This window comes from Sorex fumeus, unplaced genomic scaffold (genome assembly GCF_029834395.1).
Source record: "Sorex fumeus unplaced genomic scaffold, SorFum_2.1 ptg000024l, whole genome shotgun sequence".
Taxonomy (NCBI): Eukaryota; Metazoa; Chordata; class Mammalia; order Eulipotyphla; family Soricidae; genus Sorex; species Sorex fumeus.
Window position 1 is genome coordinate 23,040,735 of NW_026606081.1, and position 69,737 is coordinate 23,110,471.

The following is a 69,737-nucleotide window of genomic DNA, read 5'->3' on the forward strand; positions in this document are numbered from 1 at the left end:
GGGCCTGGAGGGCCAGAGCGATCACTCAACGGCGAGCACATGCTTGCAGGGGGAGGCCTGGGCTCAATCCCCGGCACCACAGGGTCACACCAGCAATATTGGGAGCAACCCCAAGCACCAGTTAACAGGGAGAGAGGGAGAGAGAGAGAGAGAGAGAGAGAGAGAGAGAGAGAGAGAGAGAAAGACCAGAGAGAAGAGAGAGGGAGAGAGGGGGTAGAGAAGGAGAGAGAGGGAGGGAAGGAGAGAGAGAGGGGCGAGAGAAAAGGAGAGAGGAAAAAGGGAAAGAGAGGGGGAGGGAGAGAGGGAGAGTGAGTTTGGATGTTACTTCCGCTAAGTCCCTGTGAGCTCCTTTTCTCCCCAAACATCCCTCTCCCATGAAGCTTTGAGAGAACAGGAAATATCCAGGTTCTGAGCCTCACCCGGCCTGCCTCGCTCCACTCTCTTCAGAAAGTTCCCTGGTCTCACTTTCGCTCAGCTTCTTCCCTGCACCGTGAGCGCAGGAGAGCCGACAACGCCTCTGGCATCCAGGAGTTCCAAAGAAATGATGCACAGAACTGCTGCAGGCAGCCAGGGCCGGGCAGGCCATTGACCCGTGCGAGCCACTTCCCAGCCAATTCGCTTCTTCCCCAATTCACTCCTAATCAGAGTCATATTTGGGCGCAAAATCCCCTGAACCCAGCTGGAGAAAGTACCAGGTTTTTCTGCTTAATCAAAGTGTCGATAGCTGAAGTCACTTGTCCCCACACCCCTGGCCCCAGCCCCAGTGTTCAGACTGGTCCCGTGAGGTTGTCCGATGACGCCTTGCTTTCTGCAGCTTCTGGGCTGTTCACACCGAGACCTCGTGGTCTTCTTTATTTCGAGGAACACAGATGTAATTAAGGGGAAGACGGCTCCAGGTCAGGAAGTGCTTTATTCCCAGTCAGAGAAGCAGCAGGCATAAACCGCTGCATCTTTCATGACTAAGGACGAGCTTCTCAAGCATCTGCAGTGACCCTGGGGTTCTCGGTCTCTCGGGGGAGATATCGCAGCACCTTCCACAAGCATGTGGCCAGCAGTACACTCAAGAAAACCATCCCAGGGGCTGGAGCGATAGCACAGCGGGTAGGGCATTTGCCTTGCACGAGGCCGACCCGGGTTCGATTCCCAGCATCCCATACGGTCCCCTGAGCGAAGAGCCAGGAGTAACCCCTGTGCATCGCTGGGTGTGACCCAAAAGGCAAAAGAAAAAAAAAGAAAAAGAAAAAGAAAACCATCCCAGGGCCCAGAGCCAGAGTACAGCGGGGCAGGGCATGAGCCTCGCACGCATCTGAGTTCCATCCCTGAGCCCCGCCAGGAGTAAGCCCTGCCTGAGCACAGAACCAGGAGTAAGTGCTGAGCACTGCTGGGTATCACACACACACACACACACACACACACACACACACACACACACACACACACACACCCCTTGAGAGATGGGGCTTAAGGAGCTTGTCTGCACACAACCAGACCTGGTTTGATTCCTGATACTGCCTACGGTCAGTGAGCACAAAGACAGAGCGAGCCCGAGCGTGGCAAGTGGAGCCCAAACCTCTCCTCCCCATTCAAAAAAGAAAAATTTTTAAGAGAATAGTAAGGACTGGAGCAAACAGCACAGTAGGTAGTAGGGCATTTGCCTTGCATGCGGCCGACCCGGGTTCAATTCCCAGCATCCCATATGGTGACCTGAGCACCACCAGGAGTAATTCCTGAGTGCATGAGCCAGGAGTAACCCCTGAGCATTGCCATATGTGACCCAAAAAGAAAGAAAAAGAAGTGAAAAAAAAAGGAATAGTAAAACCATTCCAGGGGCCAAAGAGAGAGCTTGGTGAGTGGAACGGATGTGTTCCATGAGGGACAGGTTCAATCCCTGGCACCACACCCACCATCCCTAGAGGACTGCTGGAAGTAATTCCTTGAAGCACCAAGCTGGGAGTAGTTCTCTGATCCTGCCACATGTACCACTCCCCCCCGAAATATTCCAGTTTATGTAAAGGCTTCTAGGACTCTGTGTACAACTGGGTGAGTTTTTAATTTGCATGTAGAATTTTCATTGAGACGATCTCATGATACATTTGTAGAAAATTACTTATCACATGGGCTGGAGCAATAGCACAGCAGGTAGGGCGTTTGCCTTGCACGCGGCCAACCCGGGTTCGATTCCCAGCATCCCATATGGTCCCCCGAGCACTGCCAGGAGTAATTCCTGAGTGTATGAGCCAGGAGAAACCCCTGTGCATTGCGCTGGGTGTGACCCAAAAAAAGAAAAAAAAATTACTTATCACCTGGGCTGGAGCGATAGCACAGCGGGTAGGGTGTTTGCCATGCACGCGGCCGACCCGGGTTCGATTTCTCTGCTCCTCTCGGAGAGCCCAGCAAGCTACTGAGAGTATCTCATTTGCATGGCAAAGCCTGGCAAGCTACCCATGACAGATTCAATATGTCAAAAGGTAAAAGGTAAAAAGGTAAAGGCCCTCCCGTTGTTCCTCGATTTGCTCGAGCGGGCCCATCCATTGGAGACTTTGTTGTTACTGTGTTTGGCATATCGAATACGTCACGGGGAGCGGGCGAGATACTCTCGGTAGCTTAGCTTGCCAGGCTCTCCGAGAGGGGCGGAGGAATCGAACTCGGGTCGGCCATGTTGGCTGCGTGCAAGGCAAACGCCCTACGGCTGTGCTATCACTGAAAGATAGTCAAAAACAGTAACAAAAAGTCTCACAATTGGTTGTGAGAAGTTACTGGTGCCCCCTTGCTCCAGCAAACAGAACAATGGGAGGAGAGTGTTATAGTGCTACACTGTATCACTGTCCTCCCATTGATCTTCCAATTACTGGAGGGCACCACTCACCTCTCTCTTCCTCCCAGCCCTGAGATTTTAGCAGCCTCTCCTTACTCGTCTTTTCCCAATGATTGGAGGCTCTTGCAGGGTCAGGGGAATGAGACCTGTTGTTGTTACTGTATTTGGCATATCGAATACACCACGGGGAGCTTGCCAGGCTGCAGTAGCTTGCCGCTACAGTGCTACAGTGCTACTCATCACGTGAGTGCTCAAGTACATCTGGAAGCAGCAGAAATGCCCAAGACCAGATAAGTGGACGAAGAGGCTCCAGCGGATGGACACTGTGGGCACCTCTCATGATAGGTAAGTAGGTAAGTCATGATCTGTGACTGGACCTGGAGCTCATCACGCTGAGGGGAATGAGTCAGAAGGAGAGGGACAGACGGGAATGACCTCACTCGGGTGCGGGATATTAAGAAACATCGCAGGGGAATAACCGACGGCGACTGAAACAGAGAGCGAGAGGAGCGGCCTTGCGGGAAGCCGGCCCCGGGATCAGTCAGGAAGGGACCATAGGACAACGAGAGTGGGAAGTGGTGCCTCTGGGCCAGGACTAGGTGCTGGCGGGGGAAAGGGACGCACAGGAGACCCTTCCGTAACAGGACTGCAAACCACAGCGCACGAAAGGGCGGGCAAGAAGGAAATGGGACGTTGGTGGAAGGAAGTGCACACTGGCTACGGGATTGGCACTGGAACATGGCGTGCCTGAAACTCAGCCACGAAAGACCCGGGAAGCTTGTAGTTCACGATGATTCGATTTAAATACATATTTAAATGAGAAATAGATATTATAGCCCACAAAAACATTTTAAACTATAGCAAGAAATGGGTTTAGCTCCCTTTGATTTTTTTTTTTGGCTTTTTGGGTCACACCCCACGATGCTCAGGGGTTACTCCTGGCTCTGCACTCAGGAATCACTCCTGGCGGTGCTCAGGGACCATATGGGATGCTGGGAATCGAACCTGGGTTAGCTCGTGCGAGGCAAACGCCCTACCCGCTGTGCTACTGCTCCAGTTCTCTAGCTCCCTTTGAATTTTTTTGCCTTGCCTTAGGCGAACACATTTGCTTCATCTTTTGCTTGAGCTCAATATGGCCTGAAGATGGACACTGGCGCCAGGCGCCGGGAGAAGGAACTCAGAACTGTTGGCCTCTGTGGTCACCAGGGCAATCCCACCACTTGGATTCTGCAAAACTCTTTGAAACCCTTGACACTGGGTAAATCTGGGACACCGGGAGCATTTCAAGCTGTAAAAGCAAGAGAGGAAAGGAAAGTGTGTGGGAGGAAAGGTCCTCCAGGGCTTGCCTTCCAGGAAGGTCGTGGCAGCCTCGAGCCCCTGGAGCGTCTTATTTGAGAATTCACAAGACCAAAATCTTTGGTCTGTTTGGAAACACATCTCACTTCCGCTTGGAACTCAGAATTGACCCTAGAAAGGAGGCCCAGAGGCCAGCCTTTGTCACCCCCAAACCAGCGTTTTCCATCAGGCTAAGGGGTTCCCGCTTTCACCTCATTTGCCAGCACAGACAGACTCTGCGGCCACGGACGGTCAGTTCACAGCTACAGAGATGGGACACAACCAAAGCCGCATGCTCTACACGCAGGGGGCACTGGCGCCAGGGGTGGCAGACACGAAATAGACACAAGACGGAGAACCCCTTCCGACAGAGCACATCTATGTACTGAAAAATAAAAGCAGGGCTTGGAGAGGTAGGACAGCGAGGAGAGCAATTGCCTTGCATGCAGCTGACCCGGGTTTGATCCATGGCTCCACCAGGAGTGATTCCTGAGTGCGGAGCCAGGAGGAACCCCTAAGGATCGTTGGGTGTGGTCCCCAAATTTTAAATTAATAAAAAGTGTAAACCGGGGCCTGGAGAGATAGTACAGCTGGTTGGGCGCTTGCCTTGAACAAGCACCTCGGGTTCAATCTTCAGCACCACCAGGAGTGGCCCTGAGCACAGAGCCAGGAGTCAGCCCTGAGCACAGAGCTGGGAGTGAGCCCTGAGCACTGGCAGGTGTGGCCCTTGAGCCAAAAACAACCACAGCTGCAATTTGTGGCCAAAAACAACCACAGCTGCAATTTGTGCCCATCAAAGTCCACGCAAATGCGAGGCCCAGTGCCACAGACGGGGTTGGGCACGTTGCGAGGTGACCGCTCCGAGACACTGCCCTCCTGACCCGCCTGCTTCCTGCCTGCTGGGGTCACACTGTGGCGTGGACAGAGGCCTGGGCACCCTGGGACCCCCCCCCCCCCCGAGGCGCCTTAGCACCCCCAAGCTCGTGACCCCGACCCTGTGGCCAGCGCAGTTCCCCCCTCTTCTGTCCGGGAGGAGGAGCAGGCACCCTTGAGGATGTGTCCGGAACCCCGAGACCTGCCCATGCTGGTCAGAGGGTGGAGGCGCTGAGACCCGGGGCGGACCACTGCTTGGTCGCCGAGCAAACGCAGTCTGCGCCAGCGCCCCCCGACGGCTCCTCACTGCAGGGGCGCCCCGTGTCCCCCCACTCCCCTCCGCCCCCCCCCCCCCCCCCCCCCGCATCCCTGCTGCCCCTTGAGACCCAGCGCGGGGGTCCGGCCAGCGCCTGGCGAGCCGGCGCTCGGGCGCCCCCTGCCGGCGACGTGCGGGAGTCCGAGGCGATCCCGGGGGCGGCGCTAGGCGCGAGGGACGCGCGGGGGGTCGCCGGGGAGGGACCCCGCGGCGCGATTTCGCTTTCGGCGGGGCGCGGAGGCGGCGAGTCCAGGAAGCCCGCGGGCCCGGCGAGCCGCAGAGGCCGGAGAGGAGCGCGCGGGACGCGCCGGGGAAGTCCTGCAGCCCCTCGGGGCGCTTATAAGGCGGCGCCGGGCCACGCTGGCCACGTCCTCTGCGGCTTCGTCCAGCCCGGCGTCAGCCCGCGAGTCCAGACCTGGTGTCCATCCCGGTGCCAGCCCGCGAGTCCAGATCCGGTGTGCCCGCGTCCAGCCCGGTGTCCAGCCCGCGAGTCAAGACCCGGTGACCCTCCGGCCCCGCTGGCCCATCTCTCCATCCCTCCAGTGTCCCGCAGGCCCAGCATGCACCCCCGGAGCCGTGAGTAGCCGTGGGCAGGGCAGGGCGCGCCAGGAGCCGCTGAGAAGGGCACCTCAGGGGAGCCCACGGGGCGCTAGAGGTGGGGGAGGGCCGGTCCCGGGGTCCCTTGGCTCTAGGGGACAGGGAAGGGTTCAACATGGGGGTGGGGGATGTCCAGAGTCACTTCCCACCGACCTCAAGTTCCCTCTGCGTGACATTTAGGGGCGTTCTGGGTCCAGCTCTGTCCTTTGCAGGGGCTGGACCCTCTGATAAAATAAGGCGCCTTCAGAAACCGGTGGGGGAGGGGGGGAGAGGGGGCCCCACAGAGGGGACGGGGAGCCCACCACGCGCCCCTCACTCTTGCCAGTTCTCCTCCTCGTGGCCACCCTGGTCCTCCTAAGCCCCCAAGACCTCCTCGGGCTGGCCAGGAGCCTCCCAGTGACCCCCAAGGACGGCCCAGCAGTGACCGAGCGTCTCAGCCGGGCCCAGAACCTGCTGGAGGCAGTCATGGCCTCTTTGCAGACGGTGAGTCGGCAGGGGGCACCGCCTGGCTGGGGGTGGGCAGCGCTGGGAGCCAGAGGCTCAGGGCCAGTCCAGAGCAGCGTCCGAGCTGGGCAAGGAGGGAGCTAGCGGCAAAGGAGAGAGTGGAGGAACTGCCAGGCCTGTGCCTGGAGCAGAGGGGTGGGCGTCTGTGGGGTCCTGGGGCTTGGGGCCGCGGGGACAGGTGGCCTCTGCCGTCCCTGGGGTCTAAGCCCCTGTTTTCACCTGGGCTCAGAGCCTTCCCTCTGAACTTGAGCTTCATCTCATCCATTCAGGCTTTTAATGCAATTTCTTCCCCTTTAAAAGTCTCCGCCCTAGGGGCTGGATGGATAGCACAGTAGGTAGGGCGTTTGCCTTGCACGCGACCAACCCAGGTTCGATCCCCGGCATCCCATATGGTCCCCTGAGCACCGCCAGGAGTGACCCCTGTGCATTGCCAGGTGTGACCCAAAAAGCAAAAAAAAAAAAAAGTCTCCGCCCACCCTTCCTTGGGGCCAGAGTCCCTCCTTTCCAGCCGTCCTATCTGTAGAAGCCCCTGAATGTGCCTTATCTGGTGCTCGTAAATACCCTAAAGCCAGCACTGTCCACACAGCCTTTTGGGGACCTTCTGGACAGGCCAAGACATGTGCGCCCTGCCCAGGCTCACTTCCTGGATTCCCCCCAAGCACTGCAGGTGGGGTCCCTACACCTCCTAAGTATCAACTGGGAGGCCACCCCCCTCCCCACCCCAAAAATAACTGAGGCCAGAGCGAGAGCATGGCAGGTAGGGGACTGGCCTTGCACGCAGCTGACCCGGGATCGGTCCCCAGCATCCCCTCATCATCTGCGGTGCAGAGCCAGGAGAGGTTCTCAGTGCAGCCAGGAACCCTGGAACCTGGAACCCTGCAGGGTGGGTCCCCCAGACAACGTTTTCCTTCCAATTTTCACCACATGCTGCCAATAGCTCCTCAGGAGTCAAACAATTGTAATTAAAAACCAACTGTGGGGGCTGGAGCAATAGCACAGCGGGTAGGGCGAGTGCCTTGCACGCGGCAGACCCGGGTTCAATTCCCAGCATCCCATATGGTCCCTTGAGCACCCCCAGGGGTAATTCCTGAGCGCAGAGCCAGGAGTAACCCCTGTGCATCGCCGGGTGTGACCCCCCCCAAAAAAGCAAAAAAACAACTGTGGTTGGAGCTGGAGAGATATAGCACAGCGGGTAGGGCGAGTGCCTTGCACGCGGCTGACCCGGGTTCGATCCCCAGCATCCCATATGGTCCCCTGAGCACCGCCAGGAGTTATTCCTGAGTGCATGAACCAGGAATAACCCCTGTGCATCGCCAGGTGTGACCCAAAAAGAAGGAAAAAAATAAAAATAAAATAAAATGCTAATTATTACAACAACAACAACAAAAAGTAACAGCTTTTGATGGGAGTCAGCACCCCAGCTCCTGCCTGCCTGCAGAGACGGGCTCTGGCCCTTTTATATGGTTCTGGAGTCCACTTTGCAGGCAAAGCATCTGGGCCTCTGCAGGAGTCGGGGGGAGAGGGGTGGGTGCTCCACCCGGCTCCCGTGTGGATCTGGCCCTGCTGAAACTTTTGGTTGAAGTGGAGCTTTCAGGAAGGATCCAGATTTCCTGCTGCTTCTGCAAAACTCTGGAGACTGTGGCCAAAGAGAGAGTCCAGCGGGCACGGCGTCTGTCTTGCACATGGCCAACACCTGTTTGATCCCTGGCACTGCAGAGGGTCCCCTGAGTGCCACCAGGAGTAATCCCGGAGCACAGAGCAAGGAGTCAGCCCCGAGCAGCACCCAGAGTGCGCGTCTGCTCCCCTGCCCCTTCCCTGCCAGAGGAAACAAGTCAAAGTTTTCCAGAGCATAGACCCCTGAGCAGGCGTGGGAGCAAGCCCCTGCCACCATCTCGGATGTGTGCCCACTCTGGGCCTCTCCGGGCATGGTGTGACCAGGCCTCTGTGTCCCACCAGGCCAGACACACCCTGTCACTTTACCCCTGCTCTCCCGAGGAGACTGACCACGTGGACATCACGAGGGAGAAGACCAGCACCGTCCAGACCTGCGTGCCCTGGGAGCTAGCCGCGGTATGGAGCCCCACACGGTGCCCTCAGGCGTGTTTGGGGGCACTTGGGAGTCACGGGCAGCAACAGGATTCCAACTGGGAGGCGTCTGAGCCCCCCACTCTCCCTCAGGCGCCAGTCAGACTTGAGGCGGCTCAGCGGGACAGGCTTCCGACAGACCCGCGTGACGACATGCGGCTGGGCCGGGGACTCGGGGGATGCAGAGGGCAGAGCTGGGGTCAGACCCCCAGAATACTGCTGCTTGGTGCCCCAGGCGGGAAGTCTACTGAGATAGTCCAGGGGTCTGCCCCATTAGCCCCCCGGATGCCCAGAGATGGTGACCCCTGGCATCTAATGGGCTAAGAATCCCCTGGGGGTGGTGGGGCCTCCTGAGCACACTTGGGAGACCCCTCCCCCCCACCCCACCCCTACCCCGCCAAAAGACAGAGTGTGTGTGTATGCCTGACTTTCCCCCCATGTGAGGGGCCCAGCTGTCCAGGTGCTGCCAAGCGGAAATGTCCAGTTCCACCCAATGCGCTGCCCATCACTGACATCTGCGCCTTTTCCTTCCAGAACAGTATCTGCCTGCCCTGGGAGAAGGACCCCCTTAGAATGGTGAGACTCCCCAGACTCAAATGCCCTGTGTCTGCTCTCACTGGCCCGTGTCCTCTGAATGCTGCCCCGTGTTCACCCACCCTGTCCCCGTCCACTCGCGGCCCCGCATCCACCCGCCGCCCCACGTCCTCCCACGTGCCCCCAACCCTCCCCCCTCACCCCCCGCAGCGCGCCCTCTGCCTGGGGAACATCTCCAAGGACCTGGAGCTGTACCAGCTGGAGTTCAGGACCTTGAATGCGAAGCTGCTGATGGACCCGCAGCAGCAGATCTCAGTGGACCAGAACCTGCTGGGAGCGATCGAGGGGCTGATGCAGGTGAGCGGGGGTCCCCTGTCCGCCGCGGGAGCGCCTCGCAGAGCCCCCCACCCCACACCGCCGCCCCTACCCCCTCGGCTTTCCTGCGTCCCAGCACGAGGGGCTCGGCTCGAGGGCGCCCTCTAGAGGGAGGTCCTCGGAGGACCCTCTCGCAGCACCGAGGCAGCCCGGCCCCCTGCGCCCCATGCCCCGGGCGCCCCCGCGCCCCGCATAGCAGCACAAAAGAGGATTTGGAGTTGAGTGCTCCCGCCTGGGGTCCTTGGAGCGTCAGTGGGCAGCCCCATGCTCCCTAGCCGGGCTGGCTCTGAGCGCTGCCCGGCCTGGGAGTGCCCCTCTGTCCCCCCCCCCTCCCCTGGCACTGCGTGGGAGCCCCCCACAACAACCCCAAATTGGAATGCGAAGGCTGGCGCATTCCCCGGCGCCCCCGTGTTGATCACCGCCTACCGGGCAGTGGTTTTCAGGGTCCAGAGCTGAGACCCGGGACGGGTGGTCCGGAGACGGTGGGTGGCGGCCGCGAAGGGCCGATGCTGGCTCTGCTCTGGGCCGCAGAGGCCGTGCTTGAAGGGCAGGAGAGGCACGCGCAGGGATGTGGCCTTCAGCACCCAGGCTGCTCCTGGTCCGGGCAGAGAGAGAGAGTTGGGGGTCCGGCCGGGGATCCAGCACAGTAGTGAGAGTGAGAGGGACCGTCCGGCTTCCCCTGGGCAGCAAGCGCTGGTCAATGCTTTGGTCCACAGGAAGTGGGAAGTCGGTCAGCGCCAGGCTCAGTCCTGCTCTGGGGGTCCTGAGTGAGCACGGGCTGGGAGGGCGGCCAGCTGCCACCGCTTGCTCAGAGCAGTGGATGGGGCTCAGAGAGGACAGGGCAGGGCGGGCACCACGCAGGGTCCTTCAGCACTGCCAGGCTCACTACTGAGCATCACCGAGGGTGGCCCCCAGCCCAAAGCGTGTGATGTGCGGGCACACCATCCACATGTGTGTGGCCACGGGGCCACATGGGCAGAACTTACGCAGACGGGTTTTCGAGATGCTTTGAGCATAGCTACGGAGGGGCAGGGAGAGGGCTGAGGATGGGAGGACCAGCTTTGTCCCCCGCAGCCAGGTGTCACCCCCAAACCTAAACAGCTGACCCTCTGTGGCTAGCGAGTGTGAGCCAAGCAGCCGGGCTTGGGAGTGTGCTGAGGGAGCAGAGTGTAGCCCCTGACTTGGCTTCCTCCACCGCTGGAGCCAGACGCATCACGTGATCACCTGTCCTCCCTCCCAGGCCCTGACCTTGACAGGGGAGTCGGAGCCTGAAGCCCCGGCCGTGGGAGAACCGGATTTGTACCGAGCCAAGGTGCAGCTCTGCGTCCTGCTCCAGGCCTTCCACGTCCGCGCAGTGACCATCCACAGGGTGATGTCCCACCTGGCCGCCTAGGGGTCCCCGCCCCACCCCCGAGATTCTGATTGGGAATGGTGGGGGGTGAGGTGCGGGCCGGCCGAGCGAGTCACTGCCCAGAGGGAAGGGACCGGCATCAAGAATGTCTACATGGGGGCTGGAGCAGTGGCACAGCGGGGAGGGCGTTTGCCTTGCACGTGGCCGACCCAGGCTTGATTCCCAGCATCCCATAGGGTCCCCCGAGCAACGCCAGGAGTGATTCCTGAGTGCAAGAGTAACCCTGTGCATTGCTGAGTGTGACCCAAAAGGAAAAAAAAAAAAAGATTATGTCCCCAGCAAGCTGCTTTGATCAGATCTCGCCACCCGGTTAAATTGTTTTTAAGTTTCTCTGGGAAAATTGCTCGGGGGACACCCCCACTCCACCCAAGAGCACCGGGGAAGGTGGGGGCGTTTGCTCCACCAAGTTTCATAAGCTATTTCTCAACCCCAGAGTTCGGTAGAAAGCCCGGAGCATAATTTATTTTAAACTATTTATTTATGGAACATGTTCATGAAAGCATGTACAGCAATATTTATTTTATTTATTAGAGTATTTAGAGTATTTATCAAGCGGATTGAAACGTCTTTTGCTCTAAAAATAAAATGATTGAACTGAAAGTCTCGTTTGTGTTGTTTTGTTTTTAATGTCACTGGGAGGGATAAGCTGACTGAAAATCTGAGCATGGATAAAAGTGTGGCGTCGGCTCCTGCCCGTTCACCCCCATGTCTGCAGCTCGTGTTTCTTGGGGGGCCGCGTGGTCGAGGGGCCGGAGAGAGCCCAGCTGAGCTCTCCTCTCTCTAACCTCGCACTTCAAACAGCCTCGGGAAGGCCACCGAGCGGGTCAGGGTTCGAGTATCTGACTCTGAACATAAACACTTGGCAGTGTTTCCCTAGAGGACGCCTGCAGCAGCCTCCCGGGTCCCCGGGAAACCCTTTCCTGCCCCTGATGGTTCCAGAATGTTCCAGCACGTGTGCCTCAAGAGATGGCTCAGTAGCCGGGAAGCTCCTGGTCCCCGCTCCCCGCCCTCACGTTCCCACCCCTGGCAGGGGAGCCAGGAACAACCACTGGCGTGGAGGGGACCCGACCCAGGCTCCATCCTGGCCTGTGAACTGTCCCCGGATTCTTGGCCCTGGGGCAAATGCCCTCGACTTTCCTGTTTTCGCCCCACACTGAGAACCCCTCGGCCTGCGCTCTGGGGGCGATAACGGCCAGGGGTGGCCCCCTCAGCTCCCCTGGAAGGAGACAGAGGAGGCGGGAACTCAGCAAACACCCCTCAGCTGGGCTGTCCACGAAAGCTGCCCTGCCTGTCCTGGGGACACACTGGGCAGTCGGCAAACATGAAGCACCTAGAAAATGCAGGGTGGGGGCCGGGGGGACAGTCACAGCACCCTGTCAGGGTTTGCTCCCTGGCACCACGTGGTCCCCCCCAGAGGGTGGCCTGAGGACCCCCAGGACTGACAGGGCCCAGGGCTTTGTAGGGAAACACCAGCCCAGAGAGGCTGTGGCCCCCGGACCTCCTGAGCACCACATGGGCGCCCCTCTCAAAAGGACTGAACACACCCCCAAAACAGAATGGAGAAGAGGGGACGGAAGGATAGTCCAGCGGGTAGGGCATTTGCCTTGCCTGCAGCCGACCCGGGCTCAATCCCTGGCATCCCATATGGTCCTCCAGCACCGCCAGGAGTAATTCCTGAGTGCAGAGCCAGAAAAAAGAAAACGGAGAAGAAACGAGCTTCCACATTTGAAAAGCCCTCTGGGAAGGTTTATTTTTTCCCTGAGAAGAAACAGAAACCAAGTCTGAGGGCCAGAGATGCTGCAGTGAGTCAGGGCACAGCCAGGTTCCGGCCACCCCTGCCCACGCCCGCAGCTGTGGCAGTGCCCGACCAGCATCGCAGCACAGCAGGAGGCGGTGCGTGGGGTTTCGGGGCCCCTCCTGGGAGCACACGTTCAGCTCCTGGCACTGTCCATGGCGACCTGAGGCACGTGCAGACTTCCCGGGCTCCAGCGTGAAGGAGGGGACACAGGGACACAGGGCCTGGCACCAGGAAGGTTTATTCCCTACCCCCCCTTCCACAGGCCACACCAGCCGGACATAGTCCTGGGGCTGGACGTTGCTCCCCGGAGAACAGCACAACAGACTTCACGATGGCCAGGTCGCGGGACACGCCCTGGCTGGACAGAGGGCACCGCCCACAAGTGCCCAACCCAGCACAAGTCACGATCTGGGAGACGAACACCGACGGGAGTCCCCCTGGCCCTGAAGAACAGACTTGTCCCGGCAACGTGAACCTGGTCCTGGCGGGCGACACCCCAGCCCAAGCGTTTCTCTGGTGAATTCATTGAGGTTTTCAGCTAGGTCCATGCAGACGGGGGTCACGCCTGGTTTCTTCAAATAAATTAAAACATCCCCAAAGCGTTAATCACCACAGACATGATTCTCAGGGAGCGACAATACATAGACAAGATTTAAAAAAAAAAAAAAATTCCCCGTTCCCCAGAGCCAATGTGGCCAAGTGCCGTGTGTCTTCTCCAGGAAGAAGGGGGTCCCGCCAGGCCTATTTCTAAGCAGCCCCCAGCCCAGTACAGGATCCCAGGGTCCAAGTTAACAAACGTAGTGTCTGGCCAGCAGCCCGGGACCAAAGGGGCTCCGGGGACCCTGGGCTGGGGTGCAGGTGCTGGGGAGGGCTCTGATGGGTCCCGATCTCCAGGCCAGGGAGCAGGGCTAGGTGCAAGGGGCCAAGGCCTGGCCCAGGATGGCCCAGAACACAGGGCCTGAAGTGGTTCATGCTGCAGGATGCCTGAGCCGACAGCTAGGCGCGTGGCCTCCGTCGGTGTGGAAACGGGGAGCAGGTTGAAGGACAGCACCATTCCGTGCTAAGAATGTTCCAGCACTTGGTGTGCACTGTAGGCTGCAGGGCTCACGTGATTCCTCACTCACAGGGTGGGGTGCTAGAGGGACGGGCTCCCCCTTCCTAAACGTCCCCACCTGCCTTCCAAGACCTCGCCCCAGCCTGTGAGGCAGGAGTCGGCGGGACCCGTCCACCCGTCCACGGGCTCCTCCGTCCACCATGCTCAGGACCTCCGTGCAGACTTCACGTTTCCTGTAAGAAACCTAGCGAGAGGGTATGGGTCAGGGCTTGTGGCCGGGACACCCCCAAAGAGGATGTGGCAGGGTGAACACCCACTCCAGGGCCGGGGAGCTCATGCAGCCGCCCAGGCAACATCTCATGGCAGGGGCCGGAGACACGGCACAGAGAAGCACTTGCTTCGACCATGCCTGGGCCATCCCCAGTACCCGGCTGGTGAGGGGGAGAGGGAGGAACCCCAGAGTTTCCTTGGGAGGCCCAATGAATCAAAGCAAACAAACAAACAAACAAAAAAGTGCAGACATCTACTCTGCTATTTGGGGCAGCACAAAAGGGTAAAATATTTGGGCCGGGGGGGGGCAACAGTTCAGCAGGGGGGCATTTGCCTTGCACGTGGCTGACCTGGATTTGATCTCTGGCATCCACATGGTCTCCTGAGCACCCAGGGTGAATTCCTGAGTGCGCAGCTAGAAATAACCCCGAGTATTGTAGCCCCAAAACAAAAACAACAATAAAAGGGTAAAACAATGGTGAACTTGGGGAATTTAGTTTGTGTTGAATGCACATTTTTTCCCCTATTTACTAGGAGACTGGACTAATGAACTTTTTTTTTTCTTTTTGGGTCACACCCAGCGATGCACAGGGGTTACTCCTGGCTCATGCACTCAGGAATTGCTCCTGGTGGTGCTCGGGGGACCATCTGGGATGCTGGGAATCGAACCCGGGTTGGTTGCATGCAAGGCAAACACCCTACCTGCTGTGCTATTGCTCCAGCCCCAAGGACTAATGAACTTTTTTGATCCTTCTTACTACCACACAGAGCCACAATCCCTCGTAAAACTTCACTTATCAGCAAGTCCAGCTGGGGGTGGGGTGGATCAGAGCCCCTGAACGGAGGAGCCCCCAGGCCTGCAAGAGGCTGGCGGGCCAGGGGCCGGCACTGGGCACAGGCGGGAGTGAACAAGCGCTCACCAACACTCCCAACAGCTGAGCTCAGCACCGAGCACTGCAGACAACACAACAGAGGAAAAGAAAACCAGGGGTGTGGGGAGCGGCGGGCACCTGCCTGCCTGATCCAGCCTGGAATTCAACCTCAGCGCAGGAAAAAGACAGAAACCAATGACAAAGCCGTACTTCCAGCAGCTGGTCTAGCTTGCTTGGGAACAATTACACTCTTCAAGGAAGACAAACCTCTGGCAGCAAGGTGTCGTGAGAAGGGATACTACTTATCTTTTTTTTTCATTTAGTCATTCATTCATTTTTGGGCCACACCCAGCTGTCCTCGGGAATTACTCCTGGCACTGAGCTCAGGGATCACTTGTGAAGATACTGGGTGGTGCTGGGAACAGAAACGGGTCCTCCTTGTGCAAGGCAATGCCCGTTAGCCCCACGCTAGCTCTCTGGCTACAGTATCACGCCTACAAACTTGATTTTGGAGGCCACATATTTGCCCCCCATGGGGCCATCCCTCTCTGCACAAGTCCTGGGCTTCATGCCTGGAACCAACAAAAATTTAAAAAGAAGGAAAAAAACAAATGCCTTGGAAACAACTTTGCGTCTTCACGGAAGCCACCAGAACCAGTCCCCTTGCACCCTCTCTGAGCTGTTTGTTCTTCCCTACGCCTCGAGAGTTCAGGACCCCGCAGGCCCCAGTCAGCCCCATTTCAAGTCCACAATGAGAAGATGAGGATGGCAGCCAGGCTGCAGATCTGGGCAGGGAGACTACACGTTGCGGACAGCTGGAACGGCAGGGCTGGGAGGTGAAGAACACGCGTGGTTGCAGAGCTATCAGGCTGGGGATCCCAGCACCTCGACAGCACCAGGATGCAAGAAAACGACCCACCCCCAACCCCACAGAGGCACGCCCCTGCTCCCCAAGCAACATCCATTTACGCTAAGCACTGGGCCACGCCCCTGCTCCCCACTGCACCCCCAATCACTTCACGCCCCTGCGGCCCAGGCCACGCCCCTGCTCACCACGCCCGCCCACCACACTGCACCCCCAATCACATCATGCCCCTGCGCCCCAGGCCACGCCCCTGCTCACCACGCCCACCCACCGTCTCTGTATCAGGCCACGCCCAAGCTCCGCAACACGCTTACTCAGCAGGCCACGCCCCCGCTCAGCACGCCCGCCCACCACATCTCAGCGCCCAATCACATCACACTCCTATGTACCAGGCTACGTCTTCAAGCAGCAGGCCTCACCCCACTCGCACCGCCTCTATCCAGCTGGCCACACCTCAAAGCAGCAAACGACGCCTCCACCCGGCAGACCACACCCCTACCCAGCACGCCCGCCCACACCTCGTCCCCAATCACATCACACCCCTCTGTACCAGCCACGCCTCCAAGCAGCAGGCCCCGCCCCACTCGTGAAACCTCTAGGTGGCAGGCCACGCCCCAAGCGCCAAGCCACGCCCCCACCCGGCAGGCCACACCCCTACTTAGCATGCCTGCCCACACCTCGTCCCCAATCACATCACACCCCCTGTACCAGCCATGCCTCCAAGCAGCAGGCCACGCCCCATTTGTGCAACCTCTAGGTGGCAGGCCACGCCCAAGCCACGCCCCCGCCCGGAAGGCCACACCCCTACTCAGCATGCCCGCCCACACCTCGTCCCCAATCACATCACACCCCCTGTACCAGCCACGCCTCCAAGTAGCAGGCCCCGCCCCACTCGTGCAACCTCTAGGTGGCAGGCCACGCCCCCGCCCGGAAGGCCACACCCCCTACTCAGCATGCCCGCCCACACCTCGTCCCCAATCACATCACACCCCTCTGTACCAGCCACGCCTCCAAGCAGCAGACCACGCCCCACTCGTGCAACCTCTAGGTAGCAGGCCACGCCCCCAGCGCCAAGCCACGCCCCCGCCCGGCAGGCCACACCCCTACTCACCTGCGAGCACTTCCTGGGCCTCTGCAGAGACCACGGCCTTGAGGAGGCTGTACAGGTTCTGGGCAGTGGCGTGGGCCTGCGCCTTCTCCTGCCACTTCTTGAGCATTCTGAACTTGCAGATGGTCACGTCCTCCTTCTTCTCCAGGATGGCGTCGATGGTGCTCATGTCCAGCTCCAGGTTGGCCACGGCAACCTTGACCCAGTCGGGGCCCAGGCGCCCGGCCAGCGTGATGAGCTGTGCGTCCGTGAGCGGGGTCCTGGCCTTGGCTCCCTCTAGAAGTGGACGGGACAGCGGTCGGTCGGCCGGCCGGCGAGCACGTGCGTCGGGCCTGTAGTCTGGGGGCGGGGGGCTGGGGGGAAGCGCGGCAACGCGGTGCTCGCAGGGCAATGCCCACCCCGCAGGACCCAGCACCGAGGAGACCCGCTTCCCGGGACCACTTCCTGGTACCGGGGAAGGAGTCCAGGCCATGCTGGGCCAGGCAAGAGGCTGGCAGCAGCTCAGCGACCCGGGGAAGAGGCGGCTACAGAAGCGGCCGCAGGAGACGTGGGACTTTTTTTTAAAGACCAAAATTCCCGACTTTTATCAGCACGGGATCAGGAAGCTGGCCGTGCGCTTCCCGCCTCTGCATCTCTCGGCGTAGTCGTGGGGCCAGCGCGGGCACAGGCCCCCTACAAAGCGGCCACCGGCCGGATCCCCGCCGGGCTCCCTGCCGCCACCTCCTGGCGCCCGGGGGAAGCACATGCTGCGGACTCGAGGAAGGGGTTTGTCATTCACGTGTTCCCCTAGAACCCAGGGCGCCCCACTACGAGGAGGAATCCCACTACGAGGAGGGATCTGAGGAATCTGCACCCTCTGGTGGCTTCAGGCAGAGCGGAGGCCACTTCCCCGTAGCTAATCCTCAGACTGCATCTGACCTTTTTCCTTCCCGTCGTCTTGTTCTTCGCTGATTGACACAGGTCAGCGGGAAGGATGTGTTTATGCTTTAGGGGGTACTATGTGGGGCCACACCATGCTCCCCCTGGAGCGCCCCAACCCCCCAAGGGCCCCATCTGTCCCTTCCCCCTGACACCTGTCCTTAGACCCTCAGCCCTGCGGTCATGTCTAAAGGTTTCAGCCTAAGTTTTTCCCCTTTATTTTTCGGGGGGGGGGGGGGGGGGGGAGCGAGGGAGAGGCGTGGACCACCGCATACTGGTGGTGCTCCAGGGGTATGCCCGGGCCGTGCTCAAGGGACCAGGAGGTGTCTGGGATCGCACCAGGTGCATCCTCATGCAAGGCAAGTGCTCAGCCCTGAGCCTAGATGTTAATAAGATCTCACGATTCCAGTCTGGGTGAGTCTGGACTATGTTTAAACGCCCCAGGGACACACTGATTTCCAGGCAACTGGCTTGACAGCTCAGAGAATATTGTGGAAATACTTAAAGCCAAGGACATCCTTGTCAACTAATTTATCCAAGCCCCTTGTCAGCTGCCAGAAGCTTGGGGGACCCCTTTTTCTCTCTAGGCGGTATCTGACATTTAAATTCTATGTCTAGCTGCGCGCTTTTGGAACTCATTTTAAATAGCCTGAGAACTGTCCTATAAGTCGATTTAACATCGAGTTGTGCCCCACTGGGTTACAAGGTATGTTTTAGGCAGAGAACATGCAGCAAGGGACCACGGTTAGTGATACTACGCTGTCATATGCCGTTAAAGCTACACTAGTAATTTTTTTAATTGTATACATGAGAGTTGCTAAGAGAGTAGACTGTAAAAAGTGTTCCCTCCACCGAAAGGAAAGAAACAAAGAGAAAGCAAGCAAGTGAGCGAGCCTACAAGATGACGAATGTGTGCATGAACTTGACAGGGAAATTTTCATGCACAGATATCAAGCCGTCACGGGCGGCACTGAACAGGAATGGTTTCACTCATCAGCCTTATCTCCACACAGCTTAAAGGACAAAACTGCCCAAATGTAATTAGGTTTTAAAAACAATCCTGGGGCCTTGCTCATGTGCCAATCAACAGCTGTGCGGAGCCAAGCAGGAAAAGCCCGGGGAGGCAGGCGAGCAGTCCGAGCAGGAGGCCTGGGGCGACCACCAGCCACTGGGCCAGGGGCCGCCCGCGGGCATGGCCAGCCAGGACCCTAAAAACCGAAAGACAAACACTTGGGTGAAGAGAGGAGTGTGGGGGGCGCCCAAGGCCCCTGAGTGTGGCTCTGAGTGTTGACACCCGGGGCCTTAGCCCCAGGAACGCTCCTGGTGTGTCTCCCTCTCAGCACTGCACCCAGCAGGGGGCTGTGGGGCTGTGGTTTGGGGGCCTGGGGCTGCCGTTTGAAGGCGAGGTGACTAGGCATCTCCCCCAGAGGCTTCGAGAGCCAGGCAGGGGTGTGAGCGTGAGGGAGCCCCTACTTGGGTCACAGGTCCCGGGAGCAGGCGCCCTGGGAGGGATCCCCGAGGCTGAGTCGGCTGCATGGTGTGTGTGTGGGGGGAAGACGCACCTGGGGGGTCACCTTGCCGCATCCGCTTCTCGTAGGCGCCCTCTTCAGGCAGACTTAGGCTCCCCTTCCGGCGCCGGGGCCCTGCAAGACAGGCCACCGTGTCCCAACAGGCCCCCGTATCCCAGCAGGCCACCCGTATCCTGAAAGGCCGCCCGTGCCCCACTTCTTCCTTCGCCCCGTGGGCCCCTTTTCTGACTGGGAGCCTGGGACCACTCTGGGGGTGCAGGGCCATGCCGTGGCGGGGACGTGTGCCCCCTCCCTTGGGCACCCTCCACCCAACCCCCCTCTATCACTTTGGTCTTAAAACTCGCCCCTGGAGGGAAATCAGTGAAAAACTCGCCCCTGGGGATGCTGCTCCAATACGGGGGACCCCAGGGCCCCGGGACAAGCCGGCTGGCGTCCGTGTCCCCCACATCTGCACTCACCGCTCAGGCCGCTTTTTGGGGTGTTCCGGTTCTGATCCTGCTGGGTCCAGTCACCTGCAGGAGCCCAGCTCACATCAGGGGGTGGGCGCAGGCCGGACAGAGAAACCGCCGTCCAGGGCTCGGGCGCTGGGCACCCAGTGGCCCGGCTGGACATCAGTGGCCCGGGCTGGACGTGGGCACCCACTGTGCTGTTGCATGTCCGGCGCCCACCCTCCACCTCCCAACTCTGACAGCCGAGGAAGCCTCTGGCGAGCACCTGTCAGCTCAGCCAGCCACGATCAGGTCGTGCCCTCAGTCACCAGGGGCAGGCCCCCCTCGCTCCGTTTCCCTGGGCGTCTGGCTGCGATGCCCCCCAGGCCCCTTAGGCCAGGCTCTGCTCCGGAAACACCCGGCAGGAAGCAGCAGACTCAAGACTCGAGAGGCTGCAGGAGGCCATCCTCGGGGCCTTCGGGGCCACTCCGAGCACTGCTCAGGCCACCGGGTGCCAGGGACACCCAGGCCCACGCGGGCAGCAGAGTGGAGGCTACGGCTATGCCCAGGGCTGCTCTGGAGGCGGAGGGGGTCAGGTTAGAAGCGGGACAGGCAGCATCTCGTGCCCCGTCCGCTCAGCCTCCCTCAGAGCTGCCAAGGGCAGGTCCCTGGGGTGAGGCCCAAGTAGCCCCAGCCCTGCTCAGAACCAGGAGGAGAGGAAACGGAACGACCAGAAGCCGTGGTCTGGCCCACTGGTGCCCGTGTTTGGTCCTGGGTCCGTGTGCTTAAGGAGACAGCGACAGGCTTAGCTGCTTGCCAGGGGAGGAGCGCTGGGAGCAGCCGAAGGGCCCTGGGCAGGGCAGGCCAGGACTGCGGGGACACCCTGTGCCCACGCGTGCCCAAGCCCAGACTATGTCCTGGTCCCACCTGTGGCCCCGAGTCCCGCCAGGAGAAAGCCCTGAGCCCAGCTGGGTGCGGCCCCAACACACCAAACGGGCCCCCGAGGGGACACTGATCAGACTCAGGCTGTGGGCCAGGGGGGCATCTGCCTCGCTGACACGAGTCAATCCCCAGCGTCCCACATGGTGCCAGGGGCCCTGCCAGGGTCATCCCTGAGCACCGCCAGTGCGGCCAAAAAGACAGAACATCTCAAGTAGGGGCTGGAGCGACAGCACAGCGGGTAGGGCGTTTGCCTTGCACGCAGCCGACCTGGGTTCGATTCCTAGCATCCCATATGGTCCCCCGAGCACCGCCAGGAGTAATTCTTGAATGAAGAGCCAGGAGTAACCCCTGTGCATCACCGGGTGTGACCCAAAAACAAAAACAAAAAAACACCCCACCTCAAGTAGACAAGCTCCCGTCAGCTGCGGGCCGAAACATCTTGGTTCTGCTGTAAGCTGACGAGAAGGGGCAAGGCCCGTCCCCTCCCGGTGCTGCCCGATGGCAGGGCCACACTCCTCCACCAGACACACCCGCGGGACCTCCCGGCCACAGGCCCCGGTCTAAGAACGGCCGCACACCGTCAGCCCCTCCGGAGACCAGGCCGCCCCCTGCTGACTTGAGACCAGGAGCCCACAGGACAGGGACCAGAGCTGGGGCCAGCAGGCACTCAGACACGGGACGGTCATTGCCCTGCCGAGGACGCACAAGCCTTGGGAAGGAAGACACAAAGCTCTCGGCCCGACACTGCACCACCACGGAGCCCGGAGACGTTGAGGGGGCCTCAGAACCGGCTGACCCCCCGCCCCCCACCAGACCCCGCACACTCACACTCCCTCAGCTTCGCCTTCCACACGATCTCCTCGGAATCCATTTCCACCAACAGCAGTTTGAATTCCACCGGCTGCTCCAGATACACCTCGATGTAACTCTTCAATTTTAAAAGCGAGCCGTCCACAAATTCAATTTCCTAGAGAGAGACAGGTGGGGTGGGGGAGAAAAAGAGAGAGATCAAGAGAGAGAAGGAGAGGGAGAGAGAGAGAAAGAGAGTGAGAGAAGGGAGAGGGAGAGAGGGAGAGAAGGAGAGAGAGGGAGAGGAGTGGGAGAGGGAGAGAGAGAGAGAGAGAGAGAGAGAGAGGTGTCTGTCTGCCCTGCAGGGGCCGAGGAAAGGGGCTGGCGTGACAGTCAGCGGCAGTGACGTGGCCTTTCACACGCAGGCCCGGGGCCAGCCCTCAGCGTCCCTCTGTGGTCCCTGCGCCCAGCCGCTGGAGTGAGGTCTGAGTGCAGAGCTGGGAGTCACCGTGGGCACTGCCAGCTGTGCAGTGCGCCCGAACCAGCCTCCCTGCACAGGGAGGGCAGAAGCGAGCAGCAGCTTTGAGGCTGCAGACTGCCCACAGTGAGGGGCACGAGGGGGCGTGAGTCTGCGCCTGCCGCCCGGACCCCGTGTCCAGGGCGCTGGACAGCTGAGTGGGCGCAATGCCCCGTGGCGCTGACCAGACCGTCGGGAGGGAGAGGAACAAGCCGTGAAGCAAGCTCTGCAGCCTGGGACACCCCCACCTGGGGCCCTGACTCCAGGCCACCCACTTTTCCGACACCAAACATCCCGCCCTCCTGCTGGGGCCCTTCCTGGTCCCAGCGCCCTCCAGCCACCTGCCTCCCGGAGGCCCCTCCCCCCCACCTCTTGGGCTTCTTGTTCTGCTTTGGGTCGACCCCTCGGCATGCTCGAGAGACCGTATGGCCCTGGGGCCTCGGGAAGCGCCTGAACCCACCTCGGGCGTGATCTCCGCTTCGGGCTCGCTGATGAGTCTGTACTTCTTGCCGTTCTGCAGCTTCTTCTGACACACCGGGGGCTTGTCGATCTTCACGAACTTCTTCGAGGAATGCTTGACCGACTTGGAGATATCCTAGGCCGAGACGGGTTCGCTCAGGCTCGTCGGCAGCAGCGGGAGGGTGGAGGCGTCCAGGGGCGTGCTGACCCTCAGATCTGCCGGGCAGGAGCTCCGCGGCCCCCGCCTTCAGGGGCTGAGGCGTCAGCAGCCACCAGGGAACAGCCCTGATGCACACACCTGGCCCCAAGCAACGAGCGGGCAGTGCCAGCGGCCAGGCTCATGGCCGAGAACTGACCTGCACTGCAGGTCACCTGTGTGTGCCACCTGCCTGCACCCATCCTGCGCACGGCCTCGGCCTCCGCTGTCCCCACCCTGTGCGGGCAGCAGCCCCTCCCCCAGGGCTGCCCCTCCCAGGAAGTGGGCTAATGCCAGCCTGGCAACTGTCTGGGAAACGCACTAAACGCCAGCGCGACTCCACACCTCCCTGCTTGGGGGCCGGAGCCCAGCACAGAGGGCCAGGAGTGCGCCTTGTGTGCGGCTAACCCGGGTCCAATCCACCAGGAAAGATTCCTAAGTACAGAGCCGGGAACAATCCCTGAGCACCGATGGGTGTGGTTCCAAACCCAAAATAAAACAAATTCAAATCGACACCGGATGATACTCAGAGGGTATCTTCTGCTTTGGCCTGTGGTTTCTGAGCCACACGTGTTCAGCGCTCACTCCTGGCAGGCTCCGGGTGCCCGGTGGATGCTGGAGGGAGAACCCAGGTGGGCCCTGTGCAAGGTGAGCCCCTCCTCACTGTACTATCACTCGGGCCCCTTTAAATACCATTCTGAAGGACTGGAGCAATAGCACAGCGGGTAGGGCGTTTGCCTTGCACGCGGCCGACCTGGGTTCAATTCTCAGCATCCCATATGGTCCCCTGAGCACCGCCAGGGGTAATTCCTGAGCGCAGAGTCAGGAGAAACCCCTGTGAATCGCCGGGTGTGACCAAAAAAAGCAAAAAAAAAAAATAAAAACCATTCTGAAGATGGACGCGCAGCCCCCTTCCTCGGGAGAGGCTGAACACCCAGATGAGAGAAGTCTGTATACGTCACACCCAGGCTAGGGGTCCCCTGTATGACTCACTGTCCAGGCGGGGGACGGTCGCGTGTGCTCCCTCCAGCTCTCTGCGCCTCCCCCTGCCCCCCCCACCCACTGTGGCTCCATCTCGTGCCCACCCGCCTCCACCCGCCCCTGTTCTGGCCTGGTGGGACGGGAGCAGCCCACGGGAGCAGAGTCAGCAGACCAGGAGCCGTGCTTGCCCCCCACTCACTCACAGCCCGGAAAGCAGCCTCAGGACACCCAGCCTCGGGGTCTACAGCTGCAAAATCCAGAACCCAGAGGCTGTTTGTCCCGAGAGCCTGCAGTGAGATAAGCTAATCCGGGCGGCCACTGACTCGGTCTTGGACAAAACCCCGCTGCCTCGTGGCATGGGAAGCCCGGCCCAGCTGCGTGGCAGCCTTCCCAAGCTCCCGCTGACCTTCCTGCCTCCCACGGGCTCTCAGGCTGGGGCTGGCGTGCAAGGCAGCACCGAGCTCAGCAGCGCGGGCTCCCAACCGCAGGTCCCAGGCGCTCCTGGCCATGGGGTCCCAGGTGCACTGAGGGGCAGGCGGCTGGCGGCCCAGAACCTCCCCCCGCACTTCAGGTGGAAATGCCCTGGACGGCCCCACCTTGATGAAAGACTCGTTGTTGGTGGCGATGTAGACCCGAAAGGACAAGGACGGGTTCTGGTCGATGGCTTTGTAGAGGATCACGGCCCCGTGGTGGGAGACGGCGTCCTCACTCTGGATGACGGGCCCCACGGGGGACAGAGAGCTGACACGCCACGTCACGTGCGTGCCTGAGTGGTCCACGGCGTGTTCCAGGGACGCCCCGGAGCTCTTCACATGGAACACCCGGAAGGTCATGTCCGTGTCATGATCTGCTAAGGCCAGGAGGTGATGCCAGAGCGGCCCCGTCCAGAGCAGGGGGCCCTGCTCACACACACACACACACACACACACACACACACACACACACACACGGCACAGCCCACACACACCCAATGGCCACCCATGCACACAAGCACACATGCATGTTCCCACATGCTCACTTGCGTATACCCACTCGTACACATGCTACACATGCACGGCTGACCATACATGTGAACCCCCACTCACACACGTGCTCAAGCGTGCAGACCTGCTCACATGCACCCACCAGTGGACCCCAGTTCACACGTGCTCACATACATACATGCTTGTATGTGCACATGCATGTGCACTTGCCCACATGTGCTCACACACAGGGTCACCAACATGTACTCTCATGTTCTACATACATGGTCACGCATGGGCACATATGTTCAGTGCTCAAAAGCTACACGTGTGCTCATATGCACAAGTTCATACCTCCCCACTCACACATGCACTCATAGGCTACAAACATGCATGCCTTCTCACACACGTGCACACCCCCTCACAGTCACACGCACTCACTCTCACGTGTCCCCCCACATGCACACCCTCTTCCGTCACCCCTGGAGGGCGGACACGCGTGACTTACGCCCCAGACACAGGGAGTGCGGGAACTGGATGGAGCTGAGGCCTCCGGGCTCGCACTTCACGTCGAACAGGGGCCCGCCGACCAACCAGGGCTTCTCCACCAGATCTGCGAACTTGCTCCATGACAGGACGCAATACTTGATGTCCACCTTCCGGGTGACCTCGAAGATGAGGCCGGTCTCCGTGCACTGGTAGGTGCCCTCCCCGTCCACTTTCAGCCTGCAGCGGGTAGAGACAAACACAAGGTCGGACGCTTGCTTAGCAGCACGAAGGAACGACTCACGTGCACTGTGAAACGGATCCGGAGAAACCAGGACCCACGGACGTGAGGTCAGTCTCGCTCACTGGACTTCTTGGGGGTGTTTGGAATTGTTTGGTTAATTTCTAAAAATTAAACCATCTTTATTGCTGTAAGGAAAACCTTATGAAGTACAAGCATGAAAGGGAAAAAGGCTGAGACTAACAGATGGCAAGAAATTGGGTCGGGGGGGTTGCCTGTCTGTGCAGAGACCCCTCCACCCTGTCTGTGCACCACGTGACGTGTCAGGCTGCCCAGCTGAGGACTGTGTAACCAGGAGAGGCCCGGTCACGAGCATCAGCTGAGAGGCCCTCTTAGTCTGACTTGCTTTGTTTTGGGGGGTCACACCCAGCAGTGCTCAGGGGTTCCACCTGGCTCTGAACTCGGGTCTCACTCCTGGCGGGGCTCAAGGGACCATATGGGGTGCCAGGGATGAAACCCACGTCAGCCGTGTACAAGGCAAGGACCCTGCCCGCTGTACCATGTCCCAGCCCTCAATATTAACGGTGTAAAATAAAACATTTCTACAAACACTCAGTTACTTCCCTTATCACATTCAACAGAAATCCCGTTTTTCTTTCCATAAGCTCCTGGACATAAAAACACTCTGTGTGTGTGTGTGTGTGTGTGTGTGTGTGCACATATATACATACATACACATATGGACCTACACATGCATATGAACATTCAGCCTCTCTATCTGTATTGGTTCTGCATGGCTTTTTTTTTTTTGGCTTAACATACTTTAAGATCGTGTCTCAAAACCGTATCCATGATATCTAGATACTTTATTAGCTGCTCTACTCCATAGCCAAACTCCATTTTCCAGACCACAAAACCTGACGCTCCTTCACTGCTTCCTCCTGCAGCCCGCAGTGTGTGACGCTCACATCTGCACACAGAAACTGTCACTCTGCAGGATACTTCCCCGGAGGAAGCGCCAGTCGGAGCCGCGGGGCCAGGGAGACACTCCACAGGCTGGAGCGCACGTGCGGCTCGCAAGAGGCCCAGTTCTAGCTCCAAGAACGCGGAGCTGCCCGAGCCCCACCAGCAAAGACCCCCGAGCACAGAGCCTTCTGAGCCCCAAAGGGGGAAAAACTGTTCTTGATGTGGTGTACGGTAAATCTCCCTTACCACCCCCTCCCCCCACAGCTGGAATTCTGCAGAGGAAATTCAGTTACCAGTACTATGTCTTCTGGACCCAGGGACAAAACAGGTCAAGGCACTTCCCTGGTGTGAGGCCGACCCAGGAGAGCCCCCGAGCACAGAAGGGTGAGCCTGAAAGGCCGGGGTGGCCCATGAACTGCAGCCAGCCCGACTGAGTTTGGCTACTTACAGAAACTGCCCCTTGCACAGCAGCCTGGGCGTCACTTGCTCGCTGAGTTTCTGGAGGAGGAGGAGGACTTGGTCAGTGACAAGGAAGCAGATGCCGACCCCTCACGTCCAGCAGGCCCCGGGGCCTGAGCATGCCACCCAGGGTACTCACAATGTCCGCATTACAGTGCTCGCAGCCCGGCCGGATCCTCTGGGACTCTAAATGACAGGAAAACACGCTCTATACACATGACCAAAACGAAAGAGGGGAAACGAGCTCTACATACAAGACCGAAACGACAGAGGAAAACACGCTCTACACACAAGGCCGAAATGACAAAGGGAAACATGCTTTACACATATGACCGAAATGACAGAGGGAAGCATGTTCTACACACATGACCGAAACAGCAGAGAGAAACACGCTCTACACACATGGCCAAAATGACAGGGAAACACGCAAGGCCAAGCCAGGCACTTAAGAGACGAGATTCAACAGGCGCCCTCTTGAAGGCCCCCGCCCTCTCAGCACCGAGTGAGGAGATGGGTCTGCAGGGTCTCCCCAACGCCTCTGTGTGGCTCGAACCACCCAGCCCTGCACCCCGCGCCCCCACAGCCCAGTCTGGGGGTCGGCGTCAGGGGACTCGGAGGCCGCTGTCTCTCACCCTGCGTGGGGACCTGCTCCGTGGATGGCTGCCCCAGGTCCTCGGCTGTGGAGACAAGGGTGGGCTCGGGGTACATGCGTGCTCTGGCCAGTGACCCTGGCTCCCAGCCCCACACAGACCCTCCCCTGGGCTGCTCCCCGTACGACCCCCAGGACCGAGCCGATCCCAACACACGACTTCCCCCTTCTCCCGTATGCAGGGGGTTTCTCTTCTCTTCTTTCCCCTCTTGGCGGGTGGGGGGGGAGCCCAAGCATACTGGGGGGGCAGGGCCCCACTGGTGACTCGTGACCCCCGAGGCAGGCTCTGGCAGGGGTTAAGGGTCAAGGGCGAGGTGCTACTGAGGGTGCTGGGGGCCTCCAGGGCTGTACCCCACAATGCTCAGGGGCTACTGGGGATCAAACTACTGGGCTCCCAGCCCAGAGCGAGGTCTGGGGGTCCCTGGGTCCTCTGCAGGATGCAGCCTGTCTCCCCTTTCTGACTGAGGAGAGACTCGGGCCACTCATGCCTCCCCCGGCCCCCCAGGGACAGGGAGGGCCTGGCGCAATTTTCCTGCCTGGATGTCCAACGTGACCTCTCCTCCAGGCTGCGGACCTGGGCGACTGCAGGCCTCCAGCACACACAGCACCATCCAGAGCCCCCCAGAACCCGGAAGCTGCATTCTTGGCGTGGGCAGTCTGGGCGCTCGCTAGCGCCCCGAGCAGATCGCCCCAACTCTGCTGCCGGCAGTGCGCCAGGAAGTGCAGGAGGCCCAGGGGCCGAGGACAGCAGGAAGCCCCCCTCCCGGGCAGGAAGCCCCCCTCCTCGACGGCATCCACCAGTGTCCAGCTCCGGCCAAGGGTCCCCTGCCGCTTCCTGCCACGGCCGAGTTTGGGGCAACTTTGCACAGAGACAAAAGTAACCCAGGCCATGTCGTGCCCGCCCACCACAAATCACACTCCGAGGAAGGAAATACTTACTCGGTCTCTCTGCTTTGGGTTCCTCATTATCTAACAAACAAAAAGAGACGCAGGGACGGGTCAGCGCCAGGGACGGCCAAACGTCTACCTGCCACCCGCAGCGCCCACTTCCTGCTCCTCTCCCAGCCTGCCCTGTCGGCCACTTCGCTGGCCAACAGGAAGGACCCTCCCAGGACGGAGACCGCAGAGCCACGCTAGAGACGCGTGTCCCCAGGCAGCGGCCACCATGCGCCCCCGGTCAACACCCTGACCCCCACGTCAGTGTGTGTCCCCGGGCAGCGGCCGCCACCCCCACCCCGGTTGAGTGCGTGTCCTAGTCAGCACCACTCACCTGACTCTGATTCACTGTCCGAGCTGCTCTCAGCACTGCTGCTGGACACGGTTGCACTGGCCTCTCCTGGAAGGACACAGCACCTGCACCCAAGTGTCGCCCCACTCCCGGAGCCCGCCAGGAATGGAGCGGCTTCTGGGCCGGGGGGGGGGGGACTGAGCTTCCAGCCCCTCGCACTGCAGAGGCCCCCCCAAGCCCTCCCAAGCCTGACCCTGAGCACTGAGCCAAGAGTTAAGTCCTGAGCACTGGGTGTGGCCCCAAGACCAACTAATAAATGCCCATTCAGATCACTCGGGGCTGCCGAAATCACCATATGGGGGCAAGGGGGGCTGTCATTCCCGGGACCCCACTCCAAAAAGTTCCCATATAAACTGGCGGCAACAGTCAGGAGGCAAATACGGGGCAGATACAACCCACAGTGCCCAGCAACTCTGGGAGAGCACATCCCAGTTCGTGCCCCTCACAGCCCCAGGACGCACCCCTCCCGGGCCCCAGGAATGATCCCTCCCGGGCCCCCAGCAAGCATCCTCCGGGCCCTCTGACCCTTGTCCAATGCAGACAGAGCTGTCCCCACAGCATTTAGGTCCCCTGCTGCAGGTCCAGGGCACCCTAACAGTCTCCAAATGCACCTGCTAAAATAGGAAAGGGGAGCGATGGGTGGGGCTGAAGACCGGCCGGGAGAAGGGTCTAGCTGGTGGTCTCTCCTCTCCCATCCCGGTGTGGAACCCTCACACAGGCTGGGGCGACGCGGCTCCCAGCCCCACTGTCTGTTGCTCTAAGGCGACTGGAACCCCTCACACCCTGATCGCCCCCCACCCCAACCCCCAGTCTTGGGACACGCTGGTGGGTTCTGTGGGCTCCGAGGCCCACTGCCCTGCCTCCCAGCCAGACCTGCCTCCAGGGTAGGGGCTCGGCCGGCCAGGGTGTCAGCCCACACAGTGCCCCAAACCACGCTGACCGTTTCCATGCGACAGCCTCTGAGGGCTTGGCAGGCGCCAAGCTGCACTTGGGTCCCCTGAAATGCCCCTGCACCCTTGTGTACTGTCTGTCTGTCTGTCTGTCTGCCTGCCTGTCTGTCGTGAGGTCTGGAGCGGCCTTGCTGGTCCTCAGGTCCCTGCTCATTGCACCCCCATCCCTTTGCCCCTCCTGAGCAAAACTCTCTCCCTGCCTGCAGCCTCCAGGCCCCCAGCAGAGCTCAAGGCACCATCCCCTCCTCCAGGAAGCAACCCAGGACTGCCCTGGCCAAGAACCCACCAGTGACCCGGGCTGGCAGATCTTGTTTTAGGGCAAATGTTCACTTTAGAAAATGCCCCCAATGCCCTGCAGATAAATTCTCCACTTTGCTTAGGGCAGCTTCTGGGTTTGTTTGGTTTTTTTTTTTTTTTGGGGGGGGGGGTTTGTCTGTCTGTTTGAGGGGTGGGTGGTGGCAAGGGTCGAACCCAGAATCTCGCACAAGCAAAGCCTCTAAGAGCCAGCCCTCGGCTCCTGCTGTCCACCGAACCTCACTTGTTGGGCGAGTCTCCTAATCGGCGAAACTCACCTGATGACAGTGCCCACCACTGTCCAGGAGTCACACTAGCCTCTGCTGACCCCTGCTCAGACGGAGGCTCTGCAGAGACCCCGCGGCACGGAGCAACCCTCCTTACCTGATTTGGACTCCTTCGACGTGTCCAGGCTGGGGCTGGGGCAGTCTGCAGGAGAGAGAGGAGTTGAGGTGAAACACACACACACACACACACACACACACACACACACACACACACGGCAAGACGCGGGCTGGTGTGGTGAAGCTGCCATGCTAGTACCGTCTGCCTCACCTCTCGGGGTGGCTGGGAGCTGGGGGCCAGGGCTGCAGGCCAGCAAAGCCACGGCCTTCCCAGCAGAGTGACAGGTCTGTTATGTTCACTCACATCTGCTGGCCACAGCTGCATCTCCTGCCCAACGCTCTTAGTGTCCCCAACACCCACCCTGGCCGATCAGGAACCGAGCCCCGAACTGAAAATGCTCTGGCCCAGGACTCCAACCAAAGGGTCAGCGAGGAGCCCCAGGCCTGCCCACCCAGAACCAAAGCCCTTCCCGAGCCTGCCAGAAGCAATCCCTGAGCACAGAGCCACGAGTGGCCTCCAAACAAACAAACAAACAAAACAAGAAAAGTCCATAATCTCTGAAATAGAATAAAGTCAGGCCTGCCTGCAAATTTAAAGGTGAGAAGCATGGTCACCTAGGGTGTGTGTGTGTGTGTGTGTGTGTGTGTGTGTGTGTGTGTGTGTTTCCCCAAGCTCAAGAATGAGTTTTCAGGACTGGAGTGATAGCACAGAGGGTAGGGCATTTGCCTTGCACGCAGCCCAACCCGGGTTCGATTCCCAGCATCCCATGTGGTCCCCCGAGCACAGCCAGGAGTAGTTCCTGAATGCATAAGCCAAGAGTAGCCCCTGTGCATCACTGGGTGTGACCCAAAAGGCAAAAAAAAAAAAAAAAAAAAAGAATGAGTTTTCTTTTGTGTGCGTGTGTGTTTCCCCACGCTCAAGTATGAGTTTTTCTTTTAAGGATTGGGGCCACACCAGCAATGCTCAGGGTTACCCCTGGCTCTGCAATCGGGAATTACATCTGGTGGTGCTTAGGGAACCCTACGGGATGCCGGGGATCAGACCCGGGTCAGCTGTGTGCAAGGTAAGTGCCTTCCCTACTGGACTCTCTCTCCAGCCCCAAGCAGGCACCGAAGTTTAAATCAGGTTAGGAAGGACATTAGACCCAGTGTTTAAGCAGAGCGAAGTTTAAGAGCATTTCTTTTCTGCGCTCAGTGCCTTTATGTTTTACTTTTTTGAGTCACAATCACAATCACAACTTTTTTGAGTATCAGTTGAAAAACAATCTTTTGTTCTGGAAATTTGTCATTATCTCCAGCATTCTTGCTTTCTAAATGTCAACCACAATAAAACCGAGGACAAACTGGCTTTGTGAAATGCAGCAGCAGGTCCATACCTTTGTCTTCTGAAGAGGCACTCTGATCATCGCTGTAAGAAAGAAAATTTGTTTTATAACCTGATCCTAATTTCACCATTTTATCGTTTTATATATAATCTTACTTCATGTAAATTTTTTTTTTTTTTTGGCTTTTTTGGGTCCCACCCGGCGATGCTCAGGGATCACTCCTGGCTCTGCACTCAGGAATGACTCCTGGCGGTGCTCAGGGGACCCTATGGGATGCCGGGATTAAACCCAGGTCGGCTGCATGCAACGTAAACGCGCCCCTCCCCCACCCCCCTGCACTATTGCACCGGCTCCTAAAATTGTACTTTCTATAGTAAGAACTCTTCAAATGAATGGTCCTTCTCCTCCAGTAACCAGGCCTTAGCCCACCTTCCCACCGCAGCCTGGCCTCTCAGCCCCAACGGAGGGGCCGAGAAGCACCAGGCTCCTTCTTGTCCTGATGCCTGAGGAGAGATCCCCCTCTGTCCCCTGCAGTTGGTGCCTGGCACTGGCCTGACTCCAGCTGACCACCTGCTCGAGTCCTGAGGGTGACTGGTACATGCATCTGTGTGGAGCCGTGGCCCTGGCCTGAGAGGTTTACCCTGGCCTGAGAGGTTTATAAGATTGCACATTAAAAAAAAAAAAAAAAACAAGCTCAAGGGGGTTAGAGCACGTGGGTGAGGCTCCAGCCCCACTTCAAGGTCCCTGAGCACAGGAGAGCTGGTGCTGCCCTCCTGACCCCAGTTCCCTGATAAACAACGACAGCTGCAGAACTCGGGCTTTACAATCGGCAATAAACAGAGGCTAGAGTAACAGCCTGAGTGCAAGCCATGAACGCAGAGACGCAGGTTCGATCCCAGTGCTGCAGGATTCCCCCAGCACTGCCAGGAGCGACTCCCGAGCACTGTGGCAGGAGCACCCAAACAATACAAAAGCCGGTAAGAAACAGCCCAGAGGTGGGAATGGCAGAGTGCTGGACACTCCCCAAGGATGCCCCGGGCCCAGGGCTGAGGGGCTTGGTGGCCATCTGGGGAGTGGGCAGGCGACTCGAAGGGCTGGCATTGAGTGAGAGGAGAGAGCCCACAGCCCGGACCCAAGCAGGTGACCCGGCACACCAGTATCAGCTCCGCAGAAGGATGCCCGTGAACTCTCCTTTGGTTCTGTTGGGGGGGGGGGCCTGTCTGCTGGGGGGCCACGCCCCAAGATGCTCAGGTCTCACTCCCAGTAGCACCTGGGGTCAAGCCCGGGCCATCAGCGTGCAAGGCGGGTGGCCCACCCACTGGACCACCTCTACAGCCCTCCACCTTCATTCCGGAAAGGGCAGGGCGCGAAGCGTCTTCCTTGGAGTTTCCCCAGTGCTGTTTAACCCTCGCCCTGGAGGAGGTCTGGGGTTCCCGGGGACTCGCCTGGGGCTTGGGGCGTCCCCGCCGGCCGCATGCGGCTCTCGGTGGGGGTAAAGGGCTGCTCAGGGCTCACTCCTGGTGGAGCTCAGGGGACCCCCGGCGGGCCAGTGCCGCGGCCCCCGTCACGTCGATCGGGAGGGGCGAGTCTATTTCTAAGGCCAGAAAACCCGCCATCTGGGCGCGGAAGGGCGCAGCGGGCCCGAGGTCCTGCCCAGCCGGTGCTGCCCCCGGCCCCGGCCGCTCGGAGGACTCCCGCGTTTCCAACCGACCCCCTCCCCGGGCGCGGGTGTGGGGTCGCGCCCGGCACCGCCGGGCACCCAGCGGGCCCCCAACGGGCCCGGGGCAGCCTCAGGTCCCGCCGGGCGGCGGGAAACGGGGCCGCGTCGGGGCCGCCGCCCGGGAACCGCCTGGCCCTGGCCCGCGCCCGCGCCCGCGCGCGCCGGAGAGAGCCGGGGCCCGCGCGCACCTGCCGGGTCGGGTCCCGGGTCGGGTCCCGGGTCGGGCCCGCGGCGGCGCTTCCCGCGGCCGCAGCCCCGCGCCGGAGACGCTTTGTCCGGCCCCGCGCCCGTGGGGGTCCCGCCACGTCGCGCCCCGCGCCCCGGCCCCGCGCCTCCCGCCCCGCCGCCGCCGCCGCTCACCTGCTCGGGGGGCCCCCGGCGCCCACCAGGCTCATGGTCGCGGCGCGGCGCGGTGGGCGCAGCCGGCGGCGGGGACGCTCGGGAGGGCGGCGGCGCGCGGGGCGGGGCGGGGGTGCGGGGGGGACCGGGGGCGGGGATTAAGGGCTGGCCGGGAGGAGGGGGGTGGGAACGGGGCCGGGCCGGGGGAGGGGGCGCCGGGGCGCGCGCGGCGGGCCGGAAGGCGGGGGCGGGGCGCGCGGGGCGCCCCGGGCGCGTCCCCGGGGAGCGTCCCCGCACGGGCGCGCGCCCGGCCCCCCACGGGGCTTCTACCGGGGTCCCGAGCGCCCCCGACCCGGGCTGGGGACTCTTGTGTCCGGCCACCCCACCCGGCCCCGGGGCCTCCCTGGCGGCTCCCGGGCTCTGAAAACGCCCCGGGAGCCTGCGGCTGGCTTTTTCCTGCTGTTTCCGTTTGTGTTGGGTCACCCCGGGAGACGGACAGGGGGCGGGGGGCCGCTCGGCGCCGGGGTCGCCCGCTCGGCCCCACCCGCGGGTTTCCGCTCGGGTGGGCTCGGGTCAGGGCGGACCTTCACCCGGCGCCACCCCAGCCACCGCGCTTCGCGGGCCCCTCGCAGCCGGGGCGCGGGGAGGGCGCCGGGCCAGCGTGGGCCAGACCCGGGCTCCAGCCTCGGCGCCACGTGGGCCCAGAAATGCCGGGGGCGGCTGTGGGGGCCCGCTGACCCCCGGCCGAGCAGCGGGCCGGGCCCGTCTGTCCACAGACCAAGCCCTTGGGGCGGCCGCCCCGGGGCCCCTTCTTTCCCGCGGTCGGGGTGGAGCCCCGGCAGGTGGCCAGCGCCGGTTCCGCAGGTGCGCCCCACCCTTCCTGCAGGGGGGAGGCGGGCGGGATCCAGGGAGGCTCCGCGCGTGCGGGGGGCCGGGGCTACCCGGCGTCCCAAGTGGGCAGGGACAAGGTCCGTTGGACCTGCAGGCACACGTGACTTCTGGGTTCCTGGTGACATCTCCGCCCCCCACTCCCCGCCCACCTCGCTCTCAACGGGGCCCTGTGGCACTTCCGGCGAGTGCCGCAAAGCTGTCGCCCCCAGACACCGGGTGGAGGGCGTCCCGGAGGGGCTTCCTGACCCTCAGCGGCAGGCCAGGCCCGCCGGACACCAGGGCGACCTCTATCTGCACCCAGAGGGACGCACGTTGCGTTCCCCACCTGACCGGGCCACCTCCCGGGGTGCAGATTCCTACAGCACCCCCCCCCCCCTTCCTGCCGCTTCACCGGCTGACCAAGGCGCTTCGCCTCTTCCCTGTGGACACCCTCCCCCTGCCCACCTGTACCCCTCACACGTGCCACAGCGCCTGGAGTGAGAGGGTCACCTCCAGCTCCCTCTGGCTCAGCTGGGTCTCCAGGCTGGAGCGCATGCCAGGGTGCTCCGTCCCTGAGACTCCTTGGCCCTCGGGCTGCTCTGGGGTGTCCTTGTGGGCCCCAGCAACTCCAAGCTGAGCATCATCCCCTGGAGTGCCCGCTGAGCACTGCTCATGAGCCTTCCCCCAGAAAGAATTCCAGTTACTTAATTTGTAGCTTTTTGCTTCTCTCTGTGCAAAAAGAGAATCATTTCTTGTCTTTGCTAGATCAGAACCTGGTGGCCAGCTTGAGCTTGGTCTCCCCGGTACCATGCATGGGCCTCTGAGTCCTGCTGGGAGTGATCCCTGAGCACAGAACCAGGAGCAGCTCTGAGCACCGCTGGTAGGGTTCAAACCCCTCAAAAAAAAAAAGTTAACGATAGGACATCGGAGAGGGCATTTGCCTTGCATGTGGCCGACCTGGGTTCAATCCCCAGCATCCCATAGGGTCCCCCAAGCACCGCCAGGGGTAATGCCTGAGTGCAGAGCCAGGAGTAACCCTGAGCATCGCTGGGTGTGACCCAAAGAGCAAAAAAAATAGTTTACTTATTTACAGAGAGCAGGAAGGGGGCCGTGAGAAGGGGGAGGAGGTTGTAGTGGAGGGGGCCTGTGGGATTCTGTTGTCTCAGGGTGCAGCCTTTGGGGGCGCATTGACGCTCTGCTGACACTGGGAGTGGGTCCGAACTCGGTCTGGCAAATCAACTGTTTTCTCGTCTGTCCCTGTCTCTGCATGTGAGATGCTTATCTCCTGCCTCGGGCAGGCACAGCCGGACACCGATGCCCAGAAGGTGTCCAGGGACATTCCATCGTCCCTCACAAAAGCGTTTGCCCTGTCCTCCGTTGCGCATGGACACCTCAGGACCGCTCTCCCACACCGCGGCCACCCAGGGCTGGTGGCAGCAGAGGCTTGTGACCGACAGAGCCTCCCCGTGGCTGCCTTCCCGAGCCCGGTCATGCACCCGCCCTGGCCAGCAGGCAGCCCCATGCAATCCCCACATCAGAGATTGTCCTCAGTGCTGTGGCCTGGCAGTCCCTGCCCGCCCAGTCCCGTCCGTATGTCGAAGGGCCCCAGAACCGTGCGGCTGGGAGCTGGTGGCTGTGGAACTGACACATTCCGTCAGAGGAAGCCTCGGGGGGTTGGGCCACACCTGGGGGTGCTGAGGGCTTACTCCTGGCTCTGGGCTCAGGGGACGCTGCTACCTAGGCGGCCTGAGGCCACCAAGCGCCTGACACCCATCATCCTGGGTGTTAAGAGACACTCACCCTAGCCGTGCATCCTGTGTGCGGCCCTCACAGCAGTGTGACCCCCTCCCAGACCTCCACAGATTCGGAAGTGGGGTGCTAGGCATTGGTTGGACTTCAAGGCAACCCAACTCCCACCCAGGGCCCAGGTCTCTGCCCCCACCCCCCACACACATGCTCAGGCGGGGGCAGGGATGGGAGGGACTTTGACTTGAAACAGTGAGAGAAGGGCGGGGGTCCCCCAACACTGGACACAGGCCTAAGAGGAGGTCGGGGTCGGCTCCCACAAGCTTCCCCCGCCATCCCGGGCATGGAGCTGGTGGGATTTACGATTAATGGTGGTTTCATGCCTGCGTCGTCCTGGGATCACGCCCGCCACCAGAGTGCCCTTGTCCCTTCACCAGTGTCCCAAGCCCCCTCCTCCATCCCATCCAATCTCTCCTCACCCCAAACTCAGCTCTGTGGCTTGACTGTCCCATTCTGCTTCATGTGACTGTTGCTCCCTTTCTGCATGTCATCATGAGACTTGTTACGCAGCGGTAGGGCATTTGCCTTGTGTGCAGCCAGCCCGGCTGAGCCGGGTTCAATTCCCCTGCCCCTCTCGGAGAGCCCGGCAAGCTACCGAGAGTATCTCGCCCAGCAAAGCCTGGCAAGCTCCCCGTGACATATTTGATATGCCAAACACAGTAACAACAAGTCTCACAATGGAGACGTTACTGGGCCTGCTCGAGCAAAATCGATGAACAACTGGAGGACGGTGACAGTGACTTTCTGCATGTCAGAGCCCTGCGGGTGGCTTACAGATGGGGGTGCCCATTGGCTCTTACTGCTAGGGAAACCAAATAAAAATGACAGTGACATCATCTTCCACCAGTGAGAATGACACGTACCAAAAGCCTGGCAGTGACCAGTGATGGCGGTGGGGGTGGGGTAAGAAGGGCACCCTCCTTCCCCCGCTGCTGGAGGGTCCTGCGGCCAGCCCAGGCGGAAAGCAGTGCAGGGGAGTCGCCCCCTCTGGGGAAGCGCTCAGCCTGCCTCAGTGGCCGCGTGGCTTGCCTGGCCGCTATTGAGAAGAGGGCTCCTGGGCGCAGAGCGTGACTGTTCGCAGCTTGTCCTTGGTCCGGCTTGCACTGGCCCCCAGGACCCCGCTGCAGGAGGAAGAGGAGGAAGAGGCAGATTAGCTGCACTTTACAGGTTGGACAAGCTTCTCTGGGACCACGGCTCCAGTTTGGAACCAGAAAGTGCCCTTAACTGGCATCCCTTGTTCCCTCTCCTGGGGGCGTGGGCCCTGTCTCCAGCACACGGGAGAGCTCCGTGCTGGGTAGTGATGCCTTCCCCTCTAGGGACTGGTAAAACCGCTCCCAGGGCGCTTGAGTCCCTCACCAGGAGCCTGGGCTGTGCTGATAACGGGGGCACAGGAGCAACCACTGACCAGGCGGAGATGCGCCTTTGGGGCGGCCTTGGCGATGGGACCCAGGGCCTCACTCTCTCCCACGGAAGCATCCCCGCCAAGCTCTCTTGCTGCTGAGGCAGACGTGCTGCAGGAAGCCCTTGAGGGCTGGCGTCCGTCTCTCTCCCTGGTTGCCTTAGCGAGGCTGATGTCCAGCCAGTGACCCCAGGGTCCCAGTTTCCTGCTCAGCTTGTTTTGCTTTCCTTTGGTGTTGGTGCTGCACCTGGATCTGTGCTCAAGGGTCACTCCTGGTGGTCTTGGGGGTGGAGGGCATATGCAGTTCTAGGGATCAATGGGTTGGTGGAGTGCAAGGCAAGTGCCTAACCACTGAACCATCTCTCTGGCCCCACTCACTGGGTCTTTTGACTTTCTCAAGTGAGACACTTCTGGTTTTTCTCCTCTAGAAAGACACAGACTTTTATCTGTTTCGTTGACTGATACTTTGGCCACACCCAGTGGTGCTCAGGGGTTGCTCCTGGCTCTGTGCTCAGGGGTCACTTCTGGCGGGGCTCGTTGGACCAAGTCGGGTGCTTGAGCTTGAACCCGAGGCAGCTGTACGCAATAGAAGCTCCTTGCCCACGGTGCTATTTCTCTGGTCCCAAAATTATTGGTTTTTCAGTGTGGGGCCTCTCCAGTTAGTGCTCAGGGGACCATGAGAGGCCAGAGATGGACCCTGGGACTTTGCACATACGAGGCGTGGTTACCAATTACGTCGCTGTTTTTGCTCTGACAGAAGCAGGGCACGGCCACAGCTGCTGCCCAGTCTGTTAGGAATCAGCTAACTGCAGTTCACCCTGAACTGCATCTGTTCTGTTTGTTTGCTCCGTGCTCAGGGGTCACTGCCAGCAGTGCTCAGGGTACTGGGGCTCGAACCCAGATCAGCTGCGAACAAGGCAAGCACCCAACGTGCTGTCCTCTCTCTCCAGCCCCCCAGCCTCTAACTGGGCACTGAGGTGGGCGTCTGTGTGCCCACGGCCATCACAGAGCTCCTTCCAATAGCCCAAATCTGGAGAACAACCCCAGTGTCCAGGAACGGACGAGACATGTGCCAGAGAAATGGGTACACACACACAATGGAACACGGAAAAATAAAATTGCCCTGGGTCGCCTCGTAGATGATCTGGAGAGTATCACACAGAATAATTCAGTCACAGGAGAGGGACAGGGCTGGAGCCATAGCACAGCGGGGGGGTGTTTGCCCTGCACACGGCCAACGCGAGTTTGATCACATCACATATGATCAAGCATCACATATGATCCCCTGAGCACCGCCTGGAGTGGTTCCTGAGTGCACGAGCCAGGAGTAACCCCTGAGCATCGCTGGGTATGATCCAAGAAGCAAAAAAAAAAAAGGAGAGGGACAGACACTGCATGATCTCGTGCGTGAACTATGAAGGCACACAGTAAGGGAACAACAGATGGCCGAAAGCAGCAGGACTTTCGAGCTGTGAACCGTGGGGGTGGGAGATGGCGGAGCACTCTAGAAGAGGGTGCCATTGGGAGCACTGAGCACAGGAGCCACGAAACCCCACCATTAGCACTGCTGCAAGTCACGGCGTCTGACATTTGAAAAAAGAAAAAGCTGAACTGAGGGTCCAGAGTAAGACCCTTACCTGAATGCACCAGCAGGAGCGACCCCCGAGCACAGAGCTGGAAGCAAGCCCTGAGCACTGCCAAGTGGGATCCCCAAACCCAAATATAACAGTAGCCAGAGAAAGCCCCTTCAGCAGAGCCAGGGGAGTCAGAAAGAGGGTCAGGCTCTGGCCAGGTACGCAGCCGACCCAGATTTCATTCCCAGCATCCCAGAGGGTGCCCTGAGCACAGAGCCCGGAGTAAGCAGTAAGCACAGCTGGGTGTACCCCCCAAGCAAAAAGAGTCCCCCCAAAACTTCTCTGGGAAGATGAGTAATAACGGGGCTGAGAATAACACACCCACTTGGCTCCCTGTGGAGGAGACTGGAGAAGTGTCTTGGTTTCCTCAGGAGCTTTGAGGCCAAGCACTTCGGGGCAATTACAGAAGGGTCTGGAACCCCTGGGCACTCTGGGTTTGGGCCTGAGCTCAGAGGGAAGCGGGGGTGTGGTGCGGGGGGAGAACACCACGTTCCCCAAAGCGGAAGTTACCGCTTCTCCGTCCTGGTGACTCCTTTCCGCCTCCCGTGGCCTCTCTCCCGTGATTTCACAACCACGCTGGACAGGCATTTCCTGCACACTGGGCCAGGAACAGCGGCTCGCCCACCAGCAGCATCCACCCAGTGTCGGTGCCCACTCCCCTAGGGGCTGTATGAGCACCCTTGGGGTCCAAATGAAGACATCCCGCAAGGCTGCAGGACCTGATCAGGTGTCACCGATAAGTGACCAGGGCATGTGAGCCCACGGATTTGGCACCCCAGACCTCTGACGGGGGCTGGACGCCCAGGGCCCCGTGGGGGTCCCGCCATACCCGCCCCAAGCGACCTCCTGGGATTCAGCGCTCGCTCTTCAGAGTGGCCTGGGACGGAGGTAGGCTCCCCTGCAATGTTCAGATCAGGTCCCCCAAGATGCAAAATCAGCCCCCAAGATCTTCAGAACGGCTCCCCCCACCCCAAGGGCATGTCCCCCTGGACTGAGGGACTATATGTTTTTAATTAATTTAATTTTTTTAAATTGAGTTTTTGTAATAGATCCCCGTGAGGTGCAGTTACAGGCTCACAAACAACTTTCATGGTTACGTTTCAATCATGCAGTGCTCGAGTGCCCATCCCTTCGCCAGGGCCCATTTTCTCCACCACCAGTGATCCCAGGGTGCCTCCCCCCACCCCGACCTCGTTCCCCCCCCCCCCCACCCCGCTTCTGTGGCAGGGCCCTCTCTCTCATTTTCGGTGATGCGGTTTGCAATAGAGGTATGGAGTGGCCATCGTGTTCTTGAGGCTATTTTTTTTTTTATTTTGCTTTTTTGGGTCACACCCAGCGATGCACAGGGGTTACTCCTGGCTCTGTACTCAGTCAGGAGTTACTCCCGGCAGTACTCAGGGGACCATATGGGATGCTGGGAATCGAACCCGGTTCCGGTTCGGCAGTGTGCAAGGCAAACGCCCTACCCGCTGTGCTATCACTCCAGCCCCTCTTGAGGCTATTTTGAGTCGAGGGTCAGTCAAGTTCCGACTTTTGCCACTCTCTTGATTACCCAGAAGGTAAACAATGGGGAGGGGTCTTTCCCACATTCTGCAGAAATAATCCTTTTATCACAGACCTATGCAGGTTACAGTGCTTGCTGTGCAGATAGCTAGTCCCACCCCTGAGCACTGAACTGGGAGTAGCCCCCAGCCTAACTGGATGTGCTTCAAAGCTCCAAAGCTCCTGTTCTGTGCGACCCTACACCCCCACCCCCACCCCCATCCCTGGTTCAGGCTGAAGACCAGCTTCTCCACAGCACCGAAACCCACCTGTAAGCCTTTCTCACGAGATACATACAATGTGACTGCCTCTCCCTGGCATTCGCTCCATAGCCCCAGAGGCTGCAAATCTCTCCTCCCATACAATTGTTGGCACTGTCGCACTGTCCTCCCTGTTGTTCAGTTCATTGCTTTGCTTGAGCGGGCACCAGTAAAGTCTCCATTGTGAGACTTGTTGTTATTGTTTTTGGTATATGGAATCCAGGCTCTGCCGTGCGGGCGAGATAGTCTCGGTAGCTTGCCGGGCTCTTAGAGAGGGACAGAGGAATTGAACCCGGGTCAGCCGCATGCAAGGCAAACCCGCTGTGCTATTGCTCCAGCCCAATTGTTGGCAAATCAACAAAAATCCTTCCAAAACAAACAAGCAAACAAAACAAACAAAAAACCCGAAACTGGGACAAAAACCCTGGAGAGAAGAAGTAGCTGGGAGTGGGAATGGTGCTTTGAAAGGAGAGGAGCTCTCTCAAAGCAAGCCGGAGCCAGTGACGCTGAGTCAGGAACGCCCAGGACACTTTTCTCAAATCCCAGAAACCCTCTGCGACTTGGACAGCGGCGACATTGAATTATTTAAAGGGACTAGTGAACCTGTTTATAGTTGTAATACGATATAAACCCAAGTCACGGGGCCACTGAGGCTGGGAATCATTTAACTCAGTAACTCCGTATTTGAAAGGCATATTCAGACCTTCCACATCTTGTTTCAACACTTAAATAAAAAAAAAAATCACGAAATGAAAAGGAGGTGACAGCTATATAAATTCTTTTTGCTTTGCCAAAAAACCAAACAAACAAACAAAAAAAGGTTTTCTCTCGCCTCTCGAAACTACAATTTACCTTTACAATTTTCCTCGCATCCTTGCTTTCAAACGCACCCTATTGGTTTACTCTTTTAAAGTGCTTTTCTCCACTCACTTTCAAATAAATTATTTACCCCCTTGGAAAATGTCTTAAACATCCACCAGCCAAAGCTGATGTAAGTGAACCCAGAGGGACTGACAACACACCAAATAAAAATTTTGTGTGTGTGTGTGCTGGGGTTGCAGGAAAAACAAGGAAAAACGGACAGCAGAAAACCCTTATTTTTTTTACTTCCAAGGAGGCAAGGCAAATTGGGAGAGGGTCCTGGGGCTGGAGCGATAGCACAGCGGGTAGGGCATTTGCCTTGCACGCAGCCGACACGGGTTCGATTCCCAGCATCCCATATGATCCCCTGAGCACCACCAGGAGTAACTCCTGAGTGCAGAGCCAGGAGTAGCCCCTGTGCATTGCCGGGTGTGACCCAAAAAGAAAAAAAAATTGGGACAGTGTCCTGCTTTAACCCTTTCCTTTTCAAGGTGACAATCGGCACTTTCTGTGTCTGTTACCCTGGCAGGCTGCTAGCCTCCGAAAGTTAATTTCTACATAGAAGCATGTCCAGGCATTTTGTCCAAAAAAAAGGAAGCAGTACAACAGGCCACAGTAAATATTTGACGAATTCGCTCAGCACATAGGATTTAACCACAGAGAATTGGACAGGCAGAAGGTATTGACTGGCACAAACTTCTCCAAGGTTTTGTAGCCAAACACCCAGGACACAAAATAAACAGATTTGCTCAGGAGCCCAGAGCCAGGAGCCCCGAGGAGCTGCAGCTCGGGCCTCACCCGGATGGGGTGAGGTGGCCACACGCGGCCGTTCCGGGGGTCCTAGTGGGAAGTCAAGTGGGCAGTGCCCCCGGCTGGGTTGCCCCCACAGACGTGCGCCCGGTCTCTTCAGGAGACCAGAGGCTGTGGCCGCGACCACCCTGGGAGCCAAGACGTCCACCAGGGGCAGCTGGTAACAGTCAGAGAGGAAACAGGTGCTGGCCCAGGGGAGAAGGGCCTTTGGGGTCTGGCCCATCCCCCCTGAGAGCACAGGGCGCCTTCCCTGAATGGAGGCTCCATCCTGCACAGCCGGGACCAGAGACACGGGACAGGCCCAAGGGACGAACAGCCCGACAGCCGCTGTTCCCTTTGACACACACCCACACCATACCACACAGCTACACACCACAGTTACACAGCACACACAAGACACAGATACACACCACAGTTATGCAGTACATACAACACACAGATACACACCACAGTTACATAGCACACACAACACACAGATACACACCACAGTAACATACCACACAGGTACAGACCACCATTATACACCACACCACACACACCACAAAGATGCACATCACAGTTACACAGCACACACACCACACAGATACACACCACAGTTACATAGCACACACAACACACAGATACACACCACAGTTATGCAGTACATACAACACACAGATACACACCACAGTTACATAGCACACACAACACACAGATACACACCACAGTAACATACCACACAGGTACAGACCACAATTATACACCACACCACACACACCACAAAGATGCACACCACAGTTACACAGCACAAACACCGCAGATACACACCACAGTTACACACACCACACAGATACACACCACAATTACACAGTACACACAACACACAGATAAACACCAGTTACACAGCACACACACCACACAGATAAACACCGCAGTTACACAGCACACACACCACAGATACACACCACAGTTACACAGCACACACACCACACAGATACACATCATAGTTACACAACACCAGATACACACCAGTTACACACCACACACCACACAGATACACACCACAATTACACAGCACACACACCACAGATACACACCACAATTACACAGCACACACACCACAGATACACACCACAATTACACAGCACACACACCACATAGATACACACCACAGTTACACAGCACACCACACACAGATACACACCACAGTTACACAGCACACCACACACAGATACACGCCACAGTCACACACCACACACACCACAAAGATACACACCACACCACACACACACACACACAGTCGGGAGCCTTCCAGTCACTAAGACTGTGTTTCAACACGATTTCCTGCAGGCTTGCACAGACCTGGCCTCTGCAGGCCCTCAGGACAGGCCCTTCCTCCCCACCCCACCCCCGCCCCCCCTGCAGCGGGCACCCAGTCTAGCCAGGCTCCGCCCCGCCCACCCGCCTCCCCACAAGGTCTGCTCCTCCTAAGAACCTAGATGGGTTTTGTCTACAGAGGGCCACAGCTCTTGGTTGTCTTCCTCATCGCCAAACTTCAACTCACAGGCTGGGGAAAAAAGTCAAGTTCTGGGGCCAGAGAGATGCGACAGCGGGGAGGGCTCTCGCCCTGCATGCGGCTGACGGCTTTCGATCCCTGGCACCCCTAAAGGGCCCCAAGGCCCCTCAAGGAGAGATTCCGCGCAGCACCAGGCGCAAGGCCTGAGCACTGCCGGGTGTCTCTCCCGACCCTGGAAAAAAGGCAGGGCCGGTGTGAAGGGACCCTGAGAAATGCCTAGTCAGGGAGGGGGTCAGTGCGGGGAGACTCGGCACAGCACCCCTGGGCCCTGCCGTGTGCCTCCCGCCGCCCTCCCCAGCCAGGGCACGGCCAGGCCTGTTCCTGCAGCTCCTGTGAGGTCTGGGTCAGGTTTGGGCCGGGCTGACTCAGTGGCGCCCCCGGTGCAGAGGGGTGGAGGGGAGCGCGGGAGGGGGATTCTGTGCCTCTTTCAGCAGCATCCAGCACCCCCCGCAGGAAAGTGAATCCTTGAATCCTTCTGGCCTGTGGCTGGCTCTGACGCTGTGTGAACACACAGACCCGAAGGGGGGTGAAGCTGGCGCCTGGCTGCTTGACTCTGGAGCCCCGGAGGGGGGCAGGCAGCTCTCAGCTGCCCTGGTGGCCGATGTGTTGGCTGCAGCCCGGGGACTGGGGAGTCCCGTCCCCACCTGTCCCGACTTGGGGCTTTTGGTCATGACCTGTGGTGCTCAGGGGTTGCTCCTGGCTCGTTTCCGGGGTTCTGCTCCTCCTGGCAATGTTCAGGGTCGGGGGGGGACCATGTAGGACCAGGGGGTTGAGGAGGCAGAAGGCCGTGCTGGTGGCCTCCTAGTGAGCACACTGTCTGTCTGTGCCTGTCTGTCTGTGATCTCCAACAGCAGCTGTGTGCCACTTCCCAGGGGCGGCTTTTCTGTGGTGAGTTCTCAGGCTCCCAGTGCTCCTCCTGCAAGGGGCTGACCCTGGGCTGGGCTCTGCAGAGGGCCCTGGGCTGGGCTCTGCAAGAGACCAGCAGGTCTCCTGAGCAGAGCCTTGGAGGAGCCCCCCCCACACTAGCAGAAAGTCACCCTGAGCTCCCCTCCTACGCCCTGTCCTTGAGACGTGTCAGGCACAGTCGAGAGCACGGGACAGACCCTCTCCTCTCTGGAGTTTGCTCTGGGGCCTCCCCTTCAAGCTCAGTCCCGGCTCTGTCTCAGGGACTCACTCCCAGTGGGCTTGAGGCCCCACGGGGGTGCTTGGGATAGAAGCTGCGTCTGCCGCGTACAAGGCCCTACTCGCTGATATAGTTCTCTGGATTGGCACTTTTTTTTTTTTTTTGCTTTTTGGGTCACACCCAGCGATGCTCAGGGATTACTCCTGGCTCTGCACTCAGGAATTACTCCTGGCAGTGCTCAGGGGGACCCTATGGGAGGCCGGGGATTGAACCAGGGTTGGCCGCATGCAAGGCAAACGCCCTCCCCACGGTGCTATCGCCCCAGCCACCTGGAACGGCACCTGTTAGAGGCCACAAGTGATGCTGGAGAAACATGTGTGACTGTCCATGGGCGGAGAAGCAGGTGGGGGAACCAGCGCCCAGCAGTTGCCCTTGGAAGCTGCGCCCTGGCTCCAGGCCGGCCCTGAGCTGCACAGACCCGAGCGGGTCCGGAGGACCAGCACCCAGGCCTGGCTGAGTTCCCTGGTCACCCCACACCCAAGGCCCCCAGCACCACCAGGGAGGGTGCGCCTGCTCCACCCGCTGTCCCAACTGGAGCCAGGTTCTGCGTCTCTGTTCATACCCGTGGGATACGTGTCCACATGTGTGACTCAAGTCCCCAACAGCAAAGATCCGCAAAAGGGCCATGATCAGCAGGTGGCCAGGGGCCTGTCCCACACATGAATGGTGGGTGGGTGGGTGGTGCCGGGACCCTGTGTGGGGTTGGCATGTCCGGCACTTGCCTTGCACACAGCTGACCTGAGCTTCCTTCCGGCACCACATGAGGTCGCATGAGCCTGACCAGGAGTGATGGCCAAGTGCAGAGCGGGGAACATGCCCTGAGCACCGGGACATGGGCCCCAAACCAAAACAAAAAGAAAAAAAGAAAAGATAGAAAAGGGGCCTCGCTGGTTTGGAGAAGGGTCCGTCTGTGTTGGGGCTGCGGTCCCAGAAGATGTGACAATATTATTCAACGCCTTATATTTTATTTTATTTTCGCTTAATCACTTAACTTCCCGTTAGTCGTCGATTTGCTCGAGCGGGCGCCAGTAAAGTCTCCATTTGTCCCTGTCGCGTGCTAGTGTAGCCCAATGGCATCTGTTCGCTCTGGGAACATGAAGAGCCTCAAACCGATCGTTCATGATCTTGACGAAGAAGTCTGACGATCTGGTAGGTGGGCAGCCACGCGGTCTTTTGACATCCTGTGGAATCCAGTCAGTAACAGCTCTAGTCCAGTGGTCGTCTTTAAATCTCATTACGTGACCAGCCCATCTGATTTTTGACACCTTGGCAAACGAGACAGCGTCCCTGATTCTTGATCGTCAACGGATGTCAGAACTCCGGATTTTTTCTCTCATTTGAGTGAAACGTGATATTCCAAGCATAGCTCTTTCTATTCTTCTTTGGGAGACCTGAATAATGTTCTCATCTTGTTTGCGTAGGGCCCAGGTCTCTGAGGCATATGTTAATGCAGGAAGAACAGTGGAATCAAAGAGATGTGCCCGGAGCCAGAGGTTCTTTGTCCTCTTAGCTATTTCTTCGACGTTCTTGAAGGCGTTCCAAGCCGCTCTCTTCCTCCTGCGCAGCTCGGGTGCCAGGTCATTTGTCATGTTGACCTCTCGACCTAGGTACACATAGCTGTTGCATTCGGAGATGGTTGTTCTGTTGAGAGCGAATGGGGCATCAGGAACGAGGCTGTTTCTCATGAACATTGTCTTCGTAAGATTCAGCTGTAGTCCTGCCTTTCCACACTCACGGTCAAAGATGGCCAGCATTTGTGCCACTTGGCTGATGTTTGGTGTTATTAAAACAATGTCATCAGCAAAGCGGAGGTGGTGTAGTTGCCGACCATCTATTTTCACTCCCATTCCTTCCCATTCCAGTCGTCGCATGATGTTCTCGAGGGTGGCACTGAAGAGTTTCGGTGAAATGGTATCACCCTGCCGCACCCCTCTCTTGACACCAACGACCACTTCTTTGTAGAATGGTGAGATCCTGGTAGTGAATCCACAATACAGCTCACGGAGGATCCTGATGTGTTGGGCTTGAATGCCCTGATTGGCTAGGGCTTCAATGACCGCTTCCATCTCAACAGAATCAAAGGCCTTCTTTAAATCAATGAACGTTAAACAGAGCGGCATCTTGAACTCCCGAGAAACCTCGATGAGCTTGGTTATCGTGTGGATATGGTCGATGGTGCTGAATCCTTTGCAGAACCTGGCTTGCTCGCATGGTTGTCCTTCATCTAGTGTTCTGCCAATCCTATTTAGGATGACTCGAGTGAACAACTTGTAGATGACAGACAATAGGCAGATCGGGCGATAGTTGCCAATGTCATGGATGTCTCCCTTTTTGAACAGTAGTACGGTCCTGCTGGTTTTCCACTGGGACGGAACCTTGCATTCAGACAGGTAGCTAGTGAAGAGCCGAGCCAGTGTATTGATGAGTACTGATGGCAGGTTCTTCAGGTGTTCAGGTCTGACCTTGTCTGGGCCGGGTGCTGTTTGTTTCTTTACCGACAAAATGGCGTGTCGGATTTCGGAAGGGAGAACATTGGGAACGACATATTCATCCTGTGGAATTTGGTATGTCGGCAAGTGGACATCGACACTACCTCCACTACCCAGTTGTCACCACACTCCAGGACGCTTTCCGGACACATCATAAGACACTAAATACCCATCTTCCGGAATTGTTGCACCATATTTGATAGGGTTCAAATATGGTAACACCTACAAGGGTGATTAGAGGTCACCCCAAAAGCCTCTATCCCTCTCAGAAAGACTGGCAAGCTACCGAGAGTATTCCGCCCGCACAGAAGAGCCTGGCAAGCTATCCGTTGTGTATTCGATATGCCAAAACCAGTAACTACAACTGATCTCATTCACCTGACCCTGAAGGCTTCACCGACATGGCAGCACTGAGAAGGATGAGAAAGGAGAGGCCGACAAAATCTCAAGGCCGACCTAGGCTGCCACAATGAAGGAAGACAAAAATGATCGTTTGTACTTTCAATGCACGTACGCTAGCATCAGATGCATCCATCGAGGACCTGATGGTACAAGCGCGAATGATCAAGTACTACATCATTGGTCTGACCGAGACAAGAAGGCACGAATCTCACCATGCCGTTTTCGACACTGGAGAAGAATTGTTCCTCGGAACATGTGATAAAAGAGGTGTTGGAGGCATCGGTGTCCTTGTCAACACAAACTTGGCCAAGAGCATTGATTCATTCGAATGCCTAACAACCGGAATTGGACGTTTACATTTGAATAGATGTGGCTCACTGCCTGCAGTTTCTATCTTCGTTGTCTACGCACCAACATCCAATTATGATGAAGGAGAAATTGAGAAGTTCTACATGGAGCTGGAGAAGTTCTATAAAGAAGACCACACCTTCTACAAGATCATTGTGGGTGATTTTAATGCCAAGATAGGACCGAGAAGATCAGCTGAAGAACTTCACATCGGGACCCATGGCCTAGAATGGAACGAACAGGGTGAGAGACTGTCTGAGTTCATCATGTCGACCAAGACCATCCATCGTAACTCACAGTTCCAGAAGGCAAAATCTAAACGACGGACATGGGAGTCTCCCGGTGGACGATTTCACAACGAAATAGACCACATCATATTCAATCGATGGTTTTGCCTGACTGATGTCGCTGTTGTCCCAAAATTTCAAACGGGATCAGACCACCGTCTCCTTCGTGCAAAATTCTACTTCACAGAGCGGGGAGAAAGGGCTGCAAAGTTCAAAAAGAGAACTCCCAGAATGACCACCAACTGGGAACTCTTTGGCACTATTGCGGCAACATGGGAAGATGCCATTGTTGACAACATTGACGAGGAATAAGATCGACTGGTTCAGCGCCTCCATGAATGTGCGAGGAACGCCAAGAGAGAGATAGCCACAAAAAATCGCCTATCTTCGAAAACTCTTGAGCTAATTCGCCAGCGTGGTTTGGCGCATGCCTCAGGCAAACGTCCGAGCTCGCAAAGCAGTGCAGAGATGCGATCAAGGAAGACCTCAAAGAGAGAAGAGCAGAAGTACTGGTAGATGCGGCAGAAGCCGGGAAAAGTATTCGTAATGCCTGCCTGTCCTTCGCCAACTACAAGACCAAGATGACTGCCCTCCGACGTCCTGATGGATCCATCACATCCTCCAGAACGGCAATGGAGAAGATTATCCATGACTTCTACTCAAATCTCTTCGATAGCCATGTCCACTTGCCGACATACCAAATATTTTATTTTATTTTTATTTATTTATATTTTGCTTTTTGGGTCACGCGTGGCAATGCTCAGGGGTTACTCCTGGCTCTGCACTCAGGAATCACTCCTGGTGGTGCTCGGGGGACCATATGGGATGCTGGGAATCAAACCTGGGTCGGCCGCACTCCCCACTGTGCTATTGCTATTGCTCCAGTCCCTTATCTTTTATTTTAAAATGTTTTTCTTGGGGCCGGAGCAATAGCAGAACAGATAGGGCGTTTGCCTTGCATGCGGCTGACCTGGGTTTGATCCCCAGCATCCCATATGGTCCCCCAAGCACCGCCAGGAGTAATTCCTGAGTGCAGAGCCAGGAATAACCCCTGAGCATCGCTGGGTGTGACCCAAAAAGCAAAAAAAAAAAATTTTTTTTTTTTTTTGGTTTTTGGGTCACACCTGGCAATACTCAGCACCTACTCCTGGCTCTGTGCTCAGGGATCACTTCTGGTGGTGCTCAGTGGGATGCCAGGGACGGAACCCAGGTTGACTGCATGCAGGGCAAACGCCTCTCCCTGTGCTATGGCTCTGGCCCCTCAGGGCATTTGAGTCCAGCTCACAGAGGGGGAGTGGAGAGAGGGCAGGGGCTGAAACTCTGGTCTTGCACGTGGTCGGCCCAGTTCAAACCTTGGTGCCAGCCTGGCCCCCGTCCTACCAGGAGACCCGTGGTGGGTAGCTTAGTCAGTGGGGATCCCCTGGGTCTGCGGGGAGGAAGCGCCAGTGTGAGGAGGGGTCTCTGGAGGAGCTAGCGTGTGGGCCTGAGCTCGTGATCATGACACAGGCTGCTGTCCATGCTGTGACACGGAGAATCTCGGCGCTTGCATACCCAAACGGACCCAGGAGCCTGTGGCATTCCATTTACAACGGAATACTAGAAGCGGGCAGCCGGTGGTGAAGGTCAGGCAGACTCCCTGACACCTGGGTTCCATCGTGCTGCACAGAGAGAGGGGGCAGGAGGACGCACCCACCCCCCACCGGGTGTTCTGTCCCCAGGCCGGCTCCACTAGGAAACTGAGCCCCTTTCATTCCAGAGAAAGGAACCCAAGCCCTCTAATAGGATTTGAATTCAATTAGCCCTGGCTGGAGGCACAGGCTGGGGCAGCCCAGATAACAGCATTAAGTTAATGGACCTGAACCTGAGGCGATTTTCTCCTCCTCGAGTGCAGAGGCTGCCAGAGAAAGTTCTCCAGCGCTTCTCCTGCCTCAGCTTTGTCTGGCATGCCGCGAGCCCCCACACAGCCTGACTCCAAGGGCTCGTGTCTTTTCACCTCCTTGGACTTGGCCAGGGGCTTCCTGCAGTCAAGCTCCCACAGCGTCCTATACTCCCAAAGGGAATCAAACCTAGATGAACCACCACACACAGAGATTTATCTCAGGCTGCTGGCGGGGGGTGGGGGGGGCTCCTCCACGCTCCCCAATGCTGGAACGGGACTCTGACCACCCACCTCCGCTAACCGGGCAGTGCCCACCTTCCAGAAGATAAAGATCTTCCTTCGGGTCTCGCGCCCGGAAGCTGGCAGCAGATATGCAGAACCTGAGCTCTGCCATGGGGGAGGGGGGCTGTGTCCAGGACTCTGTGACCGCCCTGTCCCCTGGTCTTCCTTCTTGGTGTCTCTCGGGAACAGCCCTGCAGCAGGACAGTTCATGGACAGGGGCTGGGCTGGGCACAGTAGCCAGCACGGCACATGCTCCCAGATGTCCCTTAGACAAGGCACGATGGTCGGGTGAAGTGGGTCCAGAACAAAGGGGTGCCATGCCCGTGTCCCCTCTAGAGCCTGCACGAGGGCTGGAGAGAGAACCGGGCAGGCAGGGCACTGGGCTTGCGTCCCTGGCCTCACATGGTGTAAACAGTGTTCACCTTGCACGCAGCCAACCCAGGTTCAATCCCCAGCACCTCAGATGGTCCCCGAACACCACCAGGAGTAATTCCTGAGTAATTCCTGAGTGCAGAGTCCAAAGTAAGCCCTGAGCCTCATCGAGTGTGGCCCCCTCCAAAAGAAAAAAAACCCAAACTATCCCTGGCAGCACATATGATCCCCTGAGCACAGAGCCAGGAGTAAGCCCTGCTGGGCGTGGCCCCGAAACCAAAAATAAAATAAAAATCCAGCTCTGGCACTGTAAGAGGTCACCCCTGAGCACAGAGCCAGGAACTCCGCCTGAGCACCACAAGCTGTGGCCCCAAACCCCAAAGAAAAAGAGACAAAACTTAGAAGCTGCACTAGGAGGCACTGGCGGGGCAGTTCTTGAATGAGCACTGCGGTCTGAGCCCACATCTCTCCAACGTCTCCCCGCCAAGAGCTCGTGGTGGCCTCAGAAAGGTCGAGGGGTCTCAGGTACCCTCCCACCGAAGCTGAGCAGGGCATTCTGGCCCGACAGTGCCCGCTGGGCGTCTGGGAGGAGAGCCGTGCGGCAGCATGGTCAGGGGTCTCAGGGGCAGAGGATCCAAGGGAGTGGCCGGCTGTAGGCCCGTGTGCCTGGGGGCCAGTTCCAACCCGATCACTGCATGTCCAGCAAGAGGCTAACATGTGGGGAGCAGGCTCAGGGGGCAGAGAATGGGAAGGAGCCCTGAGCTGAAAACCTCTAGCAGGAAGAGCTAAAACATTGCCCAGGGGCCCGAGAGATAGGCCGGGCCTTAAGGTGCTGTTCCCAGGAGACCCCGTTCCATCCGCAGCACTGCAGAGGGTCCCCCGGGCCCCGCCAGGAGTGCTCCTGAGCACAGAGCCAGAAGTAACCCCTGAGCACTGCTGGGTGTGGCCCAAACACCAGAAAGAAACTTTTTGTTTGTCTTGTTTTTGGAATGCTCAGGGCTGACCCCTGACCCTGTACTCAGGGATCACTCTTGGTGGGGTTCAGGGAACCATATGGGATGCCGGGTATCGAAGCCGGGCCGGCCAGGCGCAGGGCAAATGCTCTACCCGCTATACTATCTCTCTTTAAAAAATAAACATTTTTAAAAAAAAAAGAGAAAAAGAAGGGGGTGTTCATAGCTGAGCCCCCGGGAGCAAAATTTGAGTTTTTTTTTTTCTTTTTGGGTCACACCTGGCAATGCACAGGGGTTACCCCTGGCTCTGCACTCAGGAGTTACTCCTGGCGGTGCTCAGGGGACCATGTGGGATGCTGGGAATCGAACCCAGGTCGGCCGTGTGCAAGGCAAATGCCCTACCCGCTGTGCTATCGCTCCAGCCCCAAGTTTGAGGTTTTGAAGGTCCATCTAGACGTCATCCAAGACAGATCTCAGCTCTCACCTGCGAGTGAAGCCGGGCCCGTCCACCCTGTGTGACGCATGCGGGATGTGGGGAGAGAGGTGGATGCGGAGAACTGGGGACCCCTGCAGAAAAGACGCTATAGAAGAGCAGCTCTAGAAGGACCAAGCATCCTCCCCCAGGCCCCCCGGGTGGCCCCTTTGTTGCTCATTCCCGAGTGTGGCCAGCAGGGGGCGAACACCATTGCTCAGTAGCTCCTAGCATGTGTGGGATGGCTGATGATTTCATAACGTGTGTGGGGAACCACATAAGTTATGTTGGTGGCGTTGGGTCTAAAATGGTTCCTGGGGCTGGAGCGATAGCACAGCAGGTAAGGCGTTTGCCCTGCACATGGCCGACCCCGGTTCGATTCCCAGCATCCCATATCGTCCCCTGAGCACCGCCAGGAGTGATTCCTGAGTGCATGAACCAGGAGTAACCCCTGTGCAATGCCGGGTGTGACCTAAATAGCGGAAAAAAAAAGTTTCTGATGCCAGCAAGATTGAATATCTAAGCCTAATTGAGGTTTCAGCTCCTCCCAGAGCTGGAATTTTATTTTATTTTAGGCTTGGGGGCCACGCCCCCAGCAGGGCTTACTCCCTGCTCTGTGCTCAGGGGACCGTATATGCTGCCAGGGATAGTTTGGGGTTTTTCTTTTTCTTTTTTAATTTTTGGGTCACACCCGGCTATGCTCAGGGGTTACTCCTGGCTTTGCACTCAGGAATCAATCCTGGCGGTGCTCGGGGGACCATATGGGATGCTGGGAATTAAACCCGGGTAGGCCGCATGCAAGGAAAACACCCTACACGCTGTGCTATTGCTCAAGCCCCTGGGGTTTTTCTTTTGGAAGGGGCATACTTGATGAGGCTCAGAGCTTACTTTGGGCTCAGGAATTACTCCTGGTGGTGTTCGGGGACCATCTGGGATGCTGGGAATTGAAGCTGGGTTGGCTGCGTGATGGGCAAACTCTCTATATGCCGTACTATCACTCTGGCACCCCAGAGGTGGACTTTAAAACAAATCAGTTGATAACTGATCCTTCCTGGTATGGCAAGCTGCCAGAAACCAGTTTTTTTTCTTTTGCAATCAGCCTCCCTGTTACGCCCTTTTCTGTAAAATCTGCACAGCCACTCGGAGCTTCCTCCCGCCTATTTATGAGGTGGGACACTGACCTACCCGTGGATTGTTAATAAAACCAACTAGACGAATGGGTTTGGTTCCAAGCCATTTTCCTTAGATGGCATTGAAAGATGCAGTGTAAGAACCATCCCCCGCAATGAAATAACCGGAATCATCTTTCCCTGGTGCTTCCGGGGTCCTACGTGACTGGCATTGAATCCAAGCTCCTCCCGGGAGCTGCTCATCTGGGATTCAGTGAGTCAGGGTTGGGGGCTGGTCTAGGGAGCCGGGATTGCCCGTGTGGCTCTAAGCCTGCATCTTGCTTCATCCTAGATCCTGCTGCGTGACATAAAGACAAAGGGCTGGAGTCCAGGGAGGGTCAGGGAAAGCCCAGAGGAACAGAGTCTCCATCAAAGAGAGAAGAGACTACAGGCTAAGGGTTTCAGCAGCAGAGAAATGTATTCAGATGCAGAAGGCATTAGCAAATAACTCCTCCATGCGGTGAGCACTGTGGAGAAGTCTTGGATGGAACAGAAACTCACACGGAAGACTGGAGCCATAGCACAGCAGGAGGGCACTTGCCTTGCACTCGGTCGACCTGGGTTCGGTCCCCAGCATCCTACATGTCCCCAAGGACCACCAGGAGTGCAGAGCCAGGCGTAAGCCCTGAGCATCGCCGGGTGTTGTCCCCAAACAAACAAACAAACAAACAAACAAGAAAACACAAAAGCCTCCAAAGCAAACAAAAAAATAATTCAGAGGCGAATGAGAGAGTGAAAAGGAGACTGGATCAGGCAGTAAAAGAAGTCGCAGATGTGACGTGGTATAGAGAGCATGAGCTCTGGCCCTGAGTTCAGTTCCAGCCAAAAAAGGGGGTGAGGGGGGAGGGAGAAAGGGTGCAATTTAGGGCAGTGAAAGAAAATCAAAGATATCAAGTTTAAGCCTGGAAGCCATGAAGAGGAAGCAAAAGTAGACGGTGCTGATTGCTGGCCAAGATTCGAGAAGAAGAGATTCATGAGATGCTACAAACAAGGAAGCATTTCCATGGAAGAAAAATGAAGGGGCTGGAGCAATAGCACAGCGGGAAGGGTGTTTGCCTTGCATGTGGCCAGCCCGGGTTCGATTCCCAGCATTCCACATGGCCCCCCGAGCACCGCCAGGAGTAACTCCTGAGTGCAGAGCCAGGAGGAACCCCTGTGCATCGCTGGGTATGACCCAAAAAGCGAAAAGAAAGAAAGAAAAAGAGAGAAAGAAAGAAAGAAAGAAGGAAGACGGCTACAGGAATGCACGCAGGAGCGTGTGGTCCCAAAGGGGCCCCAGGTGCTGCCTGGGGCTGTCCCCAGGTGGTCCTCTGTGGTGCTCAGGGACAGTGGGGCAGGAGGAAGCAATCTAGGAATCTTAGCATGTCCGAGTCACAAAACAAGGCAATCACCAGCTGCCAATCACTGCAATCACTATGCAGGACCCTGGGGAAGGCTCAGGGCTCCTTAGAAAGGCCTGTTTGATGACATGGCCAACAAACCTTCTTCAGCAGAGAAGCCCTGTGAGCAGCCCGTACTGCAGCTACGATGTTAAATGCATGCCACGGCCCCCGGGAATAGACAGAATCGCGAGCGCAGAAGAAAAATGCGAGACTTTCAGAAACTCCCACAACACCTTTGCCATGGCAAAGCGGGGGGCGGGGGGGGGGGTCGGCGGGAAGAGGCGCCTCCCAGGTACAGTGGGGCGGTTGTTTCCATGCTCGGGAAGGAGAGTCACACCAAAAGAAATCAGAAGAAGATCCAATGATTGCGAGCTGAAGTATCTCATTTATCTTACTCTTTTTTTCTTTTTCTTTGGTTTTGGGCCACACCCAGTGGTGCTCAGGGTTTCTTCTGGCTCTGCACGCAGAGGTCACTCCTACTGGGGCCTGAGGGACCCTATGGGGTGCTGCGGACTAACCCTCATCAGCTGTGTGCAAGGAAAGGGCCTTCACACTGCGCGTCCCCCTCAACCCCGCGAGAACGATGAGGAATCACCTCACAGCACAATGGCAAACGTCAGAGAGGATGAAAACTGCCAGGGTGGTGTGGTGTGGAGGAAAAGGACCTCCACCCACTGCCGGTGGCCTCAGGGACCAGTTTCACCTCTTTGCTGTTCGGTTTTGGGGCCATACCTGTTGGTGCTCAGGGCTTACTCCTGGCTCTGCACTCAGGGGTCACTCCTGGCAAGGCTCAGGGGACCATAAGGGTGTCGGGGATCAAACCTGGGCCAGCTGCGTGCAAGGTGAATGCCCTCCCCGCTGTACTATCCCACTGGCTCCATTCAACCTTTGGAAAAAAACGGTCACGGTCACGGTCACGGTCCTCCCATTGTTCATCGATTTGCTCGTCTCCATCATGAGACTTGTTACTGTGTTTGGCATATCGAATACGTCACGGGGAGCTTGCCAGGTTCTGCCATGCGGGCGAGATACTCTTGGTAGCTTGCCGGGCTCTCTGACAGGGGCGGAAGAATTGAACTCGGGTCGGCCATGTTGGCCCCTTGTAAGGCAAACGCCCTACCGCTGTGCTATCGCTCCAGCCTTGGAAAAAAACAACGTGGACATTTCTCAAAAGCCTTAGAATTGCATTTTCATATGGCCCAGTGGTTCCACTCTGGGCATCTACCCCAAGGCCCAAAACTTTGTGGAAAAGACATCTGCACTCTTATGTTCGTCGCAGCACGATTCACTATAGGCTCACTTGGGTTTTTGTTGTTTGCTCGCTTGCGTTTTGGACACTGTCCAGCAGTGCTCAGGGCTTCCTCCTGGCTCTGCACTCAGGGGTCACCCCGAGCAGACTGGGGCACCCTATGGGGTCCCAGGAATAGAACCAGGCTTGGCCGCATGCGAGGCAAGTGCTCCACCCATCGCTCCGGCCCCACGAGAGGCACGACCTGAGAACAACCCCACGGGCCATGAATGCCGTTAACTGGACACGGAAACTGGAGGTCCGCCGTGGGTGCCACGTGGCCGTCGGGAAAGGTGGATCCTACAACTGACTGCTCCATGGGGAGGGGGACCACGGGACATCGGCTCAGGGAAGTCAGCCAGTAGGGACAGACACTGGCAGAAAAGAAACAAGGTAAGGGAGGGACAAATGCCCAAGGCCACGGAACCTGCGAGTCTGCTGTGGCAGTGAGATAGGTATGTGTGTATGTGTGCTGTGTGTGTTGTGTGTGTGCGCATGTGTATGTGTGTGCTGTGTGCATGTGTGTGTGTGTTTATATGTTGTGTGTGCATGTGTATGTGTGTGCTGTGTGTATGTGTATGTGTGTTGTGTGTGTATGTGTGTTTTTGTGTGTGTTGTGTGGGTATGTGTGTTTCTCTGTGTGTGTGTGTGTATGTGTGTGTGTCTGAGATTGGGGGTGTGTGGAGGCTGACAGACGACCCTGGGACAATGGACAGACATATCCCCTCTGGAGAGAGACCTTTGTAGTCACGAAACCTGATGACTGGCAGCGCTGTAAAACCGAATCACGGGGACTAAAATAAAACCAACAGAAGCAGCAGCCAAGAGCTTCCTGGGTACCGTCCAGACATCACTCAGGGGTGCTCACCCTGAGTCCACACCAGGCTCCAGCCCACACTGGGGTGAAGCAGGAGGCAGGCTGGACCGGGCTCCCCACGCTGGGGGGTGGGGCATCCATTGTCAGCAGCCCAGGACCTGCTCCAAGCTCGGAGACCCACTCCCTCATTACCAAGGCACCAAGGAAGTCAGAGATGCTGGCCCATGGGCGGGGTAGGGCGGGGGATGGGACATCCGCTCTATTGATCAGCTCCGTGGGAACTCATTCCTCTGGCTCCGTCATGCCGCCTGGGATGTTCTCTGACCTTGAAGCTGAAACTCCACCAGCACCGAGGGGAGGCGAGTGTCTAGGAAAGGTTCCAGCCCAACCCTCGAACACTGCAAGGCGGCCCCCAAACGCCCACCACGGAGCCTTCACGGCAGGGCAAGGTTTGTGACCACCCGGTGGTCCTTCCCGAAGCCCCTCTGCAGCAGAGGGTCCTTGGAAACAGGAGCGAGAGGAGTGTCCCAGAGGAGCCAAGATCTCGGCTCAGCGTGGCCCGGCTGTTGGGTGAGCAGGCAGCTAATTTGATGGTCACTGTGAAATCCGATGGCCGAGAGCGCCTGCGGAGACAGAAACCTAGAGAAACGATGGTGTCGAGAAATCGAGAGAAACACAAGCCCTGGACACGTCCAGGAGGAAGAGAGGACGCGGGTTTCTGGCTCCTGAACGATGCATTTCTGGCCGGTGTGAATTATTTACGAGCACCCCTCCACTTCAAATATCAGCCCAGAACAATCGACGGACAAGGGCGGGTGGGGTGGAGCTGGAGGACTGCTGCAGACAGGGCGGGGCCATGCGGGGACTCCCCCCACCCCCCCAGCCCAGCAACTGTGGGTGCAGGGCACATGGGAGCGGGGGAGGGTGTGGAGCATTTAAATCTTCCTGGAGGGAACAGAACAGAAGCCTTATAGGCAAGATTACAGCTTAGGAGCCCAGAAGCTATAAAACGCATCCATCCAGCCCTGAGAACGTGCCCATTAACCCAGTCAACGGGGAGGCTCATTAGCAAATGTTGTGCCTGGGTGGGTGGCTGTGAGTGGGCTCTGAAGAAGGGGTGTGACCCTCACGGGACCCGACCGGGGTCCAGTCTTCCCCGACCCTCACTGTGCCCCAAGAAAGGCCATGAAGAGCCCGGCTGGGCAGTTATAAGGTCCCGTTCACCTGGAGATGATGGAGGAGGAAGAATGACACGAAGTACAAGGGAAACTGAGGCATGACTGGTGGCGGCCGGCTCAGGTCCCCGTGAGCGCGATCCTGTGCTGTCCGGCCGGCACCCCTGCCCCCTTCTGTCTCAGAGAGTTGGAAAATGTGGCAACTCAAATAGTCCCAACACTTCTCCAGATCCAATACTAACAGCCTCTGATGAAACAATTCCGGCCCAAATTTTATCCAGAGTCAGAAGAAAGTCACTAGAGACCAGTGAGGGCTCAGAACATGAACTTTGGGGGCAGGAGACTCCGGTTTGAGCCTGAGCACTGTATGGTCGCCCAGGTATGGCCAGGAGAGAGCCCTGAGCACTGCCAGGTGCGGCTCGGTGAGCGGGGAAGAGGGGGAGAGAGAAAGAGAGAGAGAAGGAGGGAGAGAGAGGGAGAGAGAGACAGAGGGAGGGAGAGAGAGAAAGGGAGAGAGAGGAGAGAGAGAGGGAGGGAGGGAGGAAGGGAGGGAGGGAAGAAGAGGGAGAGAGAAAGGAAGGGAAGGAAGGAGAGAGAGAGGAAGGGAGGGTGAGAGAGACAGAGAGGGAGGGAGAGAGAGGGAGAGAGAAGAGAGAGAAGGAGAGAGAGAGGGAGGGAGGAAGGGAGGGAAGTAGAGGAAGAGAGAAAGAGGAAGGGAAGGAAGGAGAAAGAGAGGGAGGGAGGGAAGGAGGGAGGGAAGGAGAGGGAGGGAGAGAGGGAAAGAGAGAGGGGAGAGGAGAGAAGGGGAGAGAGGGGGAGGGGGAGGGGGGAGGATGGGGGGAGGGCTGAGCCCCAGGCCTGTGTCTGTGAGCTGGGAGCGCAGCCCTTGAGGGCCCCTCCCCTCCCCTCCCCCCCTGCAGACACGTGCAGGGCAGAATCCCGAGGCCCAGCCGGTCAGCGATCACTCAGACTGATTGGCGGTGACAGGGGGATCAATGCTTCGTGCATAGGACAGGACCCAATTCATTAGCAGGCTCCAGGGACGGAGGGCGGCCCAGACAGACGCCCAACTGGCCGTCAATCCTCACCGTCTAGAGGGAGGGGAACCGGCAGGGTGCCGGTGGGGACCCCCATCCCACCCCACTCTCCCGCTGAGCTCACTCAGGGTGAGTTCAGAAAGGGCAGGTTCTGGACCATTGGGTTTCGTTTGGGCTTTCTGGGTCAACACCCGGCAGTGCTCAGGGCTTACTCCTGACTCAGGGCTCCCTCCCAGGGGTGTCAGGGATCAGCCCCAGAGGGCCAAGGGCTCCAGGCCCACCTTTTCGCTTGCTTTTTCTGTGGGGGGCGGGTCTGCAGGTGCTCAGGGGGCGTGTGGTGCCAAGGCTGGACCCCGAGGTCCTCCCCTGCCTCGCGGGCTCTCACCCGGAGCTGCCCCCAGCCCCTAATGTCTGTGCTGGAGAAAGAGCCTGTGCCGGGCCTGGGGGAGGGTCTGGGGGACGCAGGGACGTGCTGCCCTCGCTGCGACACCTGGGCACCAACCTCGGGGCCTCGACTCACGCGTGACTCCCAGGCTGCCAGGTGTGCAGGTCAGGGCCCGTCCCCACAGATGGACCCCGAGACACTGATTCTCTGTGAAAACGGAAAGGCTGAGTGGCAATGGCGAGGAGACAGGCAACGTGTTTCTGGACACTGCAGCCGCTGTCTGGGCCGGGAGCAGGAGTCTCTGGGCCCCCCTCCCTCTCCCCGGTCGCTGCCTCCACCTCGGAGGTCTTTAGTCGGAAGACCCCGATTGAGCTGCTGCAAGACATTCTCAACCCAGCCCTGTGGGTAGTGGACCAGCTGCATAATTCCCAACCAGTGCGGCCTCAGGCAGCGCCTCCCTGGGGAGGTTCAGGGTGGGTTGGGGCTGAGGTGGTTCCCTTGGGCCCCTTAGGGCCCCCCTGGGCTTCACCCCCTCGGTGACCCCCACTCCAGGGTTTCACTTTCTACTTCCTTCTTCCAGGAGCAAGTCAGGTGCGCGGGGGGGGGGGGGGGGTGCCAGGCAGTGCTCAGGGGCTCCCCCAGCTCTGTGCTGGGGTCACTCCTAGAGGTACTCTGACCCATGTCCCCTATCCTCTGTGCTCCCCCTGGCCCAGTGGTGGAGCTTTAGACAATGGCTGCGGAAGTGGGGGGGATCTCCCCAGTCCCCGACTGTGCCTTTGCCTTGAAGCCATGGCCGCGACAATCTGGCTTTACTTTGGGGCTCCCAGCTAGGGACCCGTTCCCCCTCAATGCCCCCAGCCCAGCTTCTGAGCAGCTTCTCGCCACCTGCACAGCCGAGGCCCCGGGCACTGCACCCCGCTCTCCTTCCCCCATTCTCCCGACTCCTTCCTGACCGTCCTTCCTGGCCTTCGGGTCTCTGAATCCTGGCATTTTAGGGATAGCCACATGTCCCGCACCCCAGCCTGGCAGGAAACTCACATGCACATAGGGGTCCGCTCTGCCCGTGTCTCTGGTTCCAGGAAGGGGACGGCCTCTGCTCGGTCAGTTACTATGGGCAGGAATCTTCTGGGCTGTAGTTCCGAGTCTCCGAATCTGTGGGAGGGACTGCCACGTCGGCCTCTTCCCTTCAGAAAACACTTTTTTTTTTTTTGCTTTTTGGGTCACACTCGGCGATGCACAACAGGGGTTACTCCTGGCTCATGCACTCAGGAATTACTCCTAGCGGTGCTCAGGGGACCCTATGGGATGCTGGGAATCGAACCCGGGTCGGCCGCGTGCAAGGCAAACGCCCTACCCGCTGTGCTATGGCTAGAAAACACGTTTTTAAAAGGCGGTTTGGGCCTCACCGAGCTCCATCCTATTCTGGGGTGAGCCCTGAGAAGATCATCTGTTAGGCAGAGAAGAAAAGAAGAGTTAATTCCATAAAACACGGTCACGGCTCGGCCAGCTCCTTTGAAAACATTTTAGAGATTTTTAAGGTCAAGAATTAATGGGCCGCTTGCTTCAAAGGGATCAATTTATTTCTTCAGTGTTCGTTTTCAGAATCAATCATTTTGCGTCACCTCGAGAACTTAAAGAAATTGAACTTGAGAGCGCATTACGGTAAAACCCTCGTCTGGGCGTGAGCCCCGCCCCGCCCCCATAAATCCCAAAGACGGCTGGTCTCTTCCGGCCTTGTTCTGCCGGGGTGGCTGGTGGCACTAAGGCCTGCAGAACCTCGCAAAGCGCGATTGCACAGCTGAGGCTGGCAGGGACCAGTTCAGACCAACACACAGTCAGAAGCCCCGAGAGGCTCCAGTAAGCTCAGGGAACGGCCGGCTATCAATGCACCAGTGCTGGGCTCTGGCCGCACTTCACTGGCTGAGCTATGCCCGCAGGTGGGTTTGCTTCAACGCCTGCAGCAAAGAGGCAGTGGGCAACACTTAGGCCCTAGTGTGTGCTGGGTTGCCTTGGGTAGGGCTCTGTTGTATTGGAGCCAATGGACTGAGGCTGAAGGGACCCAAGCTACCCCGGGCAGACGGGGTGAGGGGGCGCTTCAACTGCCGTGTGGACGGGTGTTCTCTCCGGCTGTCCACAGTGGGTTGCTTGCCTGGTATTCCGGCAGATTGGCTGCTGGGCTTTAGGAACGTGTCCAGATGAGGGGGACAGGTGAGCCCAAGGTCCGCAGGCTGGCCCAAGCATCCTTTCCTGGGAGGCGGACCTGGATGAAGCGGACACAGTCACATTTCACGCTCCCTCCGCTCGTTGCAGACTGGGCTCAGGGCAGTGAGTGGGCAGAGGTGACTCCCTCCTGCCCGCCAGTGCCCCCAGGCTGTGGTCACACCCTCCCGCCCTGCCCCCATCCCTGGGGCGTTTGACTCAATGCTTCAGATGCCTCAGGTGGGGAGCGGGGTGGCCCACCAGCTGCAGCCGTGGGAGGGGACCTGCATTCCTTCCCCCATTGCTGACTTGAGCCAGGGGCAGCCACCCCTCCCCTCTGCTCTCAGAGGAGGAGTGGGCGATGGGGACCTGGGGAGGTCGAGCCTGGCTCGGATCTCTGACTGGTGGGTGCTTGGTGGCCGGGGAGACTGAGGCGTGAGGACAGCAGGGGGTGCTGGGGGAGAATCCAGACACATTCAAGTGGATCAAAAGTGAAGGAAGCAGGAGAGGAAGAGGGCAGCTGTAGGACCAGCCACGGAGAGTGTGGGACACTGCACACTGTGGGGCCTCGCTCCCGGGGGGTGTCCACCCTGGCACCTGCTTGTTTCCGGTCAGCCGCGACTTCCCAGCTGTTTCAGGCTGGTCACAGAATCCCAACATGTCGGGCTCTCTTCAGTCACCTCACCATGACAGACAGCCAAGAACCCCGCCCGCAGATGACCCCCAAGCTGTGGGTCACCACAGGAAGAAAGATTCTGTTCCTGAGTTTCCTGCCGAGCTCTGAGCTCTCGCCAAGACCCCCAGGAGCGCTCGCTACCCTCCCGCTTCCCATGGGGGCTGCCTGATCCCCCAGGATGAGCCAGAACTGCCTGGGCCTGGGGCTGTCAGGAGCTCTGCAGTCCAGTCCGGACTGGCAGGACAGGGACGGCTAATCGAGCTCCCTCCCCCCACCCCCCCCACCCCCCCCCACCCCCGCCGTGGGTGTCAGGGCCACGGGCGGGCACAGTTAAAGGGATCGCAGCTCTTCCCAGCGTGCCGGCTGCTGGCTGTTTATTTATTGATTTTTCCAAAAAGCTTTCAATATTGTGGTTTGTTTCTCATGGAGGCTAAGCTGCTGAAAGTTGACCTCAAATTGATATAATTAACTGGTTTTAGCATCTCTGCCTAATTGACGCAGAACTGCAGGCAGCGACAACAACAACAAATGTGCGTGCGGGTAAAATTTTCCACTGAGTTGAATGTTGTTCTTGGCTTCGAAGCCTCTGGCTTCTCCACAATAACTTTCTGAGTGCAAGCTCGGCCCGGATGATGGGTTCCGAGGTGGTCGTTTTGCTGTCTGCTTCGTGGGCAGCTGTGAGCAAATTCATTTTAATCACATTCTCCCGCTTAGACACAAGCAGGTGAAGGATAATGCCTATCAAGTGGCAGCAGGGTTGGACCAACTGTTTCCTGTCTAACATCATTGGTCAGGAAAGAGGAAAAGGTAAAGAAAACAGAAACTTTCTTTTTACATATAGATAAGGTCAACCACCTGGCTATTTTTTCCTACCTGGGGGCTGAGAACCTTTTATTTCCACACTGAGAACAATCACCCTCCAAAGCAAGGTAGTTTTACTAACTAGGTGAATTAGGCAGGAAGAAAGATGCTTCTCTCATGCTAAAAGTAGTCTATAGACCAAACATGATTGCCACTCAATGCCTCTCTTGCAAAACACAGTACCCAAAAGAAGAGAGAGAGAACAAGGGGGAATGCCCAACCACAGAGGCAGGGTGGGGGGGATGGGGGGTGGGGGGGGATGCTGGGACCCGTGGTGGTGGAGGATGGGCACTGGTGGAGGAATGGGTACTTGATCATTGTATAACTGAAACCCAAGCACAAAAATTTATAAGTCTATAACTGTACCTCATGGTGTTTCACTAATAAAAAAAAAATGATGCAGAATTATGTCTCCAAAAAAAAAAAATTTCATCATTCAAAAAAAAAAAAAAGAAAGGTGCTTCTGTGTGTTTTTTTTTTTTTTTGCGGGGGGTTGGGGGCGCGTCATACCCAGCGATGCTCAGGGGTTACGTCTGGCTCTGCACTCAGGAGTTACTCCTGGCGGTGCTCAGGAGACCATATGGGATGCTGGGAATCGAACCCGAGTTGGTCGCGTGCAAGGCAAACGCCCTACCAGCTGTACTATTGCTCCAGCCCCCAAAGATGCTTTCCAAGGAGGCAACTTCGGCAGTTTGGGAGTGTGAAGGCAGCATTCTCGTGCCTTCCCAGAGAGCCAGAAAGAGTTTCCTCTCCATTACTCCCATAGAAGCCACAGAACATTCTGGAAAGGAAGGTTCAGGGCTCACCTGAAGTGGCGGTGGCACATTTCTGGGGAAGGAGCTCTCGCTTCTGGAGATTCCCAAGGGACTGTGACTACCAAGAGGTCAAGGCCCACCCCAGGGCCAGAGAGACAGCACAGCAGGTAGGTGCCAGCATGGCGCGTGGCCGATCTGGGTTCGATCCCTGGCACCTGCTATGGTTCCCTATGCCCCATAGGAGTAATTCCTGAGCACTGAGCCAGGAGTCAGCCCTGAGTACTGCCGTACGTGGGCCCCAAAAGGGAAACAAAACAAAATAAAGAGCCACAGACATGGCCAGCGAGACAGATGGGGTTCAGTCACTTACCAGCTTCCTGCCGGCCCAGGACCATGTCTGCCCCCAGGTGCCCATCAGCTCCACCCGCTTATTCCAAACACGAGCCCATCCTCAGGGAGCTTTCAATAAGCCTAGCCTGCGTGTGAGCACCGCCATCCTCAGCCTGAGGGACATTTTAGGGCCCCGGCACCAGCACCCCTCAGGGTCCTCCATCACCGTGGGGAGAGGACACCGCCCCAAAGGCCAAGGTCTCGGCACGCGATGATGCCTGCCTTTCCACACAATCCCTAAGCGTGGGGGTTCAGAGGGCACCGCAGGCTGGCAGGGGTCACAGGACCAGGTGTGCTGCCCATCACATGCTGTGGGCTGAGGCCTACGTGATCGGGCTTCCTCACCCCAGGGTTTTTGGGACAGGGAGCCACGCGCCACTGTGACCTGGCTTTGGGCATCACTGGGTCACCCCAACTGCCCTAATCCAGCATGAGATCTTCGGGACCCACCCCTCTCATTCACAGGGGCTCAGGCTTGGATTTGGGGGTCACCACTCTGTCTGTGGCGGTCCTGTGGATTCTGTTGGACCACACCCACGTGTTGTTCCAAGGACCACAGCTCCTGCGGCTTCTTGCTGTGCCATCTCCTCCCCGGCACTTTGTCCCGCCCGCCAACTCCCACTACGAAACATGTCTCAGCACCTTCGTGCATTCGTGACCCCCGAGTCCGCAACCACTAACGGCAAACCCCACATCAGAGGAGCCTGCTCTGCGTACCCCCCTTCTCGGGGGTTCTTTCAAGCATTTAAGGGTGAACTTGAAATGCGGCTCGAAGTACAGATCGACTTCCTGTGACAGCGGCCCTCCCGAAGGCTTGCCAGCATGAGGCTGCAGAGTCTATTAAGGAGCGTTAATATTTTATCTTGAGTTGTGTAGATAAAGTTTATAAACAAGGTTGTAAAAAAAAATAATGGGGGGGGCTGGAGAGATAGCACAGTGGGTAGGGCGTTTGCCTTGCACGTGGCCAACCCGGGTTCGATTCCCAGCATCCCATATGGTCCCCTGAGCACCGCCAGGAGTAACCCCTGTGCATCGCCGGGTGTGACCCAAAAAGCAAAATAAATAAATAAATAAATAATGGGGATGAAAAGGCTGTGAAGGTAACGCAAGAAGCAACCAGGCCGTCACCACTCTGGTTCAAATCAGAACCGTGCTGGACTAGAGAACGTTCTGGAAGTGGAAAGGAGGGCTTCCTTTCACTGCTCACTTCTCTGTTCAGCTTTGAGATGAAGAAAATCATCGCTGTGTCTTTCCCAAATGCTTATCTTTGTCAATCTTAATAAAATGATGCTTCCGGCTCCAGGCTTATTTATGGAAAAGTGCTCAAAGGTAATTACTTTCATTTCCCAAGTATATCACTTAAGAAACACCTATTCACAGCCCGATTCCTTTAGCTCTCTTTTTAGCTGAGTTTTCATCTGATTCTGCCTCTATGGCCCGGAGCCACTTCAGCACTGAAATAGGCTCTGCCCCTCCATTCTAGGCCTTGGTCTGGATTGGTGGGATTTAACCAAAGCAGGGAAGGACCCCATGTTTTTTGGGGTTTTTTTTTGTTTGTTTGTTTGCTTTTTGGGTCACACCCGGTGATGCACAGGGGTTACTCCTGGCTCTGCACTCAGGAATTACCCCTGGTGGTGCTCAGGGGACCATATGGGATGCTGGGAATCAAACCCGGGTTGGGCGCGTGCAAAGCAAATGCCCTACCAGCTGTGCTATCACTCCAGCCCCGGACCCCATGTTTAAAATATGCATTTCTTGTAGTAATAACAAAGCTCCCTTTCTCATTACTTTAAATGTTAAGGTAGCTGTATGATCTCGTCTGTAAAGGAAGCTTCCATTTAACAGTGCGTGGACTTCTCTGATTTCTCGTGGTTTTACTGAGAAAGTGGCACTTTCCGCGTTATGTGGGTAAAACTCACAGCATGGGTAGTTACGACCACACTGGGGAATTCCCTGACTTACCAACTGCAGTTTCAGTTAAGGGAAAAGTAGACAATGGGGCTCAGGGAAGTGAGTAGACCCCCAAGGGCTACCCCAGCTTTCCCTCAATGCTCGAGTGGAACTCCAGGCCTACTTGACGACCTGGAACAAGTTCAACAAAGACTGTTAGGATGGATTCCAAAATGGACCAGACCCAGGTGGGGCTATGAAGAGGGCAGGAGCCGCTGGGCCAGCCTGGCCCACAGCAGGAAACATGGTTTTTCCTTGGCATCTTGGTAGGAAAGCGGGTTCGGGCGGCCCAGGCCAGCCGACACCCAAGCCCCATTCTGAGGCCTGCAGAGGAATCCGATGAACCTTGAGAATGGGATTACAGGAAGAATCCTCCTCTCTGGCCAAGATCAATGGCCATACGGGAAGGCCAAAAGTCACCCCCAGTTTACAAGATTAGAGAATTTCAGGGTGCCACTCAACATTAGAAGCAGAGTGCTATATGCATGGGTAGGGATGAGGAAGGACAGACAGTGGACGCGTGCAGCCCAGGCCATGGGCAGGGCCGAGGAAGGACAGAGAGTGGATACATGGAGTCCTGGCCCTGGGTAGCCCTCCCCCCCTTCCACGGGGAATGTTCCAGAGGCGGTATGTGCGACTGTTTCCCTCGTAACGCCAGGGAGCCCCAGGGCAGCAGGAAACCGGCTCACCTTGTGGGAGGATTTCACGGGACCTGATCTCCCTGTCAGTGAATATTTGGCCAGTGCATCCACCTACGGACAATACTCCAAACTGGACCATCGTTTCAAGTCCATGGTGAGAGAGAAAGGTCACAAAGGGTGGACATCATCGGAATCCTCAGTTTACCTCTCTGAGTTCACTCTGAATTTTGTTCTTATCTCTCTGCCAGAGAAGAGACGGTTCAAGCTCATGAACTGACGATGATGTGATGAAGCAATGTCTCTGCACCCAGGTGAAGCACTGATGCAGGTTCCCTTGCCATCATTCAGCGCTGGAGGTCGAGAGCGCCTCAGCCCCAAGCTCTCCGCGAAAGTGGGGGTGGGTATGGAGGGCAGCTTGGCGTGCATGAAGCGGATTCTGGGTGCAAATGGCTGCCTGCCTCAGAACCATCTGACCCATTATTCGTGGCTTACGGAAAGTGGCTTCGGAAGTATCAGAAGCAAAAGCTTTATTTCCCCAGAAGAATCTCCGATCCGCGGTGCCGAATAAGCATCCAACTCAACCTTCACCGATTTCCTTAAAGCTGACCGCCCCCCCCGCAGAAGCTGGGGGGTGGGAAGGGAGGAGAGTCTCTCCTCCTGGGGTCTGTGCCCTGCACCCCATCCTGAGCTGACCCCAAATCACGACTAGGATCGGGGTTGGCGCTGTTGAATCCCCCATCACCTGGCAAAGGGGACGATAATGACCACCCGGCCCCTGGTCCAGCCAGGAGGGGAAAGCAGAGGGCGACGGGCCAGGGGCTGGGTTCACTGAAGGGCACTGGGTGTCACCGCCAGTGTCCGGGCCGGCCAGTACCTCAGCTGGGAGCACCCACTGCAGGAAGTGGACTCCAACTCTAGCACCACCGGCCTGGGGCCAGGGGTGACCGCTGCAGGCCCAGGACCCACTGGCCCCAGGCTTGGACTGGGAGCTGGGCTGGACTCAGCGCACATAGGGCTACCAACCAGTGCCAGGCTGGAGACAGGCCGTGGCGGGGTGCCCCCCTTCTGGAATTCTCCTCGTCTGGACTTACCTCTTGCTGTGCTTGACCTGCCCCCACGGGTCGAGGTTTGCACTCACTGGTCTGGACCTGACCTTTGCTCGTGGGCCTCGCTCTTGCCCCAGGAGCTCCTGGAAGGCAAGGAAGGAAGTTTCCTGGTCCCCCCGGCACTGTGCAGACCCTCGCTCCCAGAGTGCCTGGTAAGAGGGACGGGGTCTGGAGAGACCGCCGGAGCCCACAGTCCCTGACGCCCGCTGGCTCCACAGCAGGGACCCTCGTGCAGAACTCTGCTCTTTCTGGGAAAACCCAATTGGTTCAGGGAAAATATGGTGCAGATGGAGCATGGGCACCCCAAAATGAGGAGGCTCATAAGTCAATGGCAGGGGGCTGGAGCGATAGCGCAGTGGGGAGGGTGTTGGCCTTGCACGCGGCCCACCCGGGTTCGATTCCCAGCATCCCATGTGGTCCCCTGAGCACCTCCAGGAGGAATTCCTGAGTGCAGAGCCAGGAGGAACCCCTGTACATCGTTGGGTATGACCCAAAAAGCAAAAATAACTAAATAAATAAATTGCAGTAAAGTGTGGCAGACAGGAAGTCGGGGTGGGGCCTCCTTATGCCCGGGGGAAGGGGCACCCGCATGGTCCCACTGCCCTGTTCACTCATTTTGAAGCCTGAGCAGGTGGGGTGACCGTGCCCCAGATTCAGTCCACAGCTGGCGAATGCCAGACGCCTTCAGTGGGAGCACAAACGCCCCCCACCCCCGGGACCCCAGCACCGGAAAGAGCCGCCAACCCTGTGGCTTTCTGTTCACCTTCTTCTGTTCTAGAAGCTGGAAAGGAGGCTTTTTGGCCCTCTATGCATCTGAGGAATAAATAAATGAGGATGAGAAAGTGCTTTCAAGCCTTTTATTTTTTATTTGGGGAGAGGCAGTGCTCAGGGCTAACTCTTGGCTCTAT

General features: G+C 58.0%; 2 protein-coding genes across 2 annotated transcripts; one reads left to right on the top strand and one right to left on the bottom strand.

Annotated features, from left to right (window-relative positions):
- The first annotated feature begins 5,842 nt into the window (after positions 1-5,842).
- IL12A (interleukin 12A) lies at positions 5,843-10,827 on the top strand. Its single transcript, XM_056114319.1, has 7 exons — positions 5,843-5,915; positions 6,262-6,419; positions 8,397-8,527; positions 8,619-8,670; positions 9,060-9,101; positions 9,270-9,416; positions 10,675-10,827. The coding sequence occupies exons 1-7, from the start codon at positions 5,900-5,902 to the stop codon at positions 10,825-10,827; spliced, it is 699 nt and encodes a 232-aa protein (XP_055970294.1). The 5' UTR covers positions 5,843-5,899.
- A 2,083-nt stretch (positions 10,828-12,910) lies between these two features.
- On the bottom strand, positions 12,911-33,650 carry CARD8 (caspase recruitment domain family member 8). The gene is made up of 15 exons (XM_056114320.1): positions 33,616-33,650; positions 30,251-30,285; positions 28,605-28,670; positions 28,274-28,303; positions 27,318-27,362; positions 26,825-26,871; positions 26,675-26,724; positions 25,042-25,259; positions 24,168-24,418; positions 22,396-22,530; positions 21,458-21,596; positions 19,718-19,771; positions 19,293-19,373; positions 16,816-17,088; positions 12,911-13,941 (listed from the first exon to the last, which is right to left on the bottom strand). The coding sequence occupies exons 1-15, from the start codon at positions 33,648-33,650 to the stop codon at positions 13,922-13,924; spliced, it is 1,479 nt and encodes a 492-aa protein (XP_055970295.1). The 3' UTR covers positions 12,911-13,921.
- Between the last annotated feature and the right edge of the window lie 36,087 nt (positions 33,651-69,737).

Coding starts and splice junctions, on each gene's coding strand:
- IL12A (XM_056114319.1), top strand. Junction 6,420..8,396: donor TCATGGCCTCTTTGCAGACG/GTGAGTCGGCAG, acceptor GTGTCCCACCAG/GCCAGACACACCCTGTCACT. Junction 8,528..8,618: donor GCGGTATGGAGCCCCACACG/GTGCCCTCAGGC, acceptor ACTCTCCCTCAG/GCGCCAGTCAGACTTGAGGC.
- CARD8 (XM_056114320.1), bottom strand. CDS start 33,650: ATGAGCCTGGTGGGCGCCGGGGGCCCCCCGAGCAG. Junction 26,872..27,317: donor GGAGCAGGTCCCCACGCAGG/GTGAGAGACAGC, acceptor CCTGTCATTTAG/AGTCCCAGAGGATCCGGCCG. Junction 24,419..25,041: donor GCACTCCCTGTGTCTGGGGC/GTAAGTCACGCG, acceptor TGGCCTTAGCAG/ATCATGACACGGACATGACC.